This window comes from Oncorhynchus mykiss, chromosome 29 (assembly GCF_057628025.1).
Source record: "Oncorhynchus mykiss isolate SJ-2025 chromosome 29, ASM5762802v1, whole genome shotgun sequence".
Classification (NCBI taxonomy): domain Eukaryota; kingdom Metazoa; phylum Chordata; class Actinopteri; order Salmoniformes; family Salmonidae; genus Oncorhynchus; species Oncorhynchus mykiss.
In genome coordinates this window covers 35,822,501-35,873,735 of record NC_143050.1, presented here as the reverse complement: position 1 = coordinate 35,873,735, position 51,235 = coordinate 35,822,501, and the positions used below count along the sequence as shown (strand labels likewise).

The 51,235-nt window shown below is 42.8% G+C and overlaps 1 protein-coding gene across 1 annotated transcript; it reads right to left on the bottom strand.

Moving 5' to 3' along the window:
• Window positions 1-8,601: 8,601 nt before the first annotated feature.
• Window positions 8,602-36,153, bottom strand: npy8ar (neuropeptide Y receptor Y8a). The gene is made up of 6 exons (XM_021590663.3): window positions 35,976-36,153; window positions 14,781-15,400; window positions 14,412-14,653; window positions 14,180-14,326; window positions 13,584-13,800; window positions 8,602-13,371 (listed from the first exon to the last, which is right to left on the bottom strand). Exons 2-6 carry the CDS (start codon window positions 15,087-15,089, stop codon window positions 13,156-13,158), a joined length of 1,131 nt encoding a protein of 376 aa, XP_021446338.1. The 5' UTR covers window positions 15,090-15,400; window positions 35,976-36,153; the 3' UTR covers window positions 8,602-13,155.
• Between the last annotated feature and the right edge of the window lie 15,082 nt (window positions 36,154-51,235).

Genomic DNA, 51,235 nt, shown 5'->3' with positions numbered 1-51,235 from the left:
CCCCAGGGCGACATTGCCCTGTTTAGGGTGCCATCTTATGGATGGCACGTTAAACGGGTGTCCTCACTCTCTGTGGTCACTAAAGATCCCATGGCACTTATTGTAAGAGTAGGGGTGTTCACCCCGGTGTCCTGGCTAAATTCCTAATCTGGTCCTCATACCATCATGGGCGCCTAATCATCCCCAGCTTCCAATTGGTTCATTCATCCCCCCTCCTCTACCCTGTAACTATTCCCCAGGTTGTTGCTGTAAATAAGTATGTGTTCTAAGTCCACTCACCTGGTAAAATAAGGGTTAAATAAAATCTAATTTTGTCCAAACATGATATATTTACGCAATACCAAACCCCCGAGGTGCCTTATTGCTATTATAAACTGGTTACCAACGTAATTAGAGCAGTAAAAATAAATGTTTTGTCATACCAGTTGTATGATATACCACAGCTGTCAGCCAATCAGTATTCAGGGCACGAACCACCCAGTTTATAATTCAATGTAAATGACAATTGGTGTTGGTGGACACTCCAGACTGAATCTGCCCTGGACTCTCTCTGGAGGATATGAGACAGGATGTGTGGCTCTGTGTCAGTCTGTCTGCCCCGGGACCCCAGGCCTTCCTCCTGGTCCTACCAGTAGAGCATTGTGCAGAGTCTCCAAGCAGGGAGCTAGGACCTCCAGCAGCTTGTAGAGAAATGTGGAAGCAATTGCCATGTTTTCAACATTAAGGACAGGGCCCGTGGCACTCAGGTCTCAGAGTTCTTGGAGCAGGTAGTGGAGATGTAGGCAGGAAACAGAAAGAGCTTCTACAGCAGTCAGATATACTAGGAGGCAGAGGCCCAGGTCAGAGATATGGAAGTAATAATACACACAGAGAGAGGAAAGAGATGAGACAGAGGGTTGAGAGGGAGCTGCAGGACTCTAAAGTTGAGGGGTGATATATGAGGAAGATACCAGAACACTCAGAGAAAGGCCCACTGAACTGGAGAGACAGGTGAAAGAAGATAGAGAGGAAAAGAGCTGGAGAGAGAGAGTCTGATAGTAGGGAGGATATGGAGGGATTTAGAGAGAATGAGAGGAGGGAGAGGAAGGAGAGACGCAGACAGGAGATTGAGGAGATCATGGAGAACCATGGAGAGGCCAGAGATGAAGCAGAGAGAAACCTGCTGAAGATCGTTCTACCTGAGTTACAGAGGAACGTCATGATCTCACAGACAAAGATGCTGAGGGAGTTCAGCAGACAGATGGAGGACAAAGATAGACTGGTGAAGGAGAAGGATAGATAGACAGAGAGACTGAAACAGAACTCGGGAAGATGTCTATATTACAAGTGTGAGAGCAAGGTAGGAGTGTCATTAGCTTTATTTTGCCAACCCTTCAGCGATCAAAGTTCACCGGCATACTGCTGTAAATGTTGAAGCCTTAAACATACAGTATCTCTACAGCAGTCTGATTGTGTACAGACGTGCAGCATGCCGCTCACGTGAGATTTGGTTCCCGGTTTCGGAGACTACTCTACAGTGAAGGATTAATGAGTGATGCATGTGTATATTATGTGCTTGTTCGTTGAATCCATTTGTAATCAGTGATATGAATGAAGCTTACATTTAGCACTGTGTTGTCTCCCATTGATGCGGGGACTCTATCCTAATGGGACACTGACAATCACCACCTGAGACTGATATTGTTTAAAAAAGAAAAAAATAAAGTGTTTATTTTGGAAGACATTTCTTGTTTTTTTGAAGCGTCCTCTACAGTACAGAGCTGACGTGCTGCTTTCATCAGTGAGCTCGTCTAGCAATGGGTCTCTCACCACCAGGTGTCTCTGTTACAACAGGGGCTGGAGGAACTGTGAGGAGTAACGAGCAGCAGTAAGCCAGACTTACCAGTGGCAGTCTGTGGGGGTTCTTCTCTGAGGGATATATCAAACCTGATTTATTTATTATGCACACAAACACCGATCTATGGTATGTCCAAGCGGACAGCTATTAGAACAAGTATGAGTGGAGGGCCATCGTAGTGTCGGGGACAGTTCAAGTGTGCATTGTGTTAACGGTGTTAACACAGTTGCTATGCAGTTATCTTTGCTGTGGCGTTGTGCGTGTGTGTGTGTGTGTGCGCGCGCTGGTGACTGTGCAAACGTCTCATGCCCAGTTCCCCAGTCCCCACCACACAGAGAGACAGACAAGGTTATAAAAGAGTATGCTTCAATGTTTTAAAGCAAGTGGTTGGCATACACTCAGACCTGGCAGTGTGTTTCCGTGAGTGTGTGGGTGTGTGTGTCTGTCTCACCATGGTGTTGTCATGGTATTTATGGAGGGGACGACAGAGAGAGGGGGAGGAACAGAGAGGGGATGGGAGAGACAGGGGGGAACAGAGAGAAAGAGAGTATAAATAAAATAAAAAAATTGTCTGGCACGTCTCTGATGTTCTGTCTTTATTTTGAAGGAAAATAACATGATGAATTATGGATGAGTTATCAAGAGATAAATGAGGAGAGAACAGAGTGTGGGGCCCGGGGAACGACAAGGGGGAGCAGGAAGAAAGTGAAGTCAGGGAAACTGCATTGCATCAGTAATTGCTAACCTCTCTCTCTCGCTCATCATGTTCAACACACCAGTGAGGTGAGAGACCTGTTCCTGCAGCCATCCATGAAATCTTCCGCCATGCGAGAGGGAGGAAAGAACCACTGAAATATTAGGGACAGACTACAGAAAGAGGAGAGAGTAACACCCTAACACAACTCCACAGCCACTGTAATCTGCTCCATGGAGACTCAGATCTGCAAGAATTACAGAGGAAGGGAAAGGAATACTAGCAGGAGGCAACAAGCTCTCTTCGAACATGATGATCCTGTTTCTCTAAGCCCTGACTCCTGTCCATCCCTCTCTCAAGCCGAGTATCCTCACCTGACTTGTGACATTCCAGCAAAACCAAAAAATGACATTTTTAGCTATGAATCCTTGAAGAAACACAAAACCACAGAGATACAGGTTGGACTCTTGTATTCAAACACATTTACAGAACATTTCAGCCTCATAAAAATCTAAAATGGAAAGTATATTAGAAATCAATGAAGACATCTAAAAGGAAAGCTTGGCTCAGAGGCTACATCTGCGTGAGGCTCTGTTACGTTCATCAGAAAAGAGAAGAAAAAGAAAGATACATTCTTTTTTTGGTTTAAAGTGCATTTGAAAATAATCTCAGTCCACTTCAACATAATAAACTGCTCTCTCTGAAAGTTACGGTACAGACACACTCAAAAGCACACACATCAATTGTCCAGATGTCTTGTAGTCATGTCCAGCACACTGTAGTGTCATTAAATGTCTGTGTTTGCTGTACCTGCAATCTATGTCAAGGTCCCTGTATGTATGAGTGTGTGATCATTAGTGAGGGCAAACACACTTAGGGTGGTGATTATGCAACACACAAACGCACACACACGATGATTATGTTTATGTTGTTGTGACTCATACAGCCTTAACCGCCTGTTATCTATCTTTTAACTCATGTCTTTGAGTGAGTATGTGTGTGTGCATGCGCACGTGTCTTAAATTAACCAGCAACATGCATCAGCCTACCAAACACTCCTCCACAACATACAGAGTGATGCACCATGGGGCACCAAGGCAAGGGGGAGATCGTCATATCACAGATAGAAACACAACGTAACATATCTAGAGTTGGCGCCTCTTCTTTTCAGATGAATTCAAAAGGATTGGAAACAAAACCAGAAATAAACCGTGATTCTCTCCTCACCTAGGTGTGAGGAGCAAAATGGCTACGTGCGTGTATGTGTCACTGTGTGAGTGTCACTGTGTGAGTGTGTGTGCGTGCGTGGGTGTTTAGCCCTTGGAGTTGATGGTTTAAACAGTATATTCTTGGCAAGGAAATCATCCAGAGATGCTGAGTCAAATGTGTCTTGTCAAATTGTTGTGTGCGATTTGAACGGCTGGTGATGGCAGTCTTAACTCCCCTGTGTGTGTGTGTGTGTGTGTGTGTTTGTGTTCGCGTGTTGTGCACACACTGTTGTGCATGTGTGTCGTGTTTCTTTTCCATGGCATGTTTTGTACTCTGACTCGGTGAAGTGTGTTGGAAGTGCCTACACCACAATTACATCTATTCTGAAACAGGAATTCAAATTCAGGATTTCTTATTTCAACGTATGAACATCTACAACAAGTATGAGGCAGGGTTATTCCCAACACTTCAGGATAAGAATGCTCGGTTTCTCAGTACCATATTTCTCAGTACAGTATTTTTACAGCAGCACAGTAATTTGTCAGAATACAGTAAGTGAGTAAAGCATGCAAGTACAGTGGAGAGATACAGTGGAGAGAAAGGATGACAGTTCAAGTCTGGGAGGTAGAGTACAGAAGCTTCCCTCAATCTAACCCTCTTCCATCTGATCCAGGACCTGTTATCCTTTTATCCCTCTGATCTACAGCCTGATCGTTTCTGCTTAAGACAACTCCTTGTGGTTGTCATACCAACCAGTCTGACTAACAGTACTTTACAGTAGTATTCTTTTCATCATTCTGTCTCTCTGTAAACATTTAATCTCTCGCCAATACATTCAGATTCCAATCTATTATCCTCCATGCCCGATTAACCATGAGAACTGGAGCTATATCAATATGTGATACAGGAGTATCAACAGCATGACCAGATAGACTGTGGAATAGAAACATCGTCAATATGATATGACCCTCTGTAGCACGCCTACAGATGTCGGATCTTAAATTTGACCCCTTTTTGTCGCAGAAGGAGAATAATCCTGCAGCAAAAGGGGATTTGAAAGTCTGAAGAAATATTTAGAATCGCCGCCAGGGGACAACTGGAAGCGTTGTTTGTTTATTTGTCACGTTCACTGAATACAACAGGTATTCATTCCCCTTAGGGTGAAATGCTTACTTACAGGCTCTAACCAATAGTGCAAAAAAGCTATTAGGTGAACAATAGGTAGGTAAAGAAAATAAAAAAAACAGTAAAAAGACAGGCTATATACAGTAGCGAGGCTATAAAAGTAGCGGGGCTACATACATTGTACCTTAGACTGCAGTTCCGCTGGGCACCAGTTCAAGTAGCCTATGTAGGCTACCTGCAGGATACAGCACGTCTCGTGTGAATTCTTATGTGGATTATAATAAATGTGTATTTTATTTTGTCAGGGAAAATCTTTTTTTAAATGTTTTTAAATATCAATTGTTTTATTATATGTTCAAGGTAAACAATACAGTACATTTCCACTTCCCTTTCACTCCCCCAGCTTCCCCGTCTTCCCAACACTGTTCTATCTCTACAATAAAAGCTACAAAATTACGAACATGTAAAAAAAATACCTTTTAGAAAGAATAAATCATTGGACAATAACAATTTGATTGTGAGCACACGTCCAACATAAAACCTGATTAGGCTAAATACAAGGTAGGCTAAACTGATTCATAGAACATGAACAAATCTAGCAAGCAACAATATATGCTATGTTCCACCTTTGAAAAGAGAAAACCAACAAAGAAATAGAAAATAAACTCTGTATGCTGGAATTCAGGTCTGAAGATTTTGAGTAGGAAATGAAACACTTCAGAGGACTTTTAAGTCTTTGATACATTGAACGTTTTCCCCTTGACTTTTGATTCACATACTGACTGAGTGGAAAAGTTCCACGATTGGATCGTTCATTTTTCAATTAATTTAGGCACACAAGTTAATGAAAAAAAAATAATATTCAAGAAGTAAAATGAATAGTCTGATTATTTTACACATCAAAGAAAAGTGTCTCAGCTCAACAACATTTTCTTTGGCTGAAATGCAACATCTTGACGGAATGAAATGTTAAAGCCATACAATACAGGCTTTAAAATCCATAATAAGGATGACTTCAAATGCCGGCATCAAACTGAAAGTACAGTAGGCTTATGCTACTGTAGGCGGACTGCTTAGCAATGGAAATCTCACTAAAAGTAAGGGATATCCACACCAGACCATAACTATATTGTCTTCAGAAAGTCTTCACACCCCATGACTTTTTCCACATTTTGTTGCGTTCAATTGAGATTTTGTGTCACAGGCCTATACACAATACGTCACATTATGTCAAAGTGGAATTATGTTTTTAGAAATGTTTACAAATTAATAACAAAATGAAAAGCTGAAATGTCTTGAGTCAATAAAGTATTTAACCCCTTTGTTATGGCAAGCCTAAATAAGTTGAGGTGTAAAAATGTGCTTTACAAGTCACATAAGAAGTTGCATGGACTGGACTGACTGTGTGTGCAATAATAGCGTTTAACATGATTTTTAAAGGACTACCTCATCTCTGTAACCCACACATACAGATAATTGTAAGGTTCCTCAGTTGAGCAGTGAATTTCAAACAGATTCAACCACAAAGACCAGGGAGGTTTTCCAATGCCTCACAAAGAAGGGCAGATATTGGTAGATGGTATAAAAAACAAACAGACATGGAATATCCGTTTGAGCATGGTAGTTATTAATTACACTTTGGATGATGTATCAATACACCCAGTCACTACAAAGATACAGGCGTCCTTTCTAACTCAGTTGCCGGAGAGGAAGGAAACTGCCCCGGGATTAAAACATTTAGAGTTTAATGGCTTGTGATAGGAGAAAACTGAGAATAGATCAACAACATTGTAGTTACTCCACAATAATAACCTAAATGAAAGAATGAAAAGAAGGAAGCCTGTACAGAATACAAATATTTCAAAACATGCATCCTGTTTACAATAAGGCACTAAAGTAAAACTGCAAAAAATTTGGCAGAGAAATTAATTTTATGTCTTGAATACAAAGCATTATGTTTGGGGGAAATCAAACAAAACACATCACTGAGTACCACTCTTCATATTTTCAAGCATAGTGGTGGTTGCATCATGTTATGGGTATGTTTGTCATCGGGAAGGATACAAAATAAATTAACTGGAGTTAAGCACAGGTAAAATCCTGTAGGAAAACCTGGTTCAGTTTACAATTCAAAAGACACGAGGAGACAAATTCACTTTTCTGCAGGACAATAGCCTGAAACACATGGCCAAATATACACTGGGGTTTCTTACCAGGAACATTGAATGTTCCTGAGATGCAAAGTTACAGCTGTTATCACTGCCAAAGGTGACTCTAACATGTATTGACTCAGGGGTGTAAGTACTTGTGTATATTAAATGTTTCTGTATTTAATTTTCAATACATTTTCTAACATGTCTAAAAACATGTTTTCTCTTTGTCATTATGGGGTATTGTGTGTAGATAGATTTAGTTTTTCTCTCTCACCTATGTAATACATTTTGAATTCAGCCTGTAAAACAACAAAATGTGGAACAAGTCAAGGGGTATGAATACCTTCTGAAGGTACTGTAAATAGCCTAACTATAAAACATGGGCGAGCATCCACACTGGAGGAAGGTTTATCGTTCTACAGTAGGCCTACATCTGTCAATCAACCGATGGCTCAAGTCAGCTCATCAACTCAGCCAGGGAAACACAAACAGTAGGCTATTATCGGTTCTCACACCTTTCATTACAGTAACAATGGACAGGCTAACGGGTAGCATAAAGAGTGTATTAGAATATAAATCAAAAAACAAGAGGCCAATTGCAAACCATTGATGGCACTAGATTATCGTCAATTGATGTCTCGTTAAACCATCAATAACAGCTAAATTAACCCGCACAGCTGATCTCAATTGCAACCATATTGGTTACCTCATTATTGCGCCCTAAAAGATGTCTGTGTTACCTTAGTCCTGCTTACGACCAAAGTCTTTCAAGAGCAACTGCCCCTAAAAAATAACTAATCCCTTTGAAAACAGCCTCTGTTGCATCAAAATGAGTCAGAAACATTTATTCTAGTGACAACATTGACTACAAACTGTAAATAGGATCATTTTTGACATAAAGTTAGTCTCATCTAAAAAGGAGTTTGGAACCTGGGTGAGTCACAACGAGTAAATGTTGGGTTGGGTTTGGATGACAATGTCCACGTTTACATGCACACCAATATCCCGTTATTATTCAGGATACTCAAGTACTCTGTTTTCTAAGTTGACGGATATAAACATCATATCCCGTTAACAATAACCCGAAAAAGCTTGTATCCGGACATGAGAAACCCATATAAGTGATATGCTGATCTTAGACGGGATACTGTGGCATGTAAACTTCTTATCCCGCTTACTGTTGTTTTTCACAGTCTGCGCAGGTTCAGTTTTGCATATCATGGGTGTTGTGTGATGATGATCTGATTGGAATATTATAATTTCCGACATTTGGTAAGCCATTTGTATGTCGGACTATAGTTAGATCGGACAGAAGAAAAGCTGCATGTAAGCCTAACTTGTTTCCCCAGAAGTCTCTACTAAATAAAGTAGTCCTCACCAGAATAATGTTTTACATTGATATAATGAATGCATCAGTAATCTAGTTAACACAGGTAAAATTGTCTGTTTCGTTTAGGGACCTGGGAGAAATAACAATAATTTCAAAACAGTGGAAAGATTGGTCCTGTGCAAAATGTCCAATGTCATCAGTTTGACTGGTTTTATGAAAATGAAAAAGCTGAGAAAATGATGAAAGACTTCAGTTCATCTTGGGTGCATATTTTATGTGGTTGAAATACTGTCTGCTTGCATAACAGGGTCAAAGAAAGATAACACATTACATGCGCATTTACATTTTCTCAAGAGACGCTGAAAAGTATCATTTCTCCTCTCTTGTTCCCAAGACAAAATTAGCATTTGCTGTATAATTTTTCTGCAAGAAGTGCATAATTATATTATATATTATATGCGTGAGAGGTTATAGGCCTATAGTCAGTGTCCATATTTCAGTTACTATTCCATTTAACCCATACAGTATGAACTTAAATGAGGAATATTCTGTTTTATTCATGGTAATACACGTTCAAAGGATCACGGCCTTGTGAGACTGAAAAGCCCTATATTGATGGACCTTCAGGATTAGGTTGGACAATGCATGCTTCCAGCAGGATGCACAGCCGAACCAACTATGGTTTGCAAGCCCTACCGAAGGGACCCTAGTATCCTGCTGCCTAGTCAACTTACCCCTACCTATATGTACACATATACAGTGCATTCGGAAAGTACTCAGACCCCTTGACTTTTTCCACATTTGGTTACATTACAGCCTTATTCTAAAATTGATTAAATCTTTTTTTTGTTCTCATAATACCCCATAATGACAAAGCAAAAACTGATTTGTAGAATTTTACGACATTTACCTAAGTATTCAGACCCTTTACTCAGTACTTTGCTGAAGCAGCTTCGGCAGCGATGACAGCCTCAAGTCTTCTTGGGTATGACGCTACAAGCTTGGCACACCTATATTTGATGATTTTCTCCCATTCTTCTCTGCAGATCCTCTCAAGCTCTGTCAAGTTGGATGGGGAGTGTCACTGCACAGCTATTTTCAGGTCCCTCCATAGATGTTCGATTGGGTTCAAGTCCGGGCTCTGGCTGGGCCACTCAAGGATATTCAGAGACTTGTCCCGAAGCCACTCCTGCGTTGTCTTGGCTGTGTGCTTAGGGTCGTTGTCCTGTTGGAAGGTGAACCTTAGCCCCAGTCTGAGGTACCGAGCGCTGTGGAACAAGTTTTCATCAAGGATTTCTTTGTACTTTGCTCATCTTTGCCTCGATCCTGGCTAGTCTCCCAGTCCCTGCCGCTGAAAAACATCCCCACCACCATGGTTCACAGTAGGAATAGTGCCAGGTTTTCTCCAGATGTCACAATTGTCAGTCAGGCCAAAGAGTTCAATCTTGGTTTCATCAGACCAGAGAATCTTGTTTCGTTATAATCATTGAACAGTGCAGAGAATTAAGTAAAACCACAAGTCCAAATCCCTATCTCCATCCATGGCTAATTTAGGAAAATTACAATTTTAGCTAGACGGCTAGCTAGTCACCGGAGGACAACACAATGAGATGCAACAATTCAAGTTTTTCTGTCAATGACGTATGCTCTCAATGGGATTTGATAGGAGTGACGATTTCCCGATTGACTGACCTTCATGTCTTAAAGTAATGATGGACTGTCATTTCTCTTTTCTTATTTGAGCTGTTCTTGCCATAATATGGACTTGGTCTTTTACCAAATAGGGCTATCTACCTTGTCATAACACAACTGATTGAATCAAACTCATTGAGAAGGAAATTAATTCCACAAATTAACTTTTAACAAGGCAGACCTGTTAATTGAAATGCATTCCAGTTGACTACCTCATGAATCTGGTTGAGAGAATGCAAGAGTGCGCAAAGCTGTCATCGAGGCAAAAGGGTGGCTACTTTGAAGAATCTCAAAAATATTTTGAGTTGTTTAACACTTTTTTTGGTTACTTCCATATGTGTTATTTCATAGTTTTGATGTCTTCACTATTATTCTACAATGTAGAAAATAGTACAAATAAAGAAAAACTATGGAATGAGTAAGTGGGCCCAAACTTTAGACTGGTACTGTATATTTCGGGAAGCCTGGCTTCCCTTGGCACCCATGAATAGACACCACTGATTATACCTAAAGCGGACATTGCCATTGGCTGCGCGGAGTGCAGTTCACTTCCTCGTTCTGAATTTCATAATTCAAGGGTGGCAGGTGTGGCTTCATGACAATGATTGCAAGAGCAGCTGCTCACCATTTGATGGCTCGGGTGCAGTTCCATCTCCAACAACGCCAAAGCATTGGCTATGCGGGTGTCTGCTTTCTCCGGTTAACGATTGATCCGATTGAACCAAGGCCTCTGTCCTTTTCGAACAGACTAAGGGTGAGTTATGTGTTTAACAAATATTCAGTACAATTGAAATCAAGTGTTTCCTCATTTACCACGGCAAATCGACTGTGGCATTTTACCCCCAACACTTTGTACGAATGGAAACTAATGTTGGCGTAGCCTACTGTTATTATTTGATATTCATATTCACATTCACAATTCCTATTTATGTTACCCATTAAATACAAAAGTCTTTCAAATATTAGTGTCTGGTATGGTCTCTTTAAAAAATAAAAAAAAGTCAATGTGTCTTTGAAATGTGTCACTAAATCAAGTCAATCGGGTGGTTTGAATGATATGTCAGAAGGATGTGGGTGTCAGAAGGACGTGGGTGTCAGAAGGGTGTGTGCCAGAACCAAGCCCGCGCCTACACGGCACTGAAGGTAGCAACCCTGACTGCTAGACCACCCCATGCCACAATTGAACTACATTTCGATAGTTGACTCGTAACCTCTTTGCCTATGTATTCGTTATCAGTCGCTCTCTTACGCGACATAACGTTCCGTAGGCTACCTCACTACCCTCAATTTCACCTTAACATCTCATGTTGTAGGCCTATGTGTGCAATTCATTTAGGCTATAGTTTGGGTGTAGCCTACTGTACGGCTGCATTTCGGATACACTTGTATGTCGTAGTGGACCAATTTCTATTTTTGTTATTAAGCTACATAAAACTACATTTTTTCACATGTATAGGTTCATTTCAGATACATTTTTGTACATTTGAATGTTGGAGTAATAGGACCTATTACTACAGTAGCAGTAGGGGGGAAAACTATTGTCTGGTGCTTCAGTGTTTGAGCAAGCGAGAGAGGGACAAAAGAGTGATCAAATTCAAATCCGACATCTGTACTACAGTGGTGAGTTCATATCTGCACTAGGATCCTGTTCTAGTTCAGCACTCAAGGCCCAGGAGTTAGGGGCCAGGATTGTTTCTGGACCGGCCAAAGCTAACACATTAGCATGTAGCAGCAATTACATGTTAACACATGATTGGCTCTAGTGAAGCAGGAAACTGCCTGACGTTAAGATCCAAACAGGCCTCAATGTCTGGAGCAGGAGCCAATGAGAAGGGCTGAGGTGATTATATCCTGAACATACACCTAAGAGGGTTTACACACACACACACACACACACACACACACACACACCAAAGCTAATACTAATTTTATACATGAGCGATATGGTTGGATCATAAAAATCAGAGCTAACAAAAACAATAACAAAAACACTCCATATATAAAATTACAGATGCACAACATCAAGCTGGAGCCTTGGCACTTTCACCACAAATGGAAAGAAGTGGAATTTTGTTTTACTTTTAGACAAAAATATAAAAATCATGATATATATTTTTTTACATCCATTTCCACTGTTCTGTACAATCATAAATTATTGATGAAGATCTACAGTAAGCCAGCCAGCCAATCAGCCAGTCGGCCACCCAGACAGATAGACAGTAGACCAGCCAGACAGTCAGTAGACCAGACAGCCAGTCCGGTCAGCCAGCTCTGTGTATGTACGATCTGTCTGCAATGCGTAAGCAACATCAGGGACTCTCTCTCTCTCTCTCCTCCCCTCTTTCGTCAGCATGTCTCAGACTGATCTCTCTGATTACTGAACAGCTCACAGGGAGACAGCGACTAAGAGGGAGGGCTGTCAGTGTCAACAGGGTTATTCTGATGTTAGACAGACAGCTGTCATATCAGCTCAAGGCAGCCCTGAGTTCGGAATTGTCTGACTGACTGACTGACCGTCTGTCCATCCATCCATCTGACTGGCGTGACAGCAGCTTAACACCCTAGGATGATGTCAAACTCTGGTGACGACAATTCTTCTGGGAACAAACTGACTTAGTTCAGAAATACCCCATCACCATGGAAACAGAGCCCACACGTCCCTGGGTCTGTCACTCTGTCGCAGTCTCTCCAGCTGTGTGCTACCTAGCGTAGCTGCATGTGTGCACTCTGTCCACGAGCTGCTCCGTTGATTAGCTGTATGGATCTGTTCGTTCATTTTTATTTTAGCTAAGTGCATACATCAGTCCTGCAGTCTGCTCGGCCTGCAATGCTTTATAGGAATTCAGAAATGGATTGAACCTCATGGAAACTGGGGCCAACTAGCTCTGTCTGTCCTGTCTGTCCAGCTGCTTATTTCCACTCTGTCTCTCTTTAGCATCAGCCGCTAGCTCTGTCCATTAGCGTTAGCTGCTCTATGCCAGCTCTGTTCATTTGAGGGTTTGTCTGTTTGCTGCTTACTTGATATGAACTGTATCCTTGTTGTTTACACCCTGTCTGACAGCTGTACACGCTACACTACTCATCCATTAGCATTAGCCACTCTGTTGGCTAGACGTTAGCTGCGTATGCTAACACTGGGCTCGGCCCGTGGAGGCAGCGCGGTGCTCATTGACCCTGCCCGGTTCAGCGTTGACATCTTGGTTATCCCCTCGCTGCCGACGGTAGAGAGCGGGAAATTCTCATAGCTCTCTGGCGCCCCCAAGCCACAGTGGCAGCGCTGCAGCTGAACCTTCAACTCCTTTTGAAAGTTACTGTTCAGGAAGCCGTACACCTGTGTGTGTGTGTGTGTGTGTGTGTGTGTGTGTGTGTGTGTGTGTGTGTGTGTGTGTGTGTTTGCAGAAAAGGTGTTAATGTACAGCACCAGCACATGTTTGTAATGACATTTCCATTTCCAAAATTTGTATTAATACAGTTGAGTTGAATAAAAATTTAGTTAATTTAATTTCAATTCAGTTAAGTTCAATTCTAGTCCAGTCCACTCACCACAGGGTTGACACAGGTGGAGGCCATTGCAGTGAGGTGGCAGGCAGAGAACAAAGCATCGTGCTGGCAGGCGGGCAGCGCCTGGTGGTGCCAGTCGAATATCGTGTTGAACACGTTGAGCGGCAGCCAGCAGAGGGCGAAGGCAGCTACGATGGCCGCCAGCATAGCATTGATCCTCTGGGCTCCTCGGGCGTTCCGGATCCGCTCCACCATGTCCCTGGATGGGAGAAACAAAGGAACAGACTAGATGGATGGGATTTATACCACACTATACCAGGTACTCATGAACTTCATTAACATTTACTCATCAACTGTTCACTGTCTATCCTCTTTGATAATCATTGGACTACTACTGCAACTCATTCATTTATTTCATTCTCCAATTCACCATTGGTAATTAATTGACTACCATTCATTGAATCCTGTCTTGATGTATTACCTGCGTCTGAGTAAGCAGACTCATTCGTCTTCAACTTTTCTTCACAATGACTCCATTGACTATGAACGACTCATTCATTTGCCAATTATTTGACTGTCCTGTGTGTGTCTGTGTGTGTGTGTGCCTGCTTGCGTGTGTACGTGCATGTGTGGGTCACCTGCGTCGACGTAGGCGTAGGAAAATGCGGAGGTAGCAGAGCAGCACCAATAGCAGGGGGACGCAGTACTGGAACAGCAGCAGGAAGGTGGTGTAGGCCAGACGGTGTCTATCTGTCGGCCATTTCTCCATACAGATCACATGGTCTCTGAGGAGAGAGAGAGAGAGAGAGAGAGAGAGAGAAAGTGCTACATCTGGCATGCACTATCAAACACACACACACACACACTAACCTGAAGGGGTTGGCGGGCAGTGTGAGGTTCTGGAAGGGATCGTCAGTCAGAATGTTGTAGGATAGGAAGGGGAGGGATATTAAGCAGGCGACCAACCAGGTGAGACCTACGGCCAGATAGGAGTGGCCTGCTGCTGGGGACCAGCCAGTAGGGTGCAGGATCAACTGATGGCGCTCCAACGCAATCAACACCAGGGAGAATATCGACACCGTCACTGACACACACTGTACAAACGGAGTGACCTGAGAGGGAAGAGAGGAGATATGAGGGAGAAGAGAGGGAGCGGGAGGGGGAAAAAAAGATTACAGACACAAACAAACACGGAACGGTTATCCAACAAACATACAGACTTAGGAACTGTGTTCTCACCTTGCAGAGTGCCTCCCCCAATACCCAGCGGTCCATCAGAGTGTAGATGACGGTGACTGGCAGACACACCACACACATCAGGATGTCCGAGCAGGACAGGTTGGCGATCAGAATGTTGGTGACGTTACGCAGTTCCTTCTGCCGCCCAATGATGAACACCAGGCCCACGTTGCCTAGTAACCCCACCGCGATCACCGTGCTGTAGGCCACAATAAGGAATGTGGCCCCGCACACCGAGGGCGGGCACTGGCCTGACTCGGACCAATCAGTGGTCTCCCAGATGCCAGGGGAGCTGCTGTTGTTGGTCATGGTGGAAGAAAGGGCTTTGGAGGCTGTTAGAGGGTGCTTACTAAACTCCCTCTGAGGGGGTAGTGACTGGGAGTTGATGGGGGGCTCGAGAGAGTTCAAGGCGGTGTAGAGGGGTACAGGGTGATGGGGTAGACAGGCAGTTATAGTCTTTCTATACCCTTCTCAGTTGGCCACAGCTGGTTGGTCGTCATGTTGCTAGAGTCGCCGTGATTGGCTGTCCGAGTCTGCTAATCACTTTGATTGGCTGCGCCCCGTCCCTCGGTCTGCTGGAGACACTGTGACTGGTTTGGCTCAGGATCAGCTCAAAGTCTCTATATGTAAAACAGGGAAGACAATAGAAGATAATCTCAGTCTATTTACTGTGTAAGAGTAGAGAATAATCTACAAATAAAAACTAAAGGCATGGGGATGGAGGAAAAGAGAATATAGCATTCGAAAAGACCATAAGAAGGAGAATGTAGAGAAGATGAGAGAACATTTGAAAAGAGAACAGGAGATGAGAAGAGACTAGAAGAGAGGAGAGGACAAGAGGATGATGAAAAAGGAAATGAGAAAAAGGAAAAGAGAGTTTAGATGAAGACAGGGAAGATATGAGAAGGGTTGAGATTCGAAAAAAGTAGTTGAAAAAAGTTGAACAGAAAAAGAGAGAAGAGGGGGATAACTAATAAGAAGTGAAGAAGAAAATAAGAGGGAGGAAAGGCTTTCATTGTCCACTATATATAAAAATGTCCACTTAATATGCATAAAATGTATTAAGTCTCTAGCCAGTGTTGAAGAGCTCAGGGATAGATATTAAAAGAGGAGAAAGCAGAGGGGAGACTATAATTATGTCGGTCTATCTTCCCTCAAGAAAGCAGGTCTCTGTTTAACGCTGTGTGACTGACAATTACTGCAGATTCTCTCTCACTGTCTCTCTTTTCCTCTCTCATTCTCTCATCTTTATTTCTTTGTCTCCTTTGTCTGTCTCCCTCTCCCCACTGTAACCATCTTATCATCTCTCTTTCCTCAGAACATCTTTCATGTCTTTTGTTTGTTTCTTTTTTTCCCAGCAGGTTGCGCACACACACACACACACACACACACACACAGACACACACACACACACACACACACACACAGACGCACACAAACGCACACAAACGCACGCGCAAGCAAACACAAAGCTAAATGCTGGACAACAACAGTAATTTCTGGCTCATTTGCGTGAAAGAGAGAATGCAGCTCAGATGAGGCATGTAGTCATGCAATCATACATACACTACCCATTAGGACAGGAAACAAGCACACACTCACAGGAGAGGAGAGATGTGGGCAACTATAGCTAGACTGGGAACACACACAGATGCAAAAACGAACACAGACACACACACACTGCCCTCAGGTTAATGGTGTTAGTTACTGGCTCCTCTGATGAGATTAAACACTAGAGACAAATGGTTTAATATGACCCTAAAATAAGTGTGTGTGTGTCTGTATGTGTGTGTGCATGCGTGCACACATGCACGCCCGTGTGTCTCCTTCGATTAGTCTAGACAGTTGTAGTAGATACATACAACAGTATAGCTATGGCTCGACAACATAAACATAGAGTAGGCTGTAGAACAGAGATAAACTCTAGTAGAATGTTCCCTGATCTGAAATCCCTGGCCTCTCTAAAAATACCAATGCGCTCCCAGACACATTTAATAAACACACGCATGCATGCTCGGATGCACACAAACACACGTGCATATAAAACACACGCGCGCGCAAGTATGAACACTCACAAATATGCACATACACGCTGTACGTACGCAAACACAGTGAGCGTTTCTCCCCTCTACTTTATCTGGTTCATGCTTTACGCTCTCCCTCAGGCCAGCGGTGTCCTGGTTAGAGAAAGCTGTTTAATTAAACCTACTTTGAAAAGACAATACATCATGTTTATGACACCGCCTCATTAACTCAGACACTTATCGCTAACACTAATCTGGAAAAACAACGTTAATATCTCTCTTCTGTTTTGCTAGCTACTCTCTACTGGGTCTTTTTACTGTGCTGTGAATATTTTGCTCGCAAATGACCAGTCGCTTTCATCAAGAATTAACACTCCCCCGTCTCTTCCCTCACTCCCTCCCTCATGTCGTCCACTGTCTCCCCTCTCTTTTACCGCCAATTCCTTTATTTTCTGTCTCTCTTTAACTCCCTCCTGCTTCTCTCTCTCCCTCTCCGCTCTCTCTTCCTAACCCTTCTCTCTCTCTCTCCCCATTCTATTTCTGTCTGACGATATTGTTCAGTCATTAAAGCAGCAGGTAGGGTTGATGAGCAGCATACGGCTGGTTTATTATAGAAGGTAGAAAACAAAATGCTACAGGACCAGTGATTTCAATCGGATTTGTCTGTCTGAAGAACACGTCTCAGTCTCGCCAAGCGTCTTTCTTAATGTGTGTGCAAGACAAGAGTCTTGAGTCACTCGGTGGAAACAATTTATCCAGCGGAAGATAATAATCAAGCAAATATCCTCCATCCAACATCCCCCAGAACTCCCTGCTTGGATAAAACAACGAACCCTGTCACACAGACACACACATTAGCGTTTGTGTCTCCATAGGTGTTCTAGTGGAATAGGACATGGAGGGCTCTATTTAAACAAACCTATCTGAGTAGGTAATTCTAAGCGCATGCGGTAGTGTCACGTTCTGACCTTAGTTCTTTTGTTATGTCTTTGTTTTAGTATGGTCAGGGCGTGAGTTGGGTGGGTTGTCTATGCTAGTTTTTCTATGATTAGCTATTTCTGTGTTTGGCCTGGTATGGTTCTCAATCAGAGGCAGCTGTCAATTGTTGTCCCTGATTGAGAACCATATTTAGGGAGCCTGTTTTCTATTGTGTTTCATGAGTGATTATTTTCTGTCTCTGTGTATGTCACTGTTTCGTATCATTCTCGTTATTTTTGTTTTAGTGTTCTGAGTTGAATAAATATCGTCATGAACATGTACCATGCTACGCTTTGGTCCGATCCTTGCTACTCCTCGTCAGAGGAAGAGCGTTACAGGTAGCACTATACAGTGGGGAGAACAAGTATTTGATCACTGCCGATTTTGCAGGTTTTCCTACTTACAAAGCATGTAGAGGTCTGCCATTTTATCATAGGTACACTTCAACTGTGAGAGACGGAATCTAAAACAAAAATCCAGAAAATCACATTATGATTTTTAAGTAATTCATTTGCATTTCATTGCATGACATAAGTATTTGATACATCAGAAAAGCAGAACTTAATATTTGGTACAGAAACATTTGTTTGCAATTACAGAGATCATACGTTTCCTGTAGTTCTTGACCAGGTTTGCACACACTGCAGCAGGGATTTTGGCCCACTCCTCCATACAGACCTTCTCCAGATCCTTCAGGTTTCGGGGCTGTCGCTGGGCAATACGGACTTTCAGCTCCCTCCAAAGATTATCTATTGGGTTCAGGTCTGGAGACTGGCTAGGCCACTCCAGGACCTTGAGATGCTTCTTACGGAGCCACTCCTTAGTTGCCCTGGCTGTGTGTTTCGGGTCGTTGTCATGCTGGAAGACCCAGCCACGACCCATCTTCAATGCTCTTACTGAGGGAAGGAGGTTGTTGGCCAAGATCTCGTGATACATGGCCCCATCCATCCTCCCCTCAATACGGTGCAGTCGTCCTGTCCCCTTTGCAGAAAAGCATCCCCAAGGAATGATGTTTCCACCTCCGTGCTTCACGGTTGGGATGGTGTTCTTGGGGTTGTACTCATCCTTCTTCTTCCTCCAAACACGGCAAGTGGAGTTTAGACCAAAAAGCTCTATTTTTTGTCTCATCAGACCACATGACCTTCTCTCATTCCTCCTCTGGATTATCCAGATGGTCAATGGCAAACTTCAGACGGGCCTGGTCATGCGCTGGCTTGAGCAGGGGGACCTTGCGTGCGCTGCAAGATTTGAATCCATGACGGCGTAGTGTGTTACTAATGGTTTTCTTTGAGACTGTGGTCCCAGCTCTCTTCAGGTCATTGACCAGGTCCTGCCGTGTAGTTCTGGGCTGATCCCTCACCTTCCTCATGATCATTGATGCCCCACGAAGTGAGATCTTGCATGGAGCCCCAGACCAAGGGTGATTGACCGTCATCTTGAACTTCTTCCATGTTCTAATAATTGCGCCAACAGTTGTTGCCTTCTCACCAAGCTGCTTGCCTATTGTCCTGTAGCCCATCCCAGCCTTGTGCAGGTGCAGTTAATACAGGTAATGAGTGGAGAACAGGAGGGCTTCTTAAAGAAAAACTAACAGGTCTGTGAGAGCCGGAATTCTTACTGGTTGGTAGGTGATCAAATACTTATGTCATGCAATAAAATGCAAATGAATTACTTAAAAATCATACAATGTGATTTTCTGGATTTTTGTTTTAGATTTATGTCTCTCACAGTTGAAGTGTACCTATGATAACAATTGCAGACCTCTACATGCTTTGTAAGTGGGAAAACCTGCAACATCGGCAGTGTAGGTTCAGGAGTGTGTCAGAAATATTTGAGAAAGTGCTCCATGGCGAAATATGTGTTGTGAATTTATGGTATTTTATGTATTGTCTTGGAATCAACTCCAAATCCAACGTTAGTGCATTATAGTTAGTTAAATGGCATGGCCTCAATAGCATTCACACTGATATAGGGTCTAGGCCTACTGTACATTACATTCACACTGATATAGGGTCTAGGCCTACTGTACATTACATTCACACTGATATAGGGTCTAGGCCTACTGTACATTACATTCACACTGATATAGGGTCTAGGCCTACTGTACATTACATTCACACTGATATAGCCGGCCTACTGTAAATTACATTCACACTGATATAGGGGCCTACTGTAAATTACATTCACACTGGTATAGGGTCTAGGCCTACTGTACATTACATTCACACTGATATAGGGGCCTACTGTAAATTACATTCACACTGATATAGGGGCCTACTGTACATTACATTCACACTGATATAGGGGCCTACTGTACATTACATTCACACTGATATAGGGGCCTACTGTACATTACATTCACACTGATATAGGGTCTAGGCCTACTGTACATTACATTCACACTGATATAGGGGCCTACTGTAAATTACATTCACACTGATATAGGGGCCTACTGTAAATTACATTCACACTGATATAGGGGCCTACTGTAAATTACATTATGGTTGAGCATGGACATGCCAAACATTGTCAATAAGCAAGATTCAATTAATTATTGATAAGGCATAAAAAAATAACAAATCATTCTCAATCAAATTCTAAAACAACACAACTTGTTTTAAATAGGCTATGACACACTTACAGGCATCATCATTTCTCCCCGTGGGCATACAATATTACCTTTTTTATGCATATCCAAAATGTTCACAGTAGCTGGGCAAAGATCCAATATAAAGAGAAAGGGAGAATGTCCACTCACCGTTATACCGCTCCCAAATAGGCCTGTGTTTTATGAACATAATCGCAACCATTTTACAGATCAGATCGCAGTCACACACCTCCAGAAGTTGCATTGCAAGTGTGCCACGGATGTTGTCACCATAAAACCAGGAAGGTGAATCCTAATAGGTTTGGTTGTAATAACATTAGACGAAAAAATAAATGTAAAATGTAATGATAAAAAAGACACACGTTACTGTTGAACCAGCCTTTGTTATAATAGGCCTAATAACATACTGACCAGACCGGAAACGTGGCGTGCGCGAGCGTCCCAAAATAATTTTAGAAATCCATGTTATTCAATTATTGCACCCACACTGCTTGTGCGCGCCAACGAGAGTCTGCGTTTCCAAGGGCTAAAATAGAAGTCATTCCTATTTCTGACGCAGATCACGCTGCAAGTCCTGCCTCTCCCATCTCCTCATTGGTTTATAGAAATAGGTTATACCCATTGGTTATACCCACGTGGGTGATTGAAAGATGAACTTTGTTGCCGGTTGTGGTGGTAACACAATGAAAGTTTAGATGGATCACCATGTAAGTTCAAAGATGAAAAAGCCTGGAAGGAGGAGAGATGACTAGAAACGATTCGGTTGGCCATTTTATGTGTGGATTAATTGTCGGAGTAGAGGTCCATGTGCATTTCAGGTAAAATAACAACTCAATGTTTATATCCCTGGACAAATTAGCTAGCAAGTGCAAGATAGCTAGCTAAATTGCCATACATGTTTAATGCTTTTTGACCTGTCCCCAAATTAATGTCATTGGTTCAGAGTTTGTTTTGATATTTTGACCTGCGTGTCGTGATCGTGTTTGGTGTGGGGGGGCAAAATAAATTGTGCACGTGCTCTATCAGCCGGTTTGGGTTCCGTGTTACAGATAACTTCTAAATACGAGGTTCACCGGTATTCACCAAGGTACTTATCGCTAATTTCATAATGGGCATGGACACGTGCCTACATCATGGAGGGTTTTTTACGCACGTCCAAAACGGGAACTGCATGGCTAAAATATTGTGGGCCTACCGCTCCTTTCAAATTTAAGCGGTCTTCGGAGCCAAACCCATTATCGACAGTCTTGATTACTATGAGATTGCATTGGGCAGAAAAAAAGGATTCATTGTGAGGAGGCGAGGCTATGCTTGGAATTTAATCAAATAAAACATTTTTTAAATTTTTTTATGTAGGTTTCTAAATACGAAGTATACAGGCACCAAAAGCACATTGGGCTACTCGTTTCATGCGCATATGGGCAGTGTGCTTCACAGCCGAATAGTCTGCGTTTCTGCAGTCAAAATTCATGCCATAACCAACTGTTACCGCTAAAACCAGCTTTTGGTTGGTCTAATATATTAGATCAGCGCTGCCTGAAATTAGTACTTTGGAACATGCTTTTAAGGACACACCTCAAATATTTCCACCACACCTATCTGAGCACAAGCGAGCTGATATGAGACAGGTAAATTACTGAACCTGGTGTTAGGGCTGGAAAATGTTAGGGCTGGAAAATGCCAGTGCACCAGTTTTTACATTACAAAATTACAAACTAACATGCGTTTGACACTAGCGCCGCCTTAACCCCAGCCGAAAATGTAGCCAGGAGTATTCTCTCTCTCAAACAGTAGAAACTGACTCACCTCCCCTATTTTCTCCTTCCATCTCCTCTCATAACCCCTATTCTCTCCTCTCCTAACCCCTCCTCTTACATTTTAGTCACTGGGCGAAAACGGTCCATTACAGGGGATATCTTTACATGACATGTTTTTTATATTCTAAAGAATACAGACCATTTCCAATGCATATTTTGAGTTTTGTGGATATGCACCATATCCTGAAAAAATCTCAAACCAGATATGTCCTTTAAACATATATGATATTGGGATTACTCCGAATATCACACATGGACATTTCCTACAGCTGGATATGGACTCATTCAATATTCTGTCATGACTGTACTGTGAGGATCCGAATGGGTCAGAACAATTTGCTGGTGGATGGGATTATTTAAGATACTATTTGAAGTGGTAGGATTTCAGATGTTTTCGGAAGATGGGCAGGGACTCTGTTGTCCTAGCTTCAGGGGGAAGCTGGTTCCACCATTGGGGTGCCAGAACAGAGAAGAGCTTGGACTGGCGTGAGCAGAATCTGGGGTGGGAGGGCCAAGAGACCAGAGGTGGTAGATGAAGTGCTCGGATTGGGGTGTAGGGTTTGAGCATAGCCTGAAGGTAGGGATGGGGCTATGATCCTCTTCCTAACCCCTTCTTCTCTCCTAACCCCATTTATTTCATCTCCTAACCCCATTTATCTCCTAACCCCTCTCCCCTCCCCCCACCTTTTCTTTCCCACTACATCCCTAATGACTTGAGTATCTCACAGCAGGCTGCCTCAGGGCTGGATTAATGCAGGGGTTTACCGGGGCTGAAGCCCCTGGGCCCAGGCCTGTGGGGGGCCTGTCATTCCAAATAGTGTCCACCTGCCAAAAGGTGTCTCCCCATGCCTCACAATGGGATTCAATGAGTTCTAGCTTCTGTTGCTAGGGCTGTTGCTAGAACTTGCAACATTCTGACCGGTCTACGTAATGAACCAAAGCATCCGTTGCTCTGCTGGTTGCTTGGCTCCATTTTACCTAGCGGTCATGGAGGACAGAGGACGCGGGCAGTTCTAGTTCTATTTCACCTCATCAGCGCTCGCTCAGTCTGTGCAAAATTATTAGCTCAGAATTGCTCCCCAAGGACAGTGTTTTTGACGGCGACTAACTGTTACCTGCTACCTACTGCTTCGGAGGACCGAGAAGACTGGAAAGAGAACACTCTTTCTTTACCATATAAATGTCTTTATATAAGAAAATATTGTTAAATAAAAAGAAATAATTTTAGCTGTTTTCAGATTGACGTTGCTAGCTAATGTACCTATTTAGCTCAGCCTGCCTAGTCAGCTAGCTAGCCAGACAGTTTTATTTAGCTAATGTTAGCTAGCTAACTAACTGTTATTGTAGCTTTCTGTTTGTATGTAACTTGCACCTCAATTATTTTCTTTTATCTTTCCAACCAGGCGAAGTACTATGAAGACACCCCTGATCTTGACAACAGAAATTCACAATTCAGGGTAACGTTAAGCAGTTAACTTCTATTAGATAACCGGAAGGATTTAGCTACGTACAACCATTTTTCAACAACCATTTTCCATCTAGCTAGTTGGTCATCTACATGTTGCTAGCTATACATGCAGTTAGTTATATGTCTGTCATATTGTGGTATCGAGTTATAAGTTAAACCTGATCAAACAAATGGATAGGTGGAAGCAATTATGGTAATTCCAACTGCCCTTAACTAGGTCTCTTAGCTAGACTACACAAACAGAGAGAGGTGGGGGGGTGAGAAAGGATGAAAGTGGGAGAGAGAGAGAGAGAGAGAGGTGGGAAGAGAGTGGAAGACAGAGAGAGACGGAGAGAGAAACAGAGAGTGAAAGACAGCAGTGCAAATGTACTTAGACTTGAGTATTTCAACAACTCTTCTCTTCCAATTTGTTAGGCAATCACATGTACGGGGGAAGGATGGCCAGCCAGACAGGAGGCTGATTTTCACTAAGGACTAGAAGGAGGCTGTGCTGACCGAGATGCATGCTTGCCATTTTGGAGTGAAGCGCATGATTGCCAAAATAAACCTACGCTTCTTCTGTTGTGTGATTGTCAAGGATGTGGACAGCTGGGCAAGTGAAGTAACAATCACATTCTATTATATCTGAAATTATTATGATTTCAATGACTGTCATAATCAAAGAACACACAATGTTTAAATTTGTCACTTTGTGCTTAAAAGGTCAGTACCCTGTCTAGCCTACCAGCAGTTTGAGAGGGTGAAGACTGTGGCGCTGGAGTTGAAGCCCATCAGTTGTTTCTGACGACGACCGACCACTTTACCAAGTGGGTGGAAGCAATACACATTAAGGCCAGTAAAGAAAGAGAATGTGCTTAACTCTAAATTCCCTTCTGTAACCCATTAAGGGTGCTTGGAACCAAAAATGTTTTCTCGTTTTGTATGATACCTATCAAGGATGAGACTGGCGAGGCCACCTCCAAAGTGACGATGGACATCTTCAACACCCACGGTTTTAGGCTGAGTTCATCTTGAGTGACCGAGGTCGTGAACTCGCACAGATGTTATAGGTTATATTCTGTCACCAATGGTTTGTTTTGTTTCTCTTTTTAAATGTGTTTTTCTATGGTACATAGTCAGACATACACTACATGACCAGACGTATGTGGACACCTGCTTGTTGAACATCTCATTCCAAAATCATATGCATTAATATGGAGTTTGTCCCCCCTTTGTTGCTATAACAGCCTCCACTCTTCTGGGAAGACTTTCCACTAGATGTTGGAGCATTGCTGCGGGGACTTAATTCCATTCAGCCACCTGAGACGTAGTGAGGTCGGGCACTGATGTTGGCCGATTAGGCCTGGCTCACAGTCGGCGTTCCATTTCAAATCAAAGGTGTTCGATGGGGTTGAAGTCAGGGCTCTGTGCAGGCCAGTCAAGTTCTTCCACACTGATCTTGACAAACCATTTCTCTATGGACCTCGCTTTGTGCTCGGTGGCATTGTCATGCTGAAACAGGAAAGGGCCTTCCCCAAACTGTTGCCACAAGGTTGGAAGCACAGAATCATCTAGAATGTCATTGCATGCTGTAGCGTTAAGAAGCCGGTTGGATGTACTGCCAAATTCTCTAAAATGACGTTGGAAGCGGCTTATGGTAGAAAAATGTACATTAAATTCTTTGGCAACACCTCTGGTGGGCATTCCTGCAGGCAACATGCCAATTGCACGCTCCCTCAAAACTTGAGACATCTGCAAATTTTAGAATGGCCTTTTATTGTCCCCAGCACAAGGTGCATCTGTGTAATGACCATTTCAGTGATTTTCTTTATTTTTACTATTTCCTACATTGTAGAATAATAGTGAAGACATCAAAACTATGAAATAACACATGGAATCATGTAGTAACCAAAAAAGTGTTCTTCAAATTAGCCACCCTTTGCCTTGATGACAGCTTTAAACACTCTTGGCATTCCCTCAACCAGCTTCATGAGGTAGTCACCTGGAATTCCTTTCAATTAACAGGTGTGCCTTGTTAAAATATAATTTGTGGAATTTCTTTCCTTAATGCGTTTGAGCCAATTTGTGTTGTGACAAGGTAGGTGTGGTTATACAAAAGAATCCCTATTTGGTAAAAATAAAAGAACAGCTCAAATAAGAAAAGAGAAATGACAGTTCATCATTACTTTAAGACATGAAGGTCAGTCAATGCGGAAAATTTCAAGAACTTTGAAAGTTTTTTCAAGTGCAGTCGCAAAAACCATCAAGCGCTATGATGAAACTGGCTCTCATGAGGAAAGCCACAGGAAAGGAAGACCCAGAATTACCTCTGCTGCAGATGTTAAGTTCATTGGAGTTACCAACCTCAGAAATTGCAGCCCAAATAAATGCTTCAAGTAACAGCCACACCTCAACATCAACTGTTGGAGACTGTGTGAATCAGGCCTTCATGGTCGAATTGCTGTAAAGAAACCACAACTAAAGGTCACCAACACGAAGAAGAGACATGCTTGGGCCAAGAAACACGAGCAAAGGACATTACACCGGTGGAAATCTTAATTTTTTTTGGTTCCAACCGCCGTGTCTTTGTGAGATGCAGAGTAGGTGAATGGATCTCCACATGTGTATTTCCCACCGTGAAGCATGGAGGAGGAGGTGTGATGGTGTGGGGGGTGCTTTACTGGTGACACTGTCAATTATTTATTTAGAATTCAAGACACACTTAACCAGCATGGCTACCACAGCATTCATTTTCAACAGGACAATGACCCAACATACCTCCAGGCTGTGCAAGGGCTATTTGACCAAGAAGGAGAGTGATGGAGTGCTGCATCAGATGACCTGGCCTCCACAATCACACGACCTCATCCCAATTGAGATGGTTTGGGATGAGTCGGACCGCAGAGTGAAGTAAAAACAGCCAACAAGTGCTCAACATACAGTGGGGCAAAAAAGTATTTAGTCAGCCACCAATTGTGCAAGTTCTCCCACTTAAAAAGATGAGAGAGGCCTGTAATTTTCATCATAGGTACACTTCAACTATGACAGACAAAATGAGAAAAGAAAATCCAGAAAATCACATTGTAGGATTTTGAATGAATTTATTTGCAAATTATGGTTGAAAATAAGTATTTGGGGGACAATACACCACCGCAAAATCTATGGAGAGAGCTCAAAAATTCAAGCCCCTTGGGTGCTGCCATAGGTTTACGTTAGAAGTGCCTATCCAAGGTAATTTGCCACATAAAATGACGTCAAATCACATATCTACCGTAGCTTTGATTGGACTGATCATGTCAAGATCATACTTTCAAAATGTTAGCTAGCAAGCTAGACAAGCAGTCGTCGTGAATCAAGTCGGCAAATCATTTTCAATCCTTGTCATTTGAAGAGATGTTATCGGTGCTCATCGGCCACTGGAAATAAACATTACACAACAAGTTGGAAATCGCAAAATTCAATAATGAGTGGTTTGGAAGGAATCAGTGGCTAATATATCCCCCCTTTATTTATTCTGACTTGGTGTACAGGGAGAATACTGTAAGAACGGCCCATGTTCTGAATTCTGTCGCTGTACATTTCAAATGTGCTGAAGAAATAGTTATATTGACTATGTCCGTCTTAGGTAGCTCATTAATGTCTCCATTGAAATTACTCTTATCCGCTCATCGTTCCCTTATGCCATAGTTTGTACATCTCAATTGTCAGTAGAAACCACATTCCTTTAAGGAAGTCAGCCATATCAGCTATGTTTTTTTAAAGGCAGTAAATGAGGCTGAATGAACTGTTTCGCTGCCAGACAAGGCTCCGCTGATAACCAGGTGTAGCAGTGGTAAGGATTCACTCCATGGTGCTGAAAAGAAAGCTCTGCTGTTGCGACAGATTTATGTAGGCCCTAACAGTTTGTGGGCACCATTTGTCACCAATATAGTACAATTCATGTATTGTTATTGTGTTGTGTAGTTGCTTTGCTGACATGCATTAAAAAAATATTGTCGGGGGGGGGGGGTGCCCCACCAGGATTTACATGCTAAATGTAATCAGCTTCTCATGCCACACCTGTCAGGTGGATGGATTATATTGTCAAATAAGAAATGCTCACTAACAGGGATGTAAACAAATTTGTGCACAACATTTTGTGCACAACAAAGCGTTTTGTGTGTATGGATAATTTCTGGTATCCTTTATTTCAGCTCATGAAACATTGGATCAACACTTTACATGTTGTGTTTATATTTTTGTTCAGTGTATAAAAGGGTTTTGGAACCTCTTACCCTTTCAATTTGACTATTAAAGTCATGGGTACACTAGATATGGCTACCAGTCCTGACTTGAATGGGAACTGCCATCTATGGATTTTATTTCAATGGTTGGTTGTGGCTCTTTGTCTTTTGCAAATTTCAATATACAATCGCTGGAAAAACAGACAGTTTGGAGAGAAAATGCCTACTATTTCTCAACAACTCACAATTTTTAGCGAACAGCGGCACTGTTTTTCAAAGAAGCTCATCTTGGGATAGGATTTTGCAAAGACGCATGCATCGACCATCACCTTGAGTAGTAGTCTATGGCTTCAACTTCATCATTAGGTGAGTCAGTCTACTCTAGCCTACAATATACAGTATATATGGCAAATATATATATATATATATATATACATACACACACACACACACACACAATAATACTATCAGTCTTTGAATTCAAGACCAGATTGATCTCAGTTTGTCAGCGTCAAAAGAGCAACTCATTTCGGTAATTTGTGTAGTATTAAAAAAATATTCAGCTTCTATCATGTAAATTAAGTACAAATGCATTTTTAAAGGCCAATTCTTCTCTGGGCCCTGCTAACAAATGTTCCCCATGGGTGGATATCCTAAAACTGCCTCTGCTCAACTCGACTCAACTTTTTCTTCAACAATACATTCATCACACATCATGCACCTTGTTGCCGGGAAGTGGGCAGCCTAACAGTACAGTTCAATATTGCCAGTAGAGCATTCCCTCCCTGAATTAAAGCCTTAGCTCCCATCACATGTTGCTTCATTCACAGTGTACTCATCTATATGACAAAATGAGATGCAACCGCTTTGCGTTTCAAGAGAGAGATCTTGTTCTCCTCTCACTGTTTTCTACAAGGACGAGTCTCAAGACAATCTCATACACACACACACACACACACACAGAGACACGCAGACACACACTACAGTCTGATGACAACCATCAGGAGTCCTAAATGGTTTATTATTCATATCAACTCATAAAGTTACAGCTCCCAGAATATAATCTAATATCAATTGGCTTAGGTTGATAATTAACTGAGAACATCACTGTGAGTTCTGAACAACAGTAAAGAAACAGCATGACATTAGTTATGACCTGACACATACAGAGGCTTTGGCTTAGACTGAAATGCAGTCCCAAATGACACGCCATTCCACATGCAGTATAGTGCTTTCCACTTGAGCCTTATTCCCCATATAGTGCACTACCTTTTTACTATATACTATATCGACCAGGCAGTTCCTACAGGTCCTAGTTTTGTCGCACCTGGACTACTGCCCAGTTGTGTGGTCAGAATTAATTCCTAACCTTAACCCTTACCTTAACTAGTCAGAATGAATGCCTAAACTTAACTTCTTCGATATAGGGGGCACTCTTTTAATTTTTGGATGAAAAACGTTCACGTTTTAAACAAGATATTTTGTCACGAAAAGATGCTCGACTATGCATATAATTGACAGCTTTGGAAAGAAAACACTCTGACGTTTCCAAAACTGCAAAGATATTGTCTGTGAGTGCCACAGAACTGATGTTACAGGCGAAACCCAGATAAGAATCCAATCAGGAAGTGCCGCATTTTTTGAAACCGCCTCATGGCAATGACTCCTTATATGGCTGTGAAGGAGCTAGGAGTCAGCTTACGTTTTCCGCGTTTTCCCCAAGGTGTCTACAGCATTGTGACGTATTTGTAGGCATATCATTGGAAGATTGACCATAAGAGACTACATCTACCATGTGGTCGCTTGGTGTCCTCCGTTGCAATTATTGCGTAATCTCCAGCTGCAGTATTTTTCCGTTTGTTTCTGATGAGAAGCCAGCTGCCACCACTGATAGATTATCGAATAGATATGTGAAAAACACCTTGAGGATTGATTCTAAACAACGTTTGCCATGTTTCTGTCGATATTATGGAGCTAATTTGGAAAAAAGTTTGGCGTTGTAAGTGACTGCATTTTCCGGTATTTTTCTTAGCCAAACGTGATGAACAAAACAGAGCTATTTCGTCTACACAAATAATATTTTGGGAAAAAATGAACATTTGCTATCTAACTAAGAGTCTCGTCATTGAAAACATCCGAAGTTCTTCAAAGGTAAAGGATTTTATTTGAATGCTTTTCTTGTTTATGTGAAAATGTTGCCTGCTGAATGCTAGGCTTAATGCTATGCTAGGCTATCAATACTCTTACAATTTGGTTGAAAAACATATTTTGAAAATCTGAGATGACAGTGTTGTTAACAAAAGGCTAAGCTTGTGTTTCAATATATTTATTTCATTTGCGATTTTCATGAATAGGAAACGTTGCGTTATGGTAATGAGCTTGAGGCTATGATTACGCTCCCAGATACGGGATTGCTCGTCGCTAGAGGTTAACTGTCAAGTTGTTTCTGTTTTAACCCTATCCCTAACATTAACCATTAACTTAAAGGGGCATTTTTAAAATTCATATTCATCATCTCCAGCACCAACCCAACATCAACATATGTGAAAGTTGCACGTTTCTATGTTTCTCTGTTCATCCTCAGCCAGTAGAAGCAACAGTCTCTCTCGGGGAGCAAGCACTGGAGGAGCAGCACCAACAAAACCGCAGACTGGCAGTGGAGGTAGCCCATTTGAAGGTTGGGAGGGCTCAGGAGTCTGACCCGAATCCGTTCCTGGTTCAGTTAAGGGAGGAAGGTGGAGTCGTGGAGTCGTATTTGTGCACCTTCGAGAGGACGGCACAGAGGGAAGGATGGCCCAAGCCTAAGTGGGCCAGCCTGTTGGCACCCTACCTCTCTGGGTAGGCCCAGAAGGCCTACTTTGATTTGAATGTTGACTAGGCCGCGAATTGTGAGGGACTCAAACGGGAGATCCTGAGCCGTTATGGGTTCAATCTCGCACGCTGTGCACAACTGGTTCACGACAGGGACTTTGACCCGACCCTTTCCCCTCATGCTCAGATGAGCGACCTGGTGCGCCTGACCACGGGCTGGCTACTGATGGAAGTACCATCCCTCCCGATGCTTGACAAGCTCGTCCTGGATAAATACTTTCGGGCCCTGCCATACGAAATGAAGAAGACTGAACATGCAGAACCCCAAGAGCCTGGAGGAATTGCTGACCGCTGTGGAAATTCACCAGAACACCCAGGACCTGCTGAGAGGGGCCCGAGCGGAGAGAGGCGACGCAGCGGGGGGGAAGAACAACACAAAGAGGCGCGAGCGGCTGAAGGGGGCCCGGACGGAACCAGCTGAGGCTGTGAAGCGGGAGGGTGACCCAAACTGACGACGTCGGTGGCTGCTGGACCCAGATCAGAGACGCTGCTATGAGCACCTCACCTGGAGCTGTCCGCACTCTGCTGGACTCCGGCAGCATGGTAACCCTGGCCCACCCGCAGTGGCTCACACGAGAGGGGAAGGAGGAACTGGGGGACGAGGAGGTGACAGTGTCCTGTGTACACGAGGACATGAAGAGGTACCCAAAGGTGCCAGTGAGGATAACCACCCCAAGGGGGGAGTGCCAGATGCGCGTGTGACCTGCCCATGTCCATTCTCCTCGGTCGAGACTGCCCTCTCTTCCAGGCGCTGTGGAGGAGTGACCTGGGGAGGCACGCAAGGGAGGTAGGAAGAAAAGGAAAAAGGACGTTAGCCTGTGCAACCCAACCCACTGGGCCGAGTCGGACCAGGAGGCTCGCTCCGACAAGCGAGCCACCGTGTGAGGAAGACCTCAGGCTCCCCTTTATGGAGATGCAGGACCTAGATGGACCTCCCAACACGGGAATCTTCACGGGTCAGGTCGGGACTGCCCAGTTATAAGACCCCAAACGCTAGGGGCCAGGTGATTGCGGTGGATGGTGTACTGTGTCTTGGGGTTGGCGCTACCCCCACTGGCGTTACCCCCACTTCGCCATCAAGCATAATTTATTGTATCAGGTAGTAAAGCGTAATGGGGAGACAAAATACTTGTTACTCATACCCAGCCAGTATGTTAAGACTGTGTTGCAGCTTGCCCACACCCACCTGATTGGGGCACACATGGGGATGGAGACAACCAGGGAGCGTTTTGGGAACCGGTTCCACTGGCCCGGAGTCAAGCGCGCCGTGGAGGACTACTGCCGTAGTTGCCCGGAGTGCCAGATCACAGCTCCGAGGGTGCATTATAGAAACCCTTTGGTTCCCTTGCCCATTATAGGAGTGCCATTCAAGCGGGTGGCAATGGATCTAATGGGTCCGTTGATGAAAACCGCGAGGGAACACCAATATATCCTTGTAATTGTGGATTACGCCACCCGGTATCCTGAGGCAATCCCGCTACGCACGGTGGCAGCCAAAGGTATCACACGGGAGCTCTTCCATTTATTTAGCCGGGTGGGTATTACGTGGGAAATTCTGATGGACCAGGGCACCACATTCATGTCTCGTGTGATGAAAGATGTCTGCAGAGGCGGAGTTCCAGGCCCTGAAGGATGCACTATGTTCGCATCCGGTACTCGTCACCCCAGACTTTCCTAAAATACCTCCTGGTCCAGTCAGACGCGTCTGACACAGGGGTAGGGGCTGTTTTGTCCAAAGAGGAGGAAGGTGAGGAGCACCCAATCATGTATGTCAGCAGGCATCTCCTCCCGAGGGAGAAGAAACACTGGATTGTCAAGAAGGAGTGCCTTGTCGTGAAGAGAGCACTGGACACCCTCAAGTATTACCTCCTCGGGAGGAAGTTCACCCTGATCACTGACCATGCCCCCCTTGTGTGGATGGCAAGAGGTAAGGACACGGATGACCGTGTCACCCACCAGCGATTCTCTTTTTCTGTAATCCACAGGTCGGGGGCTCAGCGCGGCAATGCGGATGCCCTCTCCAGGAGGGATGCAAACCTAACCCTGAGTATGCCTCCCTCCCAGTCAGGGGTTGGGGGGGGGGGTATCCCAGGAGGTCTACCCTGGGGGAGGGTAATAGAGGGGAGGTACGTGAGGCGACGTTGGCTCACTCTGCTGGGAATACGGGAGCTGGGCACCCCGACACGGACAGCTCCAGGTGGAGGTATTTAGCGGAAAGTGCCAACCAGCCGTGGAGGCCAAATAAAAGGAGCACTGTGGCACACCGTGAGAGATAACGGGGAGAGACCGACACAAAGCAAAAGTAGAGGAGAAGGACCGCGCCAAACTTAAGTGATTTTCTTTGTTTTTTTCTGTCCTAGTAAAGTTGTTTTGCGGACTAAAACCTCCCTGTCTCTGTATCAATCTCTGCATGCTCAACCCAACACCCCACGGTTTACCACAACACATACCAACAAACAAGTGTGATCATTCTACAGTGGTCCCTGCAGTGTACCCTCAAACCGGTGTGATTAGAATGCTTATTTAGAACATACAGTTTCGATTGAGGCAACAGTCGGCATTTGAGCTAGCCATACTGTTTTTTTGGGGGGATGCAATGTTCAGACATTCACAGAAGAAGTGACGGCATACACAATCATCCAAACCGGAATATGTAGGCTACATTAGTCCTAGCACTAACTGAGGGGAGATTGACGTAACTCAAGCCATAATTTTTAGATAACTCTGCTGTCAGAAACCACAATATAAATTAGCTAATAGCAATTACTGTTTATAATTCAACACAATACAGGTAACCTTAGCATTGATCAAAATAAATGAGTAAAATACTTTCTAGAAAATAAAAGTAATCCGACGATGGCTAGTTTGTGCGCGCCGCCATGATTGTTTTTTTGTATCAACCAAAGATAATAAGAGGAGACAAGATGAGTTTGGTCTGTTTGCAGTGTGCATGTTGAAGGGGGTGTGTCGTCTACGATCATTCACGTCCCTTCATTCACTTCCGGGAAGTTTACTTGAGAGATGATTGACACATTCCTTCACCTCATAATAATATCTTTGGAAAGAGCGACATTTACGTCACACCCAGAACACATTGTATAATGTCAACAAACATGGCTCCACACATACCTGGCAAATAGCTTAACATTAGCTCATTATAATCAGTACAACCTTCAAAAAAGTATTTTACACAAATCACGTGTCCATTACAATCTAAGCAATAATCAGAATGCATTACTTGTCACCAGTACTTGAAAACGTGAATAAAACTGTAAATACATTTAGCTACACACATACTCGGTCTTCGGAAAGTATTCAGACCCCTTGACTTATTCCACATTTTGTTAAGATTACAGCCTTACTCTAAAATGTTATAAATTGTTTTTTTTCCCTCATCAAGCAACACAAGTGTTTGCTAATTTAAATATATGTTTTTACTGAAATATCACATTTTCCATAAGTATTCAGACCCTTTACTCAGCACTTTGTTGAAGCACCTTTGACAGTGACAGCCTCGAGTCTTCTTGGGTATGACGCTACAAGCTTGGCACACCTGTCTCTGCAGATCCTCTCAAATTATGTCAGGTTAGATGGGGAGCGTTGCTGCACAGCTATTTTCAGGTCTCTCCAGAGATATTTGATCGGGTTCAAGTCCAGGCTCTGGCTGGTTCACTCAAGGACATTCAGAGACTTGTCCCGAAGCCACTCCCGCGTTGTCATGGCTGTGTGCTTAGGGTCGTTGTCCTGTTGGAAGGTGAACCTTCGCCCAGTCTGAGGTTCTGAGTGCTCTGGAGCAGGTTTTCATCAAGGATCTCTCTGTACTTGGCTTCGTTCATCTTTGCCTCGATCTTGACTAGTCTCCCAGTCCCTGCCTCTGAAAAACATCCTGACAGCATGATGCTGCCACCACCATGTTTCACCGTAGGGATGGTGCCAGGTTTCCTCCAGATGTGACGCTTGGCATTTAGGCCAAAGAGTTCAATCTCACCTCCCTGACCAAGGCCCTTCTCCCCCAATTGCTCAGTTTGGCCGGGTGGCCAGCTCTAGAAAGAGTCTTGGTAGTTCCAAACTTCTTCCATTTAAGAATGATTGAGGGCACTATGTTCTTGGGGACCTTCAATGCTCCAGAAATGTTTTGGTACCCTTCCTCAGATTTGTACCCTGACACAATCATGTCTCGAACCTCTACGGACAACTCCTTCGACCTCATGGCTTGGTTTTTGCTGTGACATGCATATTTTATAGACAGTTCTGTGCCTTTCCAAATAATGTCCAATCAATTGAATTTACCATAGGTGGACTCCAATCAAGTTGTAGAAACATCTCAACAATGATCAATGGAAACAGGATACACCTGAGCTCAAATTCGAGTTTCATAGCAAAGGGTCTGAATACTTATGTAAATAAGGTTTCTGTTTTTTTTTTATTTTTTTTAAACTTTTAACACATTTGCAAAAAAACTCTTTTCACTTTGTGGGGTATTGGGGTATTGTGTGTAGATTGATGAGGAAAACAATTTATTTATTAATCAATTTTAGAATAAGGCTGAAATGTGCAGGGGTCTGAATACTTTCCAAATTCACTTTATTGTGGTCTGACTCTATGACTAATGGCATAGCTGCCACACACACACACACACACACACACACACACACACACACACACACAGTGATTCCCACTGCAGTCATGCCCTCCATATTCAGTGTCCTATTCTGCAGTGTTAGCTGCTGTGTTATTGTGTAAGACTTCATGGTGTATGTTTTTGGCCTGCTCTGGGAAATGTGTTGTTTGCTTTACACTACCATGTGTTTTACTGAAAATGGTCTGTCTTCAACACTGTGCATGTTATAACACACAGACAAAGAGTTACACGATGTCTGGTATTGATCCTTTCTCAGGAGTAGCCTGGGTAAACAGCACGCCTGGAACTCTCTCTCTCTCTTGCTCTCTATACTTCATTAGCTATCAGTAAATCAGATCACTGTACTTGAGTGAGAACCATTCACGCTTTATCAGTGTCAGTATGGTTCCCTCGTGCTGAAACAGCTGTCTACCCGAAACCAAGTGATTGACAACATCTTAAAAAAACACAAGATTTCAAGAAGACAACAACTACACTCATAAATAAACGGTAGCATCGGAGAATACAGGCGCATCAGAGCTGGACAACACACATCTCGGTGAAGAATGAAACCAAATGTCTGAATGAGATTGAGAGGACGTTTACCTTGTGTCTATCTCCGAATGCTCAGCCAAGTCACCTGCTGTAGGCTACACGGACAGAACAGATGCGTTCTCTCGCTTGTGTGTGATATATCGGTGCTTCTCTGCTGCCGCCTCTGGGCTGTGCTGTGTGGAGGGACTCACTGCGCGTAAACGCGGCTTTATAACGAGAGGAGCATGGGGAGAAACAGGGGAGGGGAGAGACAAGTAGGGGGCAGTCGGCAGCGAGTCTTATGATGAGAGAGAGAGGGGTAATAAGGTAACTTCTTGGGAAAAACGTGCATTTCTTCTAAGACATTTAAACAGATTATTAAATCAAGAGGAAGATAATTTTGGTGTGAATATGTCTAATAATCTCAAATTACATATGAAGGCATGAGTCATCATATTTGTGCATATTCTTCTTTTATCTAGAAGAGACTGTCAAACGTAGTTAATAGTCAGACGCGTCTTATTTAGCCGATTGTCATTGGATACTCTTAGAGAGGGACAAACATAGGCCTAGACTAGGGAAAAATAAAGAGTTTAACGGGAATGGACACAGTATGCTTTGTTCTATAGCTGGATGACTCCTGATATCTAAGTATAATTGTTGTCTTCATGTGTTGTTGTCAAGTACCAATGGTGTAAAGTAAGTAGTATTTTGGGGTATCTGTATATTACTATTTATGTTTTAGAAAATGTTTACTTTTACTTCACTACATTCCGAAAGAAAATAATGTACTTTTTACTCCATAGATTTTCCCTGACACGCAAAGTACTTGTTACATTTTGAACGCTTAGCAGGACAATAAAAATTGTCCAATTCACGCACTTATCAAGAGAACATCCCTGGTCATCCCTACTGCCTCTGATCACTAAACACAAATTCTTTGTTTGTAAATTATTTCTGAGTGTTGGAGTGTGTCCCTCTCTATCCGTAAATTAAAACATCTAGAAAATTGTTTGCTTGCTTAATATAAGGAATTTAAAATGATCACACCCTGATCTGTTTCACCTGTCCTCGTGATTGTCTCCACCCCCTCCAGGTGTCACTTGTTTTCCCCTGTGTATTTATCCCTATGTTTCTTGTCTCTCTGTACCAGTGTATTTATCCCTGTGTTTCCTGTCTCTCTGTGCCAGTTCATATTGTATGTTCAAGTCTACCAGTGGTTTTTCCTGCTTTGCCTTTTCTCCTTTTTCTAGTGATCCAGGTTTTGACCCTTGCCTGTTCTGGACTCTGTACCCGCCTGCCTGACCATTCTGCCTGCCCTGACCTCCTGGACTCTGATCTAGTTAGATCAGATTTTGCATGTCCACTACCATTCTCTTGCCTATTCCCTTTGGATTTAATAAACATCTTAAACTCCAACCATCTGCCTCCTGTGTCTGCATTTGGGTCTCGTCTAGTGTCATGATAAAAATGATGAACACTTTTACTTTTAATGCTTATGTCTATTTTAGCAGTTGCATTTACTTTTGATACCTAAGAATATTTAAAATCAAATACTTGTAGAATTTTACTCAAGTATTTTACTGGGGGATTTTCTATTAAGGTATCTTTACTTTTACTCAAGTTTGACAATTGGATACCTTTTCCACCTCTGTCTAGTACTATCTTTTTGCTAACTAGGACCATCTACTTTAAGTGCTGCCTGTCTTCCCAGTAGCCTACTTGGTGTGTGACCTGCTTACTGCTCATAACTTGCAGATGATTGTTGACACATCAACCAGGATTAAAGGGCAGTGCAATTTGACTGTTGTGGTTTTGGTAATACTGTCTGTGTCAACGGCGGTCTCATCAAAACTAAGACCGTCGCTGAAACAAAGATGGTTCTGCTGAGCTATTTATTACCTAGTTATTTTCAGCTGATCTCATTTTGCTGTTTTGTAGCTTTGGCAACTACTCTCTACCTTCTGTTCATCTGTATCCGCTGCTAGAGGCACTTTCTATCACTCTAAATTTCATGCTCTTGCCTCCACCATAGGAAACTCTTTTCCATCTGTGGAGACCTTCTCCCATTCCTCACTTCCCTCATCAACTCATCCCTGGCCACTGGCTACGTCCCCTCTGACTTCAACAGGCAGAAATTGCTCCCCACCTTCAAAAACCAAAACTCTGATGTCCAAAACGACAGACCGGTAATTCCTTTAATCTTTTCTTCCAAAACACTTGAGTCTCCGACCAACTCTCTTACTATCTCTCTCAGAACATTTTTCTTGTCCCTAGCCAGTCAGGCTTCAAGACAGGTCGCTGAGCATGCTCTTCTCTGTGTCATGGAGCCTCTCCGTACTGCCAAAGCTGACACTCTCTCCTCTGTTCTCATCCTCCTAGATCAGGGACGGGCAACCGGCAGGCCACGGCCACCCTTTTGAAGGCCCTCGGATGCATGAAAGTAAAAAGTCAGTTGGAGTCTCGACCTTCTGTTGCAAGTTACAGCAGTAGAATACACAAGGTGCAATTTCAAAATGTGGCTGTGCATCAGCAGTTTTCTCTGGTTATGTCAGTCACTGATAGTCACTCAATTAGCCCATCAGCTAAATGTTTTTAGATTGGTAAGTTAGTCTAGCTGCCAACTATCTAAACTTAGTAATCATGGTCGACTTACCGGCTGGGGGGTCCCCATTGATTTTGTTAGTTAGTCTCACTCAGATATCCTATTAATTTAAAACGGCAAACATTTCTCTTAACCTTATGGTCAAATGTGTTGAATTGCATGGAACTCGCTGTAAAACAGATGCATTGCAATGACTTCAGATTTCTGTTGTGGTCCTCACCGCCATCAAAGTTGCCCATCCCTGTCCTAGATCTATCCACTGCTTTCGACACCATGAATCTTCAGATCCTCCTCTCCACCCTCTCAGGGCTGGGCGTCTCATGCTCTGCACACTCTTGGATCGCATCCTGCCTGGCAGGCCACTCCTACCAGGTGACATAGAGACAGTGGTGTAAAGTACTTAAAGTTTTTTTTTAAATACTTTAAAGTACTACTTCAGTTGTTTTTGCGGTATCTGTACTTTACTATTTATATTTTTTGCATACATTTTCCCTGACACCCAAAAGTACTCGTTACATTTTGAATGCTTAACAGGACAGGGAAATTGATCCAATTCACACACTTCTTAGGAGAACATCCCTGGTCATCCCTACTACCTCTGATTTGGCGGACTCATTAAAACACAAATGCTTCGTTTGTCAATTATGTCTGAGTATTGCAGTGTGCCCCTGACTATCCGTACAATACAAGAAAAAGAAAGTTGTGTCGTCTGGTTTGCCTAATATAAGGATTTTGAAATCCTTTTACTTGAGTCATTTTCTATTAAGGTATCTTTACTTTTTCTCAAGTATGGCAATTGGGTACTTTTTCCACCACTGCGTAGAGAGGATCTGTGTCTTTCATTACTGGTGTCCCACAGGGCTCTGCCACCTCTGGTCTCCCACAGGGCTCTGCCACCTCTGGTCCCCTGGCCCTCCCACCCCTATGAGAGGGCAGCTCCCGCTCAGCGCAATCCAAGCTCTTCTCTGTCCTGGCACTCTAATGGTGGAGCCAGCTTCCTCCTGAAGCTAGGACAGCATACTCCCAGCCCATCTTTGAAGACAGTTGAAATCTTACCTTTTTAAAGTGTATAGTAAACAATCCCACCCCCCAAAAAGCATTTAGTGAACTAATACACCATTCAAACCAACCGAGACGTTTTCTTGCCTACTTTTCTTTATATATGAAAGGTATTGCCAGCGACCAAGCTTTTATAGCACATTCGGAAAGTATTCAGACCCCTTCACTTTATCCATATTTTGTTATGTTAAAGCTGTATTCAGAAATAGGTAAAAAAAATATACATATATATATATATATATATATATATATATATCCTCAAAAAAAAAAATATATATATATATATATATATATATATATCCTCATCAATCTACACAATACACCATAATGTCAAAGCAAAAACAGGTTTTTAGACATTTTTGCAAATTTATAATAAAACACAACATAAAAAACATGTTTCCATAAGTATTCAGACCCTTTGCTATGAGACTCGAAATTGAGCTCAGGTGCATCCAGTTTCCATTGATCATCCTTTAAGTTTCTACAACTTGATTGGAGTCCACCTGTAATAAATTCAATTGATTGGACATTATTTGGAAAGGCACACACCTGTCTATATAAGGTCCCACAGTTGACAGTGCAAGTCAGAGAAAAAACAAACCAAGCCATGAGATAGGATTGTGTTGGGGCACAGATCTGCGGAAGGATACAACATTCTACAACATTCTTAAATGGAAGAAGCTTGGAACCACCAAGACTCTTCCTGGAGCTGGCTGCCTTGCCAAACTGAGCATTCGGTGGAGAAGGGCCTTGGTCAGGGAGGTGACCAAGAACCCAATGGTCACTCTGACAGAGCTTCAGAGTTCCTCTTTGGAGATGGGAGAACCTTCCAGAAGGACAACCATCTCTGCAGCACTCCACCAATCAGGCCATTATGGTAGAGTGGCCAGATTGAAGCCACTCCTCAGTAAAAGGCACATGGTAGCCCGCTTGGACTTTGCCAAAAGGCACCTAAAGGACTCTCAGACCATGAGAAACAAGATGGTCTGATGGATCCAAGATTGAACACTTTGGCCTGAATGCCAAGCATCACGTCTGGAGGAAACCAGGCACCACTCATTACCTGGCCAATACCATCCCTATGGTGAAGCATGGTGGTGGCAGCATCATGCTGTGGGGATGTTAATCAGTGGCAGGGACTGGGAGACTAGTCAGGATCGAGGGAAAGATGAACGAAGCAAAGTACAGAAAGACGCTAAATAAGAACCTGCTCCAAAGCTCACAGGACCTCAGACTGGGGTGAAGGTTACAGGACAACGACCATAAGCAGACAGCCAGACAACACAGGAGTTGCTTCGGGACAGGTCTCTGAATGTCCTTGAGTGGCCCAGCCAGAGACCGGACTTGAAACCGATCAAACATCTCTGGAGAGCCCTATAAATAGCTGTACATCAACGCTCCCCATCCAACCTGACAGAGCTTGAGAGAGAAGAACAGGTGTGCCAAGCTTGTAGCGTCATTCCCAAGAAGACTCGAGGCTATAATCTCTGGCAAAGGTGCATCTCAAGAATGATCCATGGAAAGACAATGCACCCGAGCTCAATTTCGAGTCTCATAGTAGAGGGTCTCAACACTTATGGAAATGTGATATTGGAGTTATTTATTTTAATACATTTGCAAAACATTTCTAAAAAACGATTTTTTCTTTGTCATCATGGGGTATTGTGTGTAGATTGATGAGGAAGAAACCATTTAACCCATTAGAATAAGTCTGTAACGTAACAAAATGTGAAGAAAGTGAAGGGATCTGAATACTTTCCGAATGCACTGTACTTTTATTTTCACCAAATGGCTAGTCATGATTGTGGCAACGCTCTTAAACTCTTGATGGTTGCTTGCAAATTTGGTTGCAAGTTCTTACATTCCTGTTAGTGGGCATTCATTCTTTGCCAAGATAATCCACCTGACAGGTTTGGCATATCAAGAAGCTGGTGAATCTTGTGCTGGGGATAATAAAAGGCCACTCTAAAATGTGCAGTTTTATCACGCAACACAATGCCACAGATATCTCAAGTTTTGAGGGAGCGTGGAATTGCCATGCTGACCGCAGGAATGTCCACTGTTGCCAGAAATTTTTATTCCTGTCAGTAAAAGGAGCAGGTAGGTCAATATTTATCAAGTGTAAAAGGACAGAACATCCCTCACCTCTCCTCTCAGATCAATCACCTCCTGTGGGACGCATTCCCTTGGTATCATGTCAACCTGTCAGCTAGCCACTCTCTCACCTAACTACATTTTTGTGATGTATCTGGCTGAATGTGGGTACACTACAAACCCTGACCAGAGGTCTACACCTTTATAGGCCAGGTTTGGTTGCCCTATTCCTGGGGATGCTGGTTCAAGCCCAGCTGAACCACAGCTGTCTTTTACAAACGCTACATTGAGGCAGATGTAAGTAGAGTTCCTGTCTGCCATGAGTAATTGGGAATCAGTGTGCGTGTGTCAGTGCTCAACAGGCCTCTACTCTCTCTTTGAGGTGTCTGTATGGACACGATGCCTCACGTCTCTATGGGGGCCACATCATGTTGGGGGAGGGGGGGAAATCATTGCTAATATTATATACAAGTTCCAGTGATGCACCTTTCACTGTGCAATCTGAGTTTACACATTGTTCAGAATAAGTGCTGCCTATGCTGACAAAAAAGCCACTTTGGGAGAAATGAAACAAGCAGATTGTAGAGCTTCCTTTGTTCACAATTGTTCGCAATTTACTTTGATAATGAGTTTCTGATTCTCCGAGATGGATTGCATACTGAGAGAGAAATACAGAGAGAGAGAGGGGTGGAGGGAAACAGGGTGGGAGAGAGAGAGAGAGGGAGAGAGCGAGCGAGACACAAAGATCCCAGCTAACAACAAATGTTCCCACATCTTTCGAGAATGTTCCATTTAAGAGTGTCATTCGGTCATTACTTAATGTCTTCATGGGAATGTTCCAGTGATGTTCAAGGACGGTTTCCAAGAGACCATTCCGTTAATGTCCAACAGAACTTACCCAGAAAGTGGTTACCATGTTCTCAGAATAATCAATATTAAGGTTCTGGACACGATTCATTGGAACTCTGCAAGACCATTCCTGTAACCAATGACGTGCAAAACATAGGGCCTTCTGTTTTGTCTAGTTCCCAGCTTGCTCCGGGGCAGTTTAAGACGTTTATAGGATGTCCCCTGATGGTCCCAAAGAAACGTTTTCCACCATAAAATGTGTTTCTTTACATACCACCCCTTGTTACTTTTGCCGAGGCCATCAAGGCCCTGATTGTTAAACAGATCGTCTATTTACAGATTTTTGTCTGTGGCAACATTAGAGACAACCACACACAGTGCTCTTAACATACAATGCTTTCAACTTACATATTTGACACACCTGGTTACATAGTGCATGTTAATTTGTACAGTAAATATTATTCAACATGTCACGGCATTCCGATCGTCCTGCTATGCCACTATGTTTGTTTCTGTTATCCGTTAATCTAAATATTCTCTCATCATTGATTTGATTGAATTGTTTCAGCAATGCAGCCCGCTGTCCCTCTTTTGAAGACCCTCAAATCAATAAATTAAGTCAGGGGTGCACACATGTGGGTACGCAGACCCATGAGCAACTGTGGCCCCTCATGAGTTCAGATATTTTTGTGGCCCCCACCCCCCATCAAAGTTACCCATTCCTGATGTCAAATTGTGTCAAATATGTAAGTTGAAAAAGCTCTGTGTTGAAACACTGTTTGTGTATGTGGGGTGTCCCTAACCTTGCCCACAGACAAAGAAATGTATGGGCTTGACAACATTTATTCGGGACCATGTCTTTAGGAACATCCCCGGAACAGGTCGGGAACTTGATTTTAAGTTTGAGATTCTGTTGTGGTCGATAGACACCCATTTCTGGAAATGGATTATTTCAGACTGAGTCAGAGTGAGAGTCAGGCAGAGGAACATTTTAAAGTCTGTAGAGATTCTCAGAACGAGAGAGAGAAATAGAGAGCGAGAGTAAAAGAGAGCAAGTTACACTAGTCATATCTTATATTTTGAGAACATGGCGACCATATTCTGTGCATTTTTGGTGGGGTAAATACAGACAAATATATTGATAAAAATCACCTTGTCCTAGAGAGATTTACACAGTTATCAAAATGTCACGCCAGGGCAAGCCTACAAGAAACACAGCCCTTATTTGAAGTGTTTCTAAATTCCCCCATGGGAAAAATGAATGGTGGAAAACAATTGGAACTATTTCCTTGTTTGACAACTAGATTTTATGGGTATTATGACTCGTACTGTGGTACTCTATAAGGGATCATAGCCTTCACCTGGATTCATGGAAAGAGCAGGAGTTCCTAATTTATTGTACACTCATTGCATGTCCGAACTCAGAATCAAAGAAGGCTTCCCCAAAATAACATGGCTTCTGTGGTGGAACGTTTATTTTGATTGGCGATTTTACGCATTTATCAAAATCACAACAGGTAGGCTGATTTCAGATGTGTCATGTAAACAAGATTATTAGGGAAATCGTTCTTCTTGCACAGCATGTTAGTAATGTTTAAATTGAACTATTATATCAATCTGACCATTCACAATAATCGTATTATTGTGTGCATACTCAGTGCCGGCTGTGTTCCTATTGGTCAGTCACCGGGATCAGCTTGTAACACCAGCCACACACTACATGATAAAGGCCAAAAAATTCTGACACGACCAGAACTTTGTCTGAGCCTACGACCACACGTGGTGGTACTTAATCGGCGGTAAACCCTGTTACACTGAACGAGCCAAGATGTCCGACAATCGTTTACAACCAAGAATTTGCCCACGACATTGCCCACGACATCTTGTCTTGGACAGCAAAATCCAGGCATAACATGGCTAAAATTGTACAGTCTGCAAAGGCTTTAACAGAGACAAGCCACAGTAAAAGTCAGACTTTAAGAGATAATTTCAACAGATTATAATGGTTTGATCTTTTGACTGACTCACACAGAGGATGATTTATCTCATCAGAGGCCAGATGGCGTGAGGGTGTGTGTGTGTGTGTGTGTGTGTGTGTGTGTGTGTGTGTGTGTGTGTGTGTGTGTGTGTGTGTGTGTGTGTGTGTGTGTGTGTATGCGTGTGTGTGTCCGCTCTGTGACATCAGCCACTACTTTGGATGAAGGTGGGAGACGAACAGCACACACACACACAGGGCCATATCAGCGACGGGTGATGTCATATCAGGGTACAGAAATAACACACACATTCTCAATCATCTCCAGGTCCCATTCATATATGAAACAAACTGGCCATTAGTGCTGAGCAATTAACTGACATTTTGGTTATTTTTCATTTTTTAAACAACTAATTGACTGACATCTGTCAAATTATTTGAATTCCATTTTGTTTGTGTTTTTTTCTGTGAGCTCAATGTGCACATTTCACAGTTTCTCTAGAGATGAATCAGATCAAGCCCGAACCGTGCAATGTAGTAGGGAGTTGTAGTTTCTAACAGTCCAATATTCAACATAGTTTAGCGCAGAAAACACAGTAATTAACTACAATGACCATAATCCATTGCCCGCCTACTTGTCCGGTCAATGTTTCTTTTATGCCTGCTACATAAAAGAGACAGAAAAATGCGTGATCAAGAGGGATAGAGAGCAGTTGCTTCATGAGGTATCTCTACCTGAAAATACATGGTCAAAATTATTGATAATTGCTATTCATTAGGCAGTAATAAAGGTATGGCTTATTTACTTTGAAGAACTGCTAAAATAGTGCATAGGCAGAAGCTCTATAGAGATGAGATGATGACTTGGAATGAAATAATAAAGTCTTTAAATAAAACAAAATGTAATATATTATTAAAGGAAAGTAAGGTGAACGAATTATGTTTAATAAGTGATAAGCAGTAATGGGCAGTCACTACCATCAAATCATTTTTATTCATAGTTTTTATTCTGTGTTGTTACAGCATTCAACCCACATAATGAATAGCGCATGTAATGTTTTCAAAAATGATCGTGTGTGCGTGCGTGCCTGTGTGCCTGTGTGCGTGCGTGCCTGTGTGCGTGTGTGCGTGTGTGCGTGCGTGCCTGTGTGCGTGTGTGCCTGTGTGCGTGTGTGCGTGTGTGCGTGCGTGCCTGTGTGCGTGTGTGCGTGCGTGCCTGCGTGCGTGCCTGTGTGCGTGTGTGCATGCGTGCCTGTGTGCGTGTGTGCGTGCGTGCCTGTGTGCGTGTGTGACGAGCGCAATTGCTCGCTTGCTCGTTGCAGCTTAGAGCCCTCAGAAACACCTGCAGCCGTGAGTGTGAAATCAAGCAGACAGGACTTCTGCAGCCAACCATCATCTCAACACACACACACACACACACACACATCCTGTTCTCTGCTCATCAACACAACATCCACCCCAACCGTTTTCTCTCAGTGACATTAAAAAGACTTCAGAAATGATTTGTGTTTTTTTATTAGCTGCATCTTCATCGATCTGAAGGACAGTCTCTATTGTCTCTTCTCTCCTCTGTCTTCCTCCCCTCTCTCCTTTCCCCCCCCCCTCTCTCTCTCCTTCTCTCTATTTCTCTCTCTTAGTAACACTCTCTCAGTACCAGCGCTCCACACAGGCTGGTTGATGGGTATCTGAGCCCCAGTTGGAGACCTCTAGGATGGGAAATCATCTTAGCTCCTTCCCCTGGGAGTGACACAGCCTGGAGCCCAACGCTCTATTATTACACAGCCAGAGGAGAGGAGAGATGGGATCATGGAGGGATAAGTAGGGGTGAGAGGGGGAGCAGGCGCATGAAATGTGATTTGATGTGAACCCAATCTTCTCCTGCCAGAAAAGCTTATCACACCCTGTTATCATCTCTTCTCTCCATTTGAATAATAGTTTCTCTCTCCATCCTTCATCATGACTGTTCTTCCATTGTTCCCGTGAAATGTGTCTAGAATGTTAATATTGAATATTCTGAGAACATGGTAACCACGTTCTGGGTAAGTTCTGTTCTGACATTAAGGGGATGGTCTCTTGGAAACCGTCCTTGCATGTCATTGGAACATTCCTTTGAAAACGTTAGGTAACGACCTAACGAGACTAAACACCTCCAACGTTCTCTCAAGTTGTGGGAACGTTGGTTGTTAGCTGGGAAGTTTTTGATGGGGTTTTATTCTATGGGGTTTTATTCCAATGTTTAAAACATACAGTTGTCCGCTGAGAGAGTGAGTGTCGCTGGGTGTCGTCTCTAATGAAATGGAATGAGAGAGAACACAAAACATTGACAGTTCTCCAAACACATGTTTGAATATTTCCTATTAAAAGAAGTTATGATTACTTGGCTCACTGCATATTTGCATTTAGAAGAGTTAAGTGTCACCAAATGTATGGTAATGTTCTGTGCAAGTTTGGTGGGATATTCTCCAAACCATCAGAAAACTGATTTGATGTGAACCCAATCTTCTACTGCCAGAGAAGCTTATCACACCTTGCTATCCTTCCATCTGAAAAATGTTATCTCCCCCTCTCTCTAACGCCATGAAACACGTCTGTCCTACCCATTACTTGAACTTCAGGTCGTTCTCATGTATGTGCATGCGTACATGCACTGCCTAGTCACACCTGATGAGATTGACAAAGCATGATCAGGGGTGTCAACTGTAAGCGTATGTGTGGGACAGATGTTATTACAATGTAAAGGGGAGGGGTCAGATGAATGAGATTTGGTTCCATAGGGAAATCATTGAATTAGATAAATGCACTAGTAGATGTGTGTGAGTTATCAGATATGAAGGTAAGACCCAGATGCAGACCACGTCAGATAACCAATAGTTGAATAATCCCAAAGGGGCAGGCAAATAGACAGGTCAAGGCAGGCAGGGGTCAATAGACCAGAGAAGAGGGGGAAAGGTACAGGACGGCAGACAGGCTCAGGGTCCGGTCAGGCAGAGGTTGGTTATCCAGAGGAAGGGCAAAGGTACAGGACAGCAGGCAGGCTCAGGGACAGACAGAGTGGTCAGGCAGGCGGGCTCAGAGACAGGACAGGCAAGGGTCAAACCCAGGAAGGTGAGAAAAGAGAGACTGGGGGAAAAGCAGGAGCTGAGACAAAATGCTGGTTGGCTTGAACAAACAAGATGAACTGGCACAGACAGACGGAAAACACAGGTATAAATACACAGGGGTTAATGGGGAAGATGGGCGACACCTGGAGGGGTTGGAGACAATCACAAAGCAAGGTGAAACAGATCAGGGTGTGCCATCAGTAGGCTGTAGGTATATGTAGGCATATGTGTGCCAGTGGAGGCTCCACAGAGGAGGAAGGGGATGACCATTCTACTCAGTGAATTTCATCTTGTCACGGATATCGTCCTCTTCGTCTGAAGAGGAGTAGCAAGGATCGGACCAATACGCAGCGTGGTAAGTGTCCATGTTTTAATAGCACAAAACTGAACACAACAGAAATACAAAATAACAAAGTGAATGGAAACGAAACAGTCCCGTGTGGCATAAACACTGACACAGGAAACAATCACCCACAAAACACCCAAAGCATATGGCTGCCTAAATATGGTTCCCATTCAGAGACAACAATAAACAGCTGCCTCTAATTGAGAACCAATCTAGGCAACCATAGACATACAAAACCCCCTAGACTGGTCCCAACCCCATAAACATACAAAACTCCTAGACAGGTCAAACCCCTAGACAGGACAAAAACATATAATCACCCATGTCACTCCCTGACCTAACCAAAAATATAAAGAAAACAAAGAATACTCAGGTCAGGGCGTGACACATCTAAATAAAATAGTGAACATTAACTAAATTATCCTTTTTAGATAAAACTATACTAAATATATTCACGTGTCACCAAATAATTGATTAAAACACACTGTTTTTCAATGAAGGTCTACAGTAGCCTCAGAAGCAGTCTGTAGGGTAGCACCATGGTGTAGCCTGAGGACAGCTAGCTTCTGTCCTCCTCTGGGTACATTGACTTCAATACAAAACCTAGAAGGCTCATGGTTCTCCCCCCTTCAAAAGACTTACACAGTAATTATGACAACTTCGGAGGATGTCCTCCAACCTATCAGAGTTCTAGCAGCTATCCACCCAATCAAAGGATTAGCGAATGAGTCTAGTACTGAAAGCATAAGCTACAGCTAGCTAGCACTGCAGTGCATAAAATGTAGTGAGTAGTTGACTCAAAGAGAGAGAAAGACAATAGTTTAACAGTTTTGAACAAATTAATTTATTCCAAAATTGAGAGAGAGCTATTTGGTTGTATATATTTTTTTTTACTTTCACTTTACAAATGCAGCTAGCTAGTTTAGCCTACTCAAACAAGCGGCTCAAACAGAGAGGGATGCTATGTTCGCTAGCTGATTATGGTTAACCAACACTGGAACTCTTCCAAGGCAAGGTATTTTGGTTTCATTAATTTATCACCCCAGATTCTTCAAAGTAGCCACCCTTTGCTATGTTGACAGCTTAGCACACTCTTGGCATTCTTTCAACCAGCTTCATGAGGTAATCATCTGAAATGCATTTCAATTAACAGGTGTGCCCTGTTAAAAGTTAATGTTCCTTCTTAATGTGTTTGAGACAATCAGTGGTGTTGTGACAAGGTAGGGGTGGTAGACAGAAGACAGCCCTATTTGGTAAAAAAAACAAGTCTATATTATGGCAAGAACAACTCAAATAAGAAAAAGAAACGACAGTCCATCATTATTTTAATAAGACATGACGGTCAGTCAATACGAAATAATGCAAGAAGTTTGAAAGTTTCTCCAAATGCAGCCACAAAAACTATCCAGCGCTATGATGAAACTGACTCTCATGAGGACCGCCACAGGAAAGGAATACAGAGAGTTACCTCTGCTGCAGAGGATAAGTTCATTAGAGTTACCAGCCTATGAAATTGCAGCCAAGAAACACGAGCAATGGACATTAAACCGGTGGAAATCTGTCCTTTTGGTCTGATGAGTCCAAATTTGAGATTTTTGGTTCCAACCGCCATGTCTTTGTGAGACGCAGAGTAGGTGAACGGATGATCTCCGCATGTGTGGTTCCCACCATGAAGCATGGAGGAGAAGGTGTGATGGTGGGATGAGGTGGACCACACAGTGAAGGAAAAGCAGCCAACAAGTGCTCAGCATATGTGGGAACTACTTCAAGACTGTTCAAAAAGCATTCCAAGAGTGTGCAAAGCTGTCATCAAGGCAAAGGGTGGTTACTTTGAATAATCAAACATCTAAAATACATTTTTGGTTACTACATGATTTCATGTGTTTTTTTCATAGTTTTGATGTCTTAACTACTATTCTAATAATACAAATAAAGAAAAACCTTTGAATGAGTAGATGTACAAGTAGATTTGTATTGATTATGGATCCCCACTAATTCCTGCAAAGGCAGCAGCTACTCTTCCTGGGGTCCAGCAAAATTAAGGCAGTTATACATTTTAAAAACATTACTGCCTTTGCAGCAGCTAATGGGGATCCATAATAAATACAAATACCAATACACGCAAACACAGTTCACTCTAATAGCAGTCAAATATAAACATCATGATCATTTAGCTCATTGTAAATACACTGTACCATTCAAAAGTTTGGAAACATCTACTCATTCAAAGGTTTTTCTTTATTTTTATTATTAGAATAGTAGTTAAGACATCAAAACTATGAAAAAACACATGGAATCATGTAGTAACCAAAAATGTATTTTACAATATATCAGGGGTGTATTCATTCCGCCGATTCTGTTGAAAAATGTTTCTTAAATGGAAGCCAACGAAACGAAACGGGAATAAACATACCTGAATTAGTCCAATAGAAACTCTCATTTGCAAATATTGGACTAATGATTACACCCTAGATCAGCTAGATGCAGGCAAGATTGTGCAAGGTGGTATTGAATGTGTCACTGTCTGTCACCTTTATTACAAAAAATTCTCGACCTGTGCACTTAAGTTGTAAACTTTCATTCATATGATAGGTTGTAGCAACCCCATGATGGGTACAGGGAACATTTTCGTGTCATGTAGTAGCCTAAACCTATCGATGTTACATTGAGCTGGGTGAATGGAATAGGAATGACCGTCATCCAATATGCTGTAATAGAAATAAGGCCGAGCTCATAACAACAACAAGAAACGTTACCAACCGCCACTGCTGTGTGCATGTGGGTGAGTGAAATGAAGCGTGAAAATAATAAAAATAACTTGGTTTGATTTTCACATTGAGGTTCTGTGCTGGTCGATAGCCACCCACTTCTGGAAATGGATTATTATAGAGTGAGTCAGAGTGAGATTCAGGCAGATATCGAATTATACAGAGGGACATTATAAAGTCTGTAAGAGATTCTCAGAGAGAGAGAGAGAGAGACACAATCATCATATACGCTGCTGCTACTCTGTCTATCATATATCCTGATGCCTAGTCACCTATACATATACTGTTGAAGTCAGAAGTTTACATACACCTTAGACAAATACATTTAAACTCCAGTTTTTCACGATTCATGACATTTAATCCTAGTTAAAATCCCCTGTTGTAGGTCAGTTAGGATCACCAATTTATTTTAAGAATGTGAAATGTCAGAATAATAGTAGAGAGAATGATTTATTTCAGCTTTCATGTCTTTCATCACATTCCCAGTGGGTCAGAAGTTTACGTACACTCAATTAGTATTTGGTAGCATTGCCTT

What these genes read in the sequence shown, in the direction of transcription:
- npy8ar (XM_021590663.3), bottom strand. Translation starts at nt 15,089, where the DNA reads ATGACCAACAACAGCAGCTCCCCTGGCATCTGGGAGACCACTGATTGG. An exon ending in TGGGGGAGGCACTCTGCAAG is followed by an intron (nt 14,654 to 14,780) that starts GTGAGAACACAG and finishes CTTCCCTCTCAG; the next exon opens with GTCACTCCGTTTGTACAGTG. An exon ending in CTACGCCTACGTCGACGCAG is followed by an intron (nt 13,801 to 14,179) that starts GTGACCCACACA and finishes TCTCCCATCCAG; the next exon opens with GGACATGGTGGAGCGGATCC.